The sequence below is a fragment of the Tyto alba genome, unplaced genomic scaffold (assembly GCF_018691265.1).
Source record: "Tyto alba isolate M040663 unplaced genomic scaffold, T.alba_DEE_v4.0 Super-Scaffold_27, whole genome shotgun sequence".
Classification (NCBI taxonomy): Eukaryota; Metazoa; Chordata; class Aves; order Strigiformes; family Tytonidae; genus Tyto; species Tyto alba.
Window position 1 is genome coordinate 28,883,097 of NW_024881301.1, and position 72,089 is coordinate 28,955,185.

The 72,089-nt window shown below is 45.2% G+C and overlaps 1 long non-coding RNA gene across 1 annotated transcript; it reads right to left on the bottom strand.

The window, feature by feature from the left end:
* Positions 1-30,084: 30,084 nt before the first annotated feature.
* LOC116965809 lies at positions 30,085-56,357 on the bottom strand. The gene is made up of 4 exons (XR_004409666.2): positions 56,084-56,357; positions 36,482-36,523; positions 33,170-33,468; positions 30,085-32,439 (listed from the first exon to the last, which is right to left on the bottom strand). It is a non-coding gene; the product is annotated as an uncharacterized LOC116965809 (long non-coding RNA).
* Between the last annotated feature and the right edge of the window lie 15,732 nt (positions 56,358-72,089).

Here is a 72,089-nt window from a genome sequence, read left to right on the forward strand (position 1 = left end):
GAGGTGAGATGAGAATATAGCTCTTACTCTCAGTGTTGTGGTTGAACACAACTACATCTTCTGTGTTATCAGAAAAGCCCATTAAGAGAAACCCGTTTATACCAGGACAAACAAACAGATTTAATTTCTTCTTTCTTTTAAATCTTTTTTAGTTCTCTGTCACCAAACACTGATTTAAAAATGGACATTTATCTTCCTTGGGTAGAACGCTTTCAGATTCTCTGAAATTGTCTGAACTTGCTCTCTAACATTGGAAAATGATAATGTCGTTGAACTGAAGCCTGTGATAGACTTTTTAATAGGCAAATAATACCAGCAGATTTACCTGCTGACAATGGAGGTGATGTTAATGGAAGATGGTATGAACTAAGGGATCTTTGGGGTCTTTTAATGCTAAAAGCCTGCAGCAGGTAGGTTTTTAATTTACAAGCTCCATATACCATCTACTTGTCATCGTGAGCCTGAGGCTTGCAAATGGGTAAAAATGGATAAACCAGTTAAAGAGGTGCTGAAGTATTATTAGGCGTGGAGCGCTGAGCGCAAATACTGTGTGCCTTTGCCACACGGGCTGGCTGCAGAGGCATTGCCAACCGGTGCCAGGCATTGCCAACCGGTGCTGGGCATTGCCAACTGGTGCTGATGACTTAGTGGGACATCCACGCCTATTTAAGCGTGTGTTCAGGGGCATTAGAGGATGTCAGCCTTAAGCTCATTTGCGCGCCAGGAGAAACCGACAGTGATCAGGAAGCCATTCTTAATAAGACTGGTCTTAAGTACATTTTGCATTTTTGTGACCTGTTTCTCTTGGGAAGCCCAACTCTCTGCAGACGTGATGGTAATAAGCTCCTGAGCGACACCAGCCAGCCCTCTGGCAGGCACCTCTGTGCTCTGTGGGGTGGCCTGAGCCCTCAGCTGCACCAGTACTGTGGGATTTCAGGCAGGAGGAACTGTGCTTCCCCACTTCTGCCTGCAAACAGCAGGAAAAGTCACAGTGTGTCTCGCTGGGGGCTGGCACGACTTGCAATGGTGGACAGATCTCTGTAACAGATAGAACAGGTTTTGCTGTTCTTGGGTTTTGATTTTCCTGGGAGATGTGAAAGGAAAGGGGAGGGGAGATCATAGTATGTGTTTAAGTTAGCAGAAGCTATTTGGCTTTTTACATGAAGGACACGTTTGAAAACAGGCGCATCAGAGTGACGGGGGAGGCAATTTGACAAGAGGGAAGCACTTAAAATAATGGGATTGCTTCGTAGTGAACAATGAGGTCAGGGTTATGAAGAACTCCGAACCGGGTCAGAGCTCCTCATTTCAAACTAATGAACCACTTATGACAGGAGCTGGAGTTTCTTGATGAAGGAGATGGACTGTTTGCAGCAAAGTGGTGATGTCAGTGTTGGTAGCAGCACCAAGAGGTTAAAGATGGTAATTTAATTCACTTGGGCAAGTGTCTGTCACCTTTCTGGTCAGGAGGGTCTGTAGAATTTCCTCTTCTGGGTTCAAGTTCAACATTTTGTCTTCAAAATACCAAGGCCAAACCGAGTTCAGTTTTACATGCTCACGTACAAGTTCACCTCTTATTCACCAGAAACATCTTGTTTCATGGCTCATAAATATTAAACTAATATAAATGTAACCTCTGTGCTCTCAGGGCTGATCATGAGTGAGTGAATTTAAGAACTAAAATTTCCAAGCTGCAGTCTCTTTCTCTGTTGCTAGCATCCTCTGCTAGAGGCTGAACAACGGCACCAGCATCTGTGGTGAGCTCATATTCAGAAATGGCCCTCCCTTGATTCCCACCTCCTCTCTGACTCCCCAGTCATAACAACTCAACAACCATGAATATCCCAGCCTGACTTTGTGAGCCTTGAAAACAACCATAAAAACCCAAACGTCTCCAACGCCCCATCCACAAAAGCTGTGCCCCATATAGTGGGAGGGCATTACTGGTGTCTGTGGCGCTGCAGCCACATCAGTGCTGCTATGTCCTTCTTCAGTAATTTGTTGGCGTGCTGCTGAAAAGCAGCACAGTTTAGAATTCACCAGTATCAGAAATGTCCAAGTGATTTTGTGCTGTAACTTTTGAGATGAAAAACTTGGCCGGGAAAAAACAGAAGTCATAAGTCTATTTGCCTCACCTACTTACTGTGCGCTTATCTGGAACAGCTTGTGAAATTCTTTGGAAACCTAATGTATTTAGCAGATAGCGGCCAAGACTCTCTGTGAGCCCGCCAAAAGTAAACTTTAATTCACAGTCTTGATACCATGGGAGAGCTATACTTCAAGTGGTCTGATGTAAGGCTTTTCTGACATTTATATGGTGAAATACAATTCAGTCCCATATTTAAAGGGAAAAAAAAAAATAAAGTAAACAGAAAAAGAAAATCTCTTAGGAAAGCTGCAAGGCTGATGACCAACATTTAAAAGTTACTCTGATCACCCTCATTTCTCCTATGGGTCTCTGAGAAAAGATCTCAGATTCCCATTTTGTGAAATGAAAGATATATATAGTTGGCTTTGAATCTCAAAGAATCAGATTTTTCCAGGTGCTGAATGTCTTCAGCTCCTGCAATTTCTGTCTGCTATCATATGGCACCTACAAAATAGTAAATGTGCTTCCGAGTACTTCTGCCACCAAGCATGCCGTGCTATTCCAGCTAGAAAAGCTGTAAGACTACTTTTACTCCTCCTGCTTCCTTCTGCCTTTCCTCTTGCTGAGTGCCTTCCCCAGTCTCCCTTGCTACCTACTGTTTGTAGAAAGGACACAGAGCCTGCTGCTTGCTTCAGATTTCAAACACAGTGCTCACCTCACACCCAGAGGAGAGCTTAAAGACAGCTGAGTAGAGAATCAGCGTGATAAAAAGTGAAATTAGTGATAAAAAAAAAAAAAGTGATTAAAAGGCTGTTCTGTAAAGCTGCAGTGGCAAAAAAAAAAGTCCTGGCAGGGGTTGATGATGTCTCTTGTTGGAGACAGTGCCTGGGGCATTACTGACCCTCTCATGCTGGCGATGACAGGCGTACAACCCCAGAAAGTGACAGGAGCACGAGGCAGCTTTGCAGAAGGGAACTCAGTCCTCCAGCCGAGCAGCTGAACCTCACCAGCTAGCAGAGACCTTGCGCTGCCGTTGTGACTCGGACAGCATGTGCCTGGTGAAACCTGTTATCTCCTCTCAGAGAAGGTAAGTGGGGTTGAGAATCTCTCCAAAGCCAGCTGGCCTGCTGCGGTTGGCACGGAAATGGGCTGAAAGGGAAAAAGCCGGTGTCCCAGAGAAGGCGTGGGTGGGTATTTTGCTACATGAGTCACGGGTGACTCCATCCTCACACAGGGGGTAATCTTGAACTTTATGCGGAGTACCTATGCTATCAAAAGCAGATTAGAGCCTCTCCTCATGCTCTCTTGACAAGCCTTTCAGTCTGCCTGGATGAGCACTGTATTAGGAGGTTGGCGCTGCTGGAGGGTCTATTTTTCTGATGAGGCAGGAGAGGAAGTCCTGGCTGCCTGTTGTTATTCAAGAACTAATGGCGTTTTCTGTGCAGAAAAAGCCAATGACTTTTGCCCTGTGTGAACAGATTATGTTCCACTTCAGTTTCCATGGCATTTTGCTGTTCTTGTCCCAAATAATTGTTCGGTCCTTCAGAGGGCCGTGGTGCCGAATAGCAAACCGTTTCAGCACGGATGTAGCAGTATGACAGGACCTGTGATGAAACTTAACTTAGTGCTGATTTAACACAGTACTTGTGCCTGCGAAGAGACACAGTGGTTGTGGTTTATATCCAAAGCCTCACAGTATAACAAGAAAAGCTCCATCAGGCTAGACCTGGAAAGGTACGAACATGTCTAAAAGTCAGAGGTTTCAACACACGACACTGAGATGAGCAGTCCAGGACCTGGAGCCCTACGTTAGATACCTGTGTGCAAGGGAAGTCCCATGCCTCTGGCAAGAGGTCTCAGGGTAGCTGAGCTTAAGGGTGTGCTTGAGAGGCAGTAGGGTGGCACCTCCATCCCTCAAGAGCGGTGGTGTTCATGGGCCAGAAGCTCCTTCTCTGGCTTTTCCTTCAAGAAAATAAACAGAGGTTCTGGAGGCGATGGTTAGAGCTGTTTCCCCAAGAGGCAAGAAGGTGAGGTTTCATTCCCTCATTTGTCCGGAAGGGACCGAATCCACACAAATTAGGAGGTGTAGACTGGAAGTGAGAGATGGCATGTGTGGGCCTGTGTTCCTCTCAGCTGGGGTCTCCTGCCTCCTGGGGCAGTGATGGAGGGAAGAGGGGCTCTGGACACCTGGCTATTGTAAGAAAAGTTTCTGTTTTCCTCTCATTACTTGGTTTGAAAAGGGAGTGTTATCTGAGCATGCGACATGATTTAAGCATGTTCTGAAATGACCTCTTAGATCAGCCATCTTATAGATCATAGCTAAAGGTCTAGTTTCCCCATAGGGATCATAGTTGGGCATAGACCAGGTGTGAAGCTCAGGGAAGGAGTATTTGCAAAAAAACTCAACTCTAAGCATCTGAGATTCTCCAATGAGGAAGAAATCACACCTCTGAAGTCAGCAATCTGGGTGCCTCTTGGCCAGATAAGGATTTTCTAATGGCAGTTTTAGTTGCGGTACCATGTAGAGAACTGGTGCTTATCCAGACTGTCAGGATTATCTTGATATGGCAGGAAGTTTTCTGGTGTCTTTTAAAGCATTCGCCTCTTCCTTGTCATAGAAAGTGATATTTGGTGGAAGTGACAATCCGTGTGATCCTTTCAATCAAAGCAGCATGCGTTACTGTTTAACAAAGCTTTTGACTCAAGGTTTTGTAAAATATGCCTGGATTCTGCATTACAAGATCCAGTAAAAGAGGAATTAGCTTGTTGTGTACACAGGAGAAAAGCTTCACTCTGGGACAATTTACAGAGGTTCTGGAAAACGATTGGCTAGGATTTTGCTCTGAAACAAGGCTACTGCTTGTATAGCAATTTTTATTGGAAAGTCCATCCCCAAATGTGTTGTTTTATCATTATTTTCCTATTATTCACACTGAAAAAATGTCACCATAAAAATATTACTTGTTCCAGTATATAACTCAGTTACTAAGGTTACTAGATGAGATCTGTTTGGAATGATTTACAGCTCCTAAATACACTTTCCTCCCCCAAGAAGCTGACTGAGAAGAAGAATCTGCCCTAATAAATTAACCATGGTAAGTGCAGACTGACCTACAAATTAAGAAATGCAAGGTTAAATACAAACATCGATCAAAGGCAAGAACTATAAATAGATAATGAACTGAAGAAACAATGCCTGCAATCCAAAAGGCTCCTGGAGTTTTCATGTTTGTTGGCAAATGCTACTTAAGGACTCTGCTCACCAAACAAGGAGGATAGTGCCTACATGCATTCAGAAGAAATGTTGTTGTGCGTCAGGATGCCTTGTCACTTCTACTTAGAGTAAGTCAGGAAAAAAACCCATTCTCCATGAAACTTTGCAGGGAAGTTTGGCATAACTCCTCCAGAGCCAGGGATGTGACCTGACACACGGTATCACTGCCCTCCCACAGGTGAGAAATTGCTGCTTTGATTGTGCAATGTCTATTACTTGTTCCCTATGGACCACAGCTGCCCTGTGGTGTGATGAAAAGGGTGCTGTGTCCCAAAAGACGATCTGATGTTTTGGGACAAACTGGCAGTCAAACCTGGGCTTCCTCCTGCTCCCTTTGGGAGTAGGGCTTTATAACCAGTTACTTTGTTTTGCTCTGTTTTTCACTTACTTTGGCTTTGTGCTCTTGGTGAAGTCTGAAGCTGGTTTTTACAAAGGGACTTCTTATCCTTCATCTTGCAGGTGGAACTGAAATCTGTAAAAGTGGATGAAGTCATTAACACTGAAACATGAATTATACAGACGAACAAGCAGATCCCTATGTGCCACCACAGGTCTATTGCCTTCAAGGCAGTCACACTGACACGTAGTGAGTGAGGATCCAGCCTCATATGAAGGGTGCCCTTCCAGACACGTATTTTGTTTTTACAAGGTCGGCATCCCTGTTTTGAAAGTCAGGCCCCAAAGCTCTCACCTGAAGTATGATCCATCCTCTGGAGCCTTATAATCTGCCATAACAGGTTTTGGGAACACCCTGTTTCATTGGAAACTGATGATCCCCACTGGAGGTCTCTGAGCCTGCATGGCTGTAAATAATGGATAGACAGATGTCCTTAGAGATGCAGGACAGCCCCTGTGGAGGTGAAGAGGCTAGGAAATGTTCTCTGCTAGTTAAAATCCCTTTCTCATGTAGCTGCCTCTGGCAACAGGGAATATTGTATGTAGCGCTGGAAGGGATTCAGGAGCAGATTTAGGACTGGAATGGTACTACTCATCTAAAAGTGTTGTCTTTCATAACCACGGAGGAAGCAAAACATGATGGAAAGGATATGGTTTAATTAGGCCTCAGTGTAAGAGCTCAGTTGGGGGTGCCACTTGGAAGCATGCTGTAGAAAATAAGCATCTTAAGGGAAACCTTAATCCTCTCTTCTTTGCAGGGATGTGTCAGCTTTTCCTCTGTCAGGGACCTGAGGATACAGAAACAGCATGGCTGAGGTTGGAAGAGGACCCCCCCACACTCAAAGCAGGTTGCTCAGGATCAGGACTGTTAGCAGGTTGCTCAAGGCTGTGTCCAGTCAGTTTTTTAATATCTCCAAGGACAAAGACTCCGCAATGTCTCTGGGCAACTTCTCCTGACGTTTGACCAGCCACACAGTAGTTTTTTTTTTTTTTATGCTTAAATTGATTTTTTTTTTGCGTTTCAGTTTGTGCTTATTGCTTCTTATGTTGTCACCAGGCACCACTAAGAGCCTGGCTCCATCTTCTTTACTGCCTCTCATCAGGTACTTATACCCAGTGATAAGATCTCCCTGAGCCATCTCTTCTCCAGGCTGAACAGTCCCGTCTCTCTCAGTCTCCCCTTCTATGTCAGAAACTTGGAGCCCTTCACGATTTTTGTGGCTATTTGCTTGACCCAGTCTAGTACATCCATGTATTTTTTGTACTGGGGAACCCAGACCTGGACCCAGCACTCCAGGTTTGTCTCACCAGTGTTGAGGAGAGGGGAAGGATCCCTTTCCTTGATCTGCTGTCAGTGCTCTTTCTAATGTAGACCAGGATGCTGTTGGCCTTTTTCGCTGTGAAGGTGCATTGCTGGCTCATGGTCAGTTTGTTGTCCACCAGGACTCCAAGGTCTTCCTCTGTAGAGCTGCTTACTGTCTGGTTGGACCACAGTCTATACTGCTGCACGGGGTTCTTCCTCTTCAGGTGCAGGACTTTGAATTTGCCTTTGCTGAACATTATGAGATCCCTGTCAGCCCCCTTCTCCAGCCTGTCAAGATCCTCTGAATGGCAGCACATCCATCTGCTGTATTAGATGCTCCTCCCAATTATGTGTCATCTGGAAATTTGCTGAGGGTGTACTCAGTCCTGTCATCCAGATCATTAACATAGATGTTAAAACAGTACTGGTCCTGAAGTCAATTCCTGGGATACACTACTAGTGACTGGCTTCCAGCTGTATTTGTTGCTGCTGATCACAGCCTGTTGAACAAATCAATCAGTTTTCAGTCCAAGTTAGTGTCAACTTATCTCCAGCCTGTATTTCATCATAGTATCAATGAAGGTGTTATGGAAGACAATGTCAAAGGCTTTGCTAAAGAAAAGGTGAACACCATACAGTGTTTTTCTCTCATGTTCTGTCATTGTAGAAGGCTGTCGGTTTAGCTGAGCATGATGTGTCTTTTGTAAATGCATGCTGACTACTTCAGATCACCTTCTTGTCCTTCAAGTTTTTGGACATGATTCCTAGAGGGCATGGTCATCAGCTTCCCAGGGGTCATGAGGCTGACTAACCTGTAGTTTTCCAGATCACCCTTCTTGCCCTTTTTGAAGATAGGAGTGACATTTACCGTCTTGCATTCCTCGAGAACTTCTCCTGGTCACCATGGCCTATCAAAGATAATCAAGAGTGGCCTCACAATGACATCAGTAAGCTTCCTCAGCACTCATGGGTGCAACCTGTCAGGTCCCAAAGACTGATGTATGTTTGATTTGTTTTATGGTCCCTAACCTGGTCCTCCTCCAGGTTGAGGGTAAGTCTTCCTCACTGCAGACTTCCCCACTGGTCTCAGGGGCCTCGGTTTCCTGAAGACAAATTTTACAGTAAAAAGACTAATATGAAGAAGACATTGAATACCCTGACCACATTATTTGTCACCAGGACCTGCCCCATTCAGCAATGGATGCTACATTTTCTCTAGTCTTTCTGTCAGGGCTGGATGAGCTTCAGCAGTCTCTTCAAGACATCCTGGATCTGAGTCCCCAGAAAGTAGCAAACCTCCCTAGACAGGAGGTCAGGTCAGCAGATGTGGAACTCCATCTGTCGTGGTTTAGGCCTGGTTGGCAGCCAACCACAATGTAGCAGCTTTCTCTCTCCCTTCCCCTCCGGCAATGAGAAGGGACAGAGAGCCAGGCTTGGGGTTTGAGATAGGACTGGGATGGGGAAAAATCACCCTTTATGGTCATGAGCAAGAGGCAGACTCGTTCGAGGAAGAGGAAAAGAACATACATTTATTACAGCCACTAACAACAACACATAACAGAGTAGGACAGTGAGAAGCATTGCCACATCTTGAGAACACCTTCCCCCCACCCCTCCCTTCTTCCCAGGCTCAGCTCTGCTCCCGATATCTCTACCTCCTCCCCCAGGGGCGCAGGGGCAGGGAATGGGGGGTGGAGTCAGTGCTGCCACTTCCCTTTATCTTCGGTGAGGGGAGTGTCCGGAACTTGTTCCTCCTGCTCCATCGTGGTCCCCCTCTCACAGAAGACAGTCCTCCACAAATTTTCTCCAATATGAGTTCCTCCCATGGGCCGCAGCGTTCCCCACACTGCTCCGTCATGGGTCACCAAATTCTTCCTACTGGATTCCCTCCCACGGCTGCAGCCCTTCCCGAGCTGCTCTGGCATGGGACACCCCCACATGCTGCAATCCTCCCAGCACTGAATTACAGCAGCGGGGCTACCTTTTCCCACAAGACCCCGGCCTTCTTCGGGCACAGCACCTTGATGAGGCGAGCAGGAGCCACAGGCCATAAATCAATGTCTGCTCCACCGTAGATCTCCATGGGTGGCAGGGGGGGCTGCCCTGCCGTCACCCCACAGGATACAGGGGGGTCTCTGCTCCAGCACACCTCCCCCCTCCTTTCTTTCTCCGTTCCTCCACTGACCTTGGTGTTCACGCAGCTGCAGCAACTCCTCCTCACCAGCCCCACTGCTCGTCACCATGTCCCTTCTTAAATACGTTCTCGCAGAGGCGCAGCTGATGGGCTTAATTTCCCAAACAGAAGTGGAGTTGGCTTGGAGCTGGGGGAGCTTCGAGAAGCTTCTCACAGGGGGCCGCCCCGATAGCCCCCTCCCCTGCCATCAAAAAACTCCACCACTCACTCAACCCAGGACACCATCCCCTGAAGGAGGGACTCTCCCACTGCTATGACTCCAATAGAACTTCATGACCCCAGCCAGTCTCACCAGGGACTTCCATCCACACCTTCTGTCCATGGGCCCAGAAGCCCCATTTAAATTCATGCCTGAGAACCACATACTGGCCTGAGCTATGACATAGCTGACGACACCAAGCTGTGCGGTGCAGTCAGTGCACTGGAAGGAAGGGATGCCATCCAGAGGGACCTTGACAGGCTGGATAGACGGGCCTAGGCAAACCTCATGAAGTTCAACAAGACCAAGTGCAAGGTCCTGCACAATGGTGGAGACAATTCCATGTACTAATACAGGCTGAGCGATAAGTAGACTGAAAGCAGCCCCGCAGAGAAGGACTTGGGGTTATGTGTGGATGGAAAACTGACTGTGAGCCAGCAATGTGCACTCACAGCCCAGAAAGCCAACCATGTCTTGGGCTGCATCAAGAAGGTCTGCTGACAGCCTCAGCCAACCCTCTGGTTCCCTTCACCCAGCTTCATCTTCTTTCTCCTTCATGAGGTTTCTGGAGAGGTCCCTCTCCATACGTGTGTGTGCTCTGGGGAGATCATTCTCCCACACTTGTATGTATGTAAACATAGTGTAACAAACTGTACCCTGGATTATAGGAGACTTTAGGTCTCACATGGGCTTCCTCCAGACTTTACTTTCAATTCCTGGCAACTGAATGTATCTTTGAAAGAAGAATTTTTGCCCTAGAGTTTTACCAGAAAGTGTTGCTGCTGGTTAATTCTGTTTCTCCTACAACCTTCCTCCCTAGCTGAGGTCTTAGAGACTTAATTTCCTTGCTGTTATCAACTAAAGGCACATCTGCTTTCTGATTCACTTAAGATGATTTTTAAATCAAGCTGGTGCTGCACATGATTCTTTCTAATTGGTACGCTCTGACTTATCACCTTGGAGAAATCCTAGCCATGCCCTAAATCCTGATGATTAAGTCAGCCTCTTAATAATATCCCAAATCACTCCTATGCAGGTGTACAATAATAATTTTATGAGGCAGTTTCTTGGCTGAAGAAAGGTGTAGGAGAGGTGTGAGATTGTCTCAGAGCATATTGCTCTTTTTTTATGCCAACCAAGAACCATCTCGTCACTGAGGCATTGCTGTATGGCACCAAGGGGTCTGCCTTCCTATCTGCCCCTTGCCAGCTGCTAAAATACCTTCTTTCTTATCACTCCATTCTGGCCAATTTAGTAAATTTCCTCAGGAAACTGGCTGTCTGGTCGTGCACTGAGCACACCACGGTATGCTTGCGTACCCAGGCACAGCTCCCTTGGCTCATTCACATCATCTCTAAGTGTGGTTTGGAAAACCACTGAACCTGCTCTTCCACAATACCTCTGTATACATGGGCATGGTGGCATCTCATTATTCCTTGATTTGACACTCTTCTGGATGACTACTTAAAAGGAAGGGGTTTTCCTTTCACTAGGGGAACACAGTGAGCTCTCTCTTGCGTGTTGCCTCAGCAGAGTTCATCGTTGAGATAATGCTCTGTCCTGTGAGGAGAGGCTGGTGCCCAGACCAGGCACATGAAATGTCTCAGTGTGGCACCGTCCCTCCAATGCTTATATTTTCTCTGATCCATCACCCCAGCATGGAGCTTTCTGTCACTGGGGGAAGGAGGGAAGAGGAAAGAGATCAAGGGATGGGTGAAGATTATCTGACTACCCTTTTGTCTTGCCTCTTGTGAATCCTATGGGCTGAGGTTCCATGTAAATCCCTTCTTGCTGAACCCAGCACTGAAACTGGGGCACTATTTGCCACAGCCTACAAGTCAAGTCATTCTACACTGAGGCAGCTCCTCTTGAGACTCAGCTGTAAGGAGCACAAAGAAACAATGATATGCTGTGACCCAGCAGGGGAAAAAGTAGTCCCAGCATACGGGGAGCCTCAGTGTTGTCAGATGTGCTTTCTCTTCTACTCCCTGTCCCAAAATGGCAGTTCAGCTGGAGCAAGCTGAAGAAGACACACAATAAGCACTCACGCACAGACAGCTGTGCTCATAACGGCTGTCGGGATGTGCTGGCTGCTGACTTGCTGCCAAGGTAAAGCTGGAGGAAATGGTGACAGCTAAGAGGAAGCAATGCTTTCAGATCAAGCAATTTAGATGCTGCCGTGGTGCCCACTCACAGAGGCTTTACTTTCTGATAATGGAAGATGTTCTGAAGGGGCTAAATCCCTCTCTTAGTCTGCTCCCACACCCTCATAAAGTCACAATAGCTGATGGACATCTTTTGTTCTAATGACTTTGGTCGTCAGATGACTTCTTTACCCACATGCCCTTTGGATTTAAACTACATTAACCAGCAGTGTTACTTGCCTGCATATTAGTCAGCAGCTACATGTTTTAACGAAGGAATAGCACAGTTGAGTTCACACATTTGTTAAGTGATTTATGAAATTACAGAAAGATTTGTTCAGGTAACCTTAATGGATTTTATTAACACAGCACTCATAATTTAGTGCTTTGACAGAAAGAAAAGAGACAGCTCCTTCAGGCATCTTCAACCTAATTTCTCTTGGGTCATAGGACAGAGTGCAGCAACCCATATACTCTGCTGAGGCCTCACCTTGAAGACGGAAGTTAAAGCATGGTTGGGCAGGTTGTAACCCTTGGAAACCCATGCCCAGATTTCAGTGTGGCTGTGCTGGCAATGGCTTTCTCATCAGCCTAGATCTAGGTAATGGGTCAGTCAAGGAATATCTACTTACTCCCACCTCTCTGTTTTCCTCAAATCTCTGCAACATTTTGGTTAGAATCTTGGCAGACACTTATAACTTGGAAAGTTTTTTTAGTGAAGAGTTGCCATTTCCTGGTCAACAACTATTCATCAGCATAGAGAAGGTCATGTCCATCTGACATTCCTGCCTTGCACCAGAACAGCAGAGCCCAGCCTCGCTTCTCACTAAGAGCAAGGTCAGAACGATGATGGTGCAGGTTTTTCTCTCAGAAGTCCTGGACTGGGTTCCCTTCCCAGTATGGTTCCTTTCTCCTGGCTCATTGTGGCACAAGCACAGTCATAACATCTGGACCAATGTACATATATCATGGGGAATAAACAAGAGGAGCCAGAGATGTGCGCACACCTGCAGAGCTACGATCTTGTTGACATCATGGAGATGTGGTGGTATGGCTTCTATGACTGGAGTGTCGGAATGGAAGGATACAGGCTCTTTAGGAAGCACAGGAAAAGGAGATAAGGAGGGTGTGTTACCCTCTATGTCAATGACCAGCTGGAGTGCATGGAGCTCTGCTGGGGATGGATGAGGAGATGAACAAGAGTTTATGGGTCAGGATTGAAGAGAAGGCAGGGACAGGTGATGTTATAGTGGGGGTCTGCTACAGGCCACCTGACCGGGAAGACCCCCAGATGAGGCTCTCTATAGACAGATAGGGGCAGCCTCATATTCACAAGCCCTGGTCCTCATGGGGGACTTCAACCACCTGATATCTGTTGGAGGAAAAGCACTATAGTGCATAAACTATCCATGACCTTCCTGGAATGCACTGATGATATCTTCCTTCTCCAACTGATAGAGGAGCAAATGAGGAGAGGTTCTATGCTGGGCCTTGTTCTCACCAACAAGGAGGGGTTGGTGGACAATGTGAAGCTCAAGGACAGCTTTGGCTGTAGTAATCATGAAACGGTGAATTTCAAGATCCTTCCAACTCAAATCATCCTATGATTCTATGACCTCTGATAAAAACATTTCAAAATGAGCAGATATGAACACCTCTGCTTTCGGATTGAGTCTCAGTTTTCCCACCTGTGATTACAAGTGGAAGCTCTGCAATGCTGTAGGTTTAACAAACACAACAGTGAGGTGATGTTTAAAGCACAAACATTCTGGGGCAACCAGATATAGAGTCAGGTTTGGGTCCTGACCACACATGTCTGAGCACACAGGAAGGCTCCATATTAAAAGCAAACCCTCTTAACCGAATAATCAGAGAATTCTCACCTTTTGTGGTCTATAAAAGTAGGTTTATGTACACAGAAAACCTCTATAAAGTTATATATATAAACAAGATCAAAATGCAACCTCATTAGAGTTAGCTTGGTAAGTGCTGTGCAGCACAGAGCTCTTCAGAAGAGAGTTTCTGAGGAAAAGAAATGATGCAGCCAAAATATTATTTTCTAGGCTCATAGCCCACTGTTGCTTGTCAGTCACTAGGTAAATTCTTCCTCAGGACGGTTTCCTTTGCCAAAGGGAGCACAGTGCTGTTGTCTGAGATACACAGTTTCAAAAATGCAGGTTTCTGTTTGTTGGCTCAAGATGTGGTTGGGCTTTTGTCCCTTCACTTGGGTTATCGTGTCTCATTGCTGGCTTATGGGTGCAAATCAGGTGCCAGAGGAGAGTCAAATTCCATTTGATGCTGTAATTAATTCAGTAGGAATAGAAACGCTTGCAGGAATATGACAGCATCTTCTGTCTGCAAGCGGCAATGTTAGTTTCCAGCAAGGCTAAAAATACATCATATTTACTCAAATGTAAAGCAATGGATAAATTTTTAAGCATATTTGTGAATAGTCGGAAGTCTCTGCCTATCACAGAGAAAAGACACAGCTTGTATCTGAATGCCTAGTTCCTGATAAATTCCTTCGAGCCCTGTGGAACAGCGTCAAAGGGGGAAATTTGCACCAATTATTTTGTTGGTTTTTTGTGTCCTGCCTCCAAATAATGCGGTGTTTCTTTTACCAATGAGCCTACAGGAACCCAGTAGCAACTGTGTTGTCATTATATGGTGAAGGACCAAGGCTCGAGGACAGGGTGCAGTGGGCTTGAAAAATGGGAAGTGCTGGATGGGCATGTCACAGTAACAGTTGTGGTTTGAAGAGATAACAGTGGGGAAAGAGGAGAAAGCCGTTCTAGAAGTGGCATATAGGCAAATTCTAGCTTTTTACTCTTATACCAATCTACATTGGACAACAGGCAAAAAGCGGTTGGTCTGTCAACCTTGCCCAAACTTTAGGCAAGGTAGTTTTGTAAGAAGAATGTACAGTTAAGGGGAAATTCACGCTGTTCCTGTTCATGGGTAGGTTGTGGGATGCTGTTTCTTCAGTTGCTCTTCCAATCATAAGCCAAGAATTAAGGATTGCATGTCCTTTATACATATATTGTCACCATTCGGTCTGTTCTGATGTTGACTAGGCTTCACTCTGACCATTTGTGTTAAGCAAAGTTGTTACGGAACAAGGCTCAGGGAGTTTCCCTGTGGATCTGCCCCGAGCCCCGAGTTTCCATCTGCAGTGAAACAAGACTTGTTCATGGGCTTGAAACAAGGATGGTATCAAGAAGAGTCCTCTTTCTGTCCCAGCCCTCAGCTTCCCAAACTCTGTGGGCCACCCTGCTGGGTCTGAAAGCAGAGATCCTACTGGGAGACAGACATGCGTGTGATATGTGCCATCCACCGAGGATGATGATCATGGTACTGACACTGTTCTCTTCATAAAGTTCTTTAAAGGTGAAATTCTCAGCGTAGATAAATAAAATGAATAGTAACAGTGGTTATCTCAGTCACCCACTGTGTGGAGAATTGCTTGTGATGGCGTCCCATCAATTCATCCCTCAGCTTTACCATGCTTTCTAAGGTAACTTTGTTTTTTAAAAGCTAAAAATAGTTTTTCTTTAATTTTATTTTTTTTTTATCAACAGTATAGTGTAATCCATGGGTGACTATATTACCTTTGACATGAAAAATCCATGTCTGCAATGCTGTCATCAAGAAAGAGGATGATGTAGACATTTATCACTGTAAAGGTACTAATATACTAACGGTTTTGTTTTAAAACTGTGATATTTCAAGCACCTCACATGAAAACAGAAGAGAACCAGTGTAGGAAGGAAGCAGCTTAGCATCAAGAATTGGATGCTTTGCTGGAATAACTTTGACTTTAGTGACAGCGGTGCTAAAAAAAGCTAAAATTTAAGCATGTACAACTTAATTATTTTTCCTGAGGGCTAGGAATTAGTGGCATTCTTATGATTTGAGGAAAGACAGTAGAGAGGAAAAAGGGGCTTTATTGAGCCATCCTGTGATAAAGATGTGCTAATAATACAAGTTTATTTACTTACCTGATGCATATAGATTCTATTTCCTTTTCAACTCAAAAGGAGGAATCATTAAACATCACTTTGCAACATTTTTCATTTTGACTTCATTGTTTTAATTTGTCTCACCTGTAACTATTACATGCCTTTTTCACTGCTTTGCCACTTCTCTGCATCCCTTCTCTTCTGTGAATTTTGTCCCTTCTGAAGTGCTCCCCACAAAACTGGATTCAGCATGGACCGATACAGATCACCCACTCAACTTGATTTCCTCTTGTTGTGGTTTGAGCTCAGAGGACAACTGGGCACCATGCAACCACTCACTCACCCCTTCCCCCTCAGGAATAGGCAGGAGAAAATAAGGCAAAAGGCTCAGAAATTGAGACAAGAACAGGGAGGGGTGACTCACCCATTACAGGTTATGGGCAAAAGACAGACTCATTAGGGGAAGAAAAAAAGAACATCACTTTAATTCAAACACTAGCAACAACATTTAACAGACAGAATATGACAGTGAGAAGCATTACCACATCTTAAAAACATTTTGTCCCCACCCCTCTTTTCTTCCTGGACTCAGCTTTTGGCCGTTTCTCTACCTCCTCCCCTCCAGTGGTGCAGGAAGCAGGGAATAGGGGGGTGTGGTCAGTCCTGCTGCTCCTTCCTCCTCAGGAGGAAGGCTCCTCACACTCTTCCCCAGTGTAATGTCCCTCCCACAGGAGACAGTCCTCCATTAACTTTCTCCAAAGTGAGTCCTTCCCACAGGCTGCAGCACTTTCTAAGCTGCTTGGGCATGCGCCCCTCTCCATGGTGCAGTCCCCCCAGTGCCAAATTACAACAGCAGGGGCTTCTTCCCATAGAGTCCTGGCCTCCTTTGGGCACAATCACCTGCTTTGACGTGGGGTCCTCCACAGGCTTCAGGCAGACATCTGCTCCACTGGTGATCTCCATGGGCAGCAGGAGGGCAGCCTGCCCTCTCACCACAATCTGCAGGGGGTTCTCTGCTCTGGCAAACCTCCCCTGTTCCTCCTCCTTTCTTCCACTGACCTTGGTGTTCGCATAGGTGTCCTCCTCACAACTCCCCCTCATAACTCCAACTCTTTATCCCAGGTTTGAGAAGCTTCTCACAGGAGGCTACCTCTGTAGTGCTCTCCCCCTCTACCAAAAACTCTGCCACACACACAAACCCAGCACAGCTCTATAACGCCTTGCCCATTTTCCCCCAGTATTGCATGGTAAGGACAACAGCTGTAAGACAAACACACGGTAGTGTGTTTCCTCATGATCCGACCCCATCCCCATGCCCCTGACCTCACATGTGGATCAGTCCTGTTCCTCCACCACTATTTTGATGCCAGCTGCTCCCTTTCAGGCTGCCTCTTTCTCCTTGCGAGGTGCCAGCAGCCAGGCTGGTTGGTTCTTCTCTGTTGTAATGCAACATTGCATGGTCTAACACCAAGTGGCACCACCCTCCTCTGACCACGGACCATGGAGCTCCACCTGCTTTCAAGGAGTGCAGTTCCCTGCCTCCTCTCCCTCAGCTGGCCTTTATCTTTCTGGAAGGGCAGCTGGTTGTTGCAGCACATGACGCCATCACTCTTTGGGAGGGAGTTTTTGAGCTCAGAGCCACAGTGTTTTCTCTGCTTATGCAGCTTGCTGATGCCAAAGCCCAGCCAACCATCCATTGCCAGTGAGCCATGGCAGAGAGCACCCAGTAAAGGCTGGAGTGAGGGCCCCCTTGTCTTGTAATCTCACCTCTTCTATGAACTGTCTTTGGTTAAGACTACACTTTGCCTTAGTGAGGTAGAGACTGTAAATAACAGCACATATTTGTGATTTTCCTTGATGTGACCTCGTGCAAGGGCCAATAATATCAGTATAGATGTGCCATGACTGGGGCTGTTATTGCCCATCAGGGAGGCTCAGGTTTCTCCAAGGCATGCTCCTGTTACATGTTAGCAGAGTTGCATTTGGCACTCGGTGTTTTTTTTGTTTTTTTGTTTTTTTTTTTCAGGAAGAGTATAAAAAAATGCTTTACTGTATTTTCCTGTGAAGGCCTTCTCCTCTCCACAGAGCCGAATGTCTTCCTTTCACTAGGATGAACCTGGTAACCCCTCCTAGTCAGAGGGTTGTAACGTCAGTGTGAAGTGAGAGCAAAATAGTGGTAGTGTTCTATTTCAGTGAGAGGACTCTGTGAGCTGCTGCCAGTGCATGGACCTACCTCCAACCTGCCTTATTCTGACTTGAAAGCTGCTACCTACCCCTTTGCTCCTGGGGTCACACTCCCAGATCTTGTCCCCTGCCCCATGTCTTTCTGCTCCCTCCATCCTTGTTCTTTTTTAACAGGAGAAATGCATTCTGTCCAGGATCCTTGTCTTTGTGTCCCGCCTTACCTCTATTTTCCAAGGATAACTTTAGATTTTCTCACGCTCTCCCACTCTTCTGTGCTATTTATTCACATCTGTTGGTACTTGTGTGTCCCTTGCTTCATCGTTCCTCTATATGTTTTAATTAGGATGTCCTGCACAGCTTTAGTTCCTTTAATTTAATCATCTTTTATCTTGCTCTTCATTCCTCTTTCTCGGAACCTAATTTCTTGCCGTATTAAGTTCATTCCTCTTGTTGTTTCTTCACATGTTAACAAAATGAGGTATAATGAGCATCTATCAAGATCCATTTTCCGTATACCCATGAAACCGTTACGATCACTTTTGATTAAAATACAGACAGGCCTGAATGGAGCCGAGGAATAATTAAAATGAAAGAAAACTCACCTCAAGGCTTGTTTAAAATTTCATCTGAATCCAGCTCTGTATTTCCGTAACTTTACCCCATGTCTACGTTCTGTGCTCTTTTATAACCCACAAATCTATTTGGTATTAGGAATTCACAGACCATTTGTCTTACATTACCTGTAGTGCTAGGATAAAGCTGAAATATATAAGTCTCAATTTACCTCCCTAGAACTGAAAGATTAGTCATCTGTAAGCAGTCAATTGTGCTGATTACAGTGATCACTAAACCAGCCACATCCTCGTCTTACTTGCTCTGTTTTAGAACGGGAAATGATTGCATCAGCTGCATTTCTACCACAAGTTCTTGCTCTCTGTCTCTCTCCCTTTTTTCCTTCTAATTTACATTTATTTTGAACTGAAAATGAAACATCATAAATTATCTGTAGGATACAGTTACTAGACATAAGGTACAGCCCTTACAGAAACAACAGCCTGGCTGCACATGGAATGTTTCTCCTCTACACTAGTGTACCTAAACCAAAGAGATTCATTATAACTCCTTGACTGGTAGGTTTGTATCATCCTCCTTTTGCTCGTTTTTCTTCTGATTATTTTTCCCGCGCCAGATGCAACACAATCCATCCAGTGCATCCCAGGCAGATCACCATCTTTTAAGCATGACTTTCCTACTGCACTTAGTGACAGGTGAAGTAATTTCCTCGCAGTTATGCATCTGAGAGGTGGAAGAACAAGAAGGATTGGGCAAAGCGCTCCAAACTGCAGAGATTTCTCTTTATGTCAGACATCGTAAGTATGTGGTACATTCGCTGGCTGCCAGTGTCAGTGCCAGGATTGATCCTCTTTGGAAATTTCATATTAAATCACCTTTCAAATGCATAATGGGGAGCTGGGTGCTGGTTTTGAAAGGTCAAGGATTTTTTTCTGTATTGTCTGTTTTGTAGCATCCATGTAATACCACTGCAAATTCCCCTGCTCTCAACTCTGAACAACAAGGAGTTGGACATGTGTTTAACTCCTCTTTCCTTCTTTTGCTCTCAATTTTCAGACTAAAAATGTATCTTTTCCTTATTTAAACTGCAGCTGCAAGCACGCATCCGATCACTGTAATGGGGGAATCCATGATTCTAGGATTCCCATTTGCCTGCACTCTTCTGGCTGCCAGAGCTGCTAAGCATGAATGATGTTGAGCCATCCAGGTTCACAGGTAGACTTTGCCTCTGGCTTTCTTCGCTAAGACTCTGCAAACTCCCTTTGCTCGAAGACCCCTGCTACAAGGAGTCAGATCTCTGTTATCTGCTCAAGGTGAAACATTTCTTTTTCTCTCTTACATAGTTTTATGTTGAATAGGTCTTCAAAAAACACTTTCCTCTCTAAGTATTTTTCCCTACATTATACTTAACTGTTAGTTGATTGTTCCCTAGAAGTTATCTAACTGTGATGACGAGAACACTGGGTAACAAGGGAGTGTGTCCTGTGCTCCTAAACACTGACAACTGTGGCACTTTGTAGGTTCATGGAGGGTGTTTCTGTCTTCCCACTGGAGGAACGTTCATCTGGCTGACCGCAGGGAGAAGGCCTGTGGGTGCCCTTGACGGGTAATACCTGAGCTGATACGTTGGATGCTGCAACATGTTCCCCAAGAGCCTGTTGTAGGCTACGGAGGAATCTTTGTTAGAGGATGCCGCAGCCTGGGGCAGAGGAGCAAGACTTGGGAGCGGTTAAAGCTGAAGGACTGGGGGTCTGAGCTCTGCTCCGATGTTCATGGCACAAACCTGTCCAGTCCCAGACACGAAGCATGGGTCTCTCTCACTCGACTCCCCCAGTACGTGAAGCACAAGAGAGGCTGTCTGCACAGCTAGAGGACAGAGGGATGTGCCCGAAAGCTTGTCACCGGGGCCGCGCTGCCCTTTGCCTGCTCCAGCACCCGGGCAGGCAGCTCAGGTAAGCCGGTGTCAAGCGTGGCTGCACAGTATCGGCAGCGTGTGGGACCCTCTCCCGCGGCTGGGGGGCAGGGAGCAGCCCTGCAGCTGGCCCGGCAGGCAGCAATGGCCTCTGCCTCGCCAGAGCAGGGGAGGTTTCCAGCAGCGGGCCGAGCTGCCGCCTGCCCCGGCACCCCTCTGTAGCTCTCCTCCTCAGAGCGCGGCGGGTGCCGACGCTGCCGTTGGGGAAGGCGATTTCTCTGTTGCTGAGGAATGCAATTTCCTCGTTCTTTCCGCACTTATCAGGCACGGATTATTTCTGCCTTCAGCTTTAACGAGGAAACGATGTCAAGAGACAGCAGTGGCAAACCCGGTCTAGCATCATCACCTTGCAGGTACAGGCAACACCTGCTCTACCGCCACGCTCGTATTTAACTAAGCGGGGTCCTTTCAGAATGAATGCAGTGTGACTGAGCAGCAAGTTCACCATTTAAAGTGAAAATCAACACTTCCCAGCTGTGAGGTAGATCATTAAACATTTTGTTGCACGAGCCAGCATCACTTTTCTAAAAAAAGGTGTTGGGATGTTCAGCCAAATGAGCAATTCAGTTGGCTTAACTCTCCTGACCGCTCTCTAATTTGGTTTAAATGAAGATATAATTAAGAGGTAATGTCAGTAGAGCAGAACATTGTCACAGGATAATGGTCTCCTGCTGCTGCATAAATGGTAAATGCAGTAAATACAGAAGGAAAGCTGGAATGTTTATTTTCAAAGCAGGAGGCATTGATCTTGGGACACGCTTCTGTCTTGATACCTGTGTTTCAATTTTGTCAGAAGAACGAGGGGCGGCAGATTCAATCCGTTTTGGCTGGCTCCTGCTTCGCAGGAGTGGGAGGAAAACTCTCAGGGTGGCTCTGCTGCAGTGGGAATGCGCTGCTGCTGCTAATGGTGGCTCGCAATTGCTCACTTCAACCCGATTGTCCGACGGCATTCGTGCTGCCACAGGGAATGCAGCAATTGAGAGCCTCAGTCAATCGGTGCTACAGAATAACTTAGCCATGATAGTACTGTTTATGAAAATGAACTTCCTTTCAGAAACCTGCCTTTTTATTTTTTGACTGGCTGGAGCTTATGATGTTCGTCTTTTCTGGTGAATAACTTCTGCCTTCCAGCATTGCAATAGCAGAAATAAGGATTTTGTGTTCCAGACCATATAGTCCACCTCCATTGCAATTCAGGCTGCAAAATTATTTCTATTCTGAACTTCAGTTCCCATTTTTCTTTTAAGTTTTGAAAAACTTCTTTGGGAAGAACTTCTCTTCCCAGGCATTTAAGGCAAGTAATAGATTTAACTGTTTTTTGCATTATGAAGGCTGACAAGATATACTATCTCCTAAAGCTAAGACTGTTTTTTCAAGCAGAAAACTGCATGAAATAACTGCAAATGAGACTTATGCTAAAATATAGATAAATCTTGGAAGTTAAAACTTCCTGTGAAATTAGTACTTGCTGAAGAGAACTGCCTTTGGTCTGTCTGAAATATTTGATGTTTTGAATTTGCAAACTAATGACAATTTAGAGCGCACAGAGTAAATCTTAAATCTTCCAGGATGCCCAAGGAATAATACATCTTATATAGTGCTCTTCATCAATAGTTCGCAATGCATTTTATGCTGATCAGAATGAGGGCTAGCCAGATACAGGATCATTTAAAAAAAAAAAAAAAAAATATCCAGGTTTTTTCTATTCTGAAGCAGAAGCAAACCCAGTCTTCCAAAAATGTTAATAAAAACTGAGAGACAGTGAGCACACCGTATATTAAGCACATCCAAGAGGAGGGGCATTTGCCTTCCAGCCCAGAGCAGGCCTTACATTTAAACGTGCCCTAACTATTGTGTTGCTTGCAGACATTTTGCTCTTGCCCAGGGAGATCTTTGCACTGATGGGGACAAGATGGGCTCTGTGGGTTTGAGGCCGAGCAGTCGGTGGGAAGAGGGAAGCTGCCCTTCCAAACGCCTCTTTTGGCTCAGGCAGGTTTGATCTGGGTCTGTCATGTTCTGCAAGAGGATATGTTTCCCCTTCCTCCATCCTAGTGAGATTGTGAAGGGCAGATGCTCTTCATCTGCTTCTCCTTTGTGAATTACAATGCTTACCAACTCCCTATTGCTTTGCATGGAGCACCGAGCAGTTGTTTTCCATTTACTCCTCCACAGTTGAGGTAGAGCACTTTCTCTGATGAAATGGGACATCTCCCTCTGGACCAGAGAAACTTGCCTGCCACACAGAAATTGTTATGACAGATACATTCCTAGGAAAGTCTTGTTTTGTCATATCTATGTTTTACAGCCAGAAGAAATTATCTTACCAACCAGCCAACCCCCAAGTCAGCATCTTAGCATCATTTTCTCAGACAGGAAAGACAAGACATCATCAGCTAATGTGATACCAGTGGCAGAGCTGGGCGTAAGACACAAGTACTCAGTGTCTTGTGCTTTCACAGCACATTACCTTACCCTTGGCTGTGGAGAGAAATTGCAGTGAGTTGTTTTCAGAGATAATGCTGTGACTCTGGAAGACTACATGAATATAAGCGTCATGGGGCTGCATTTGCATCAGGGTCACCCAATCAGAATTTGGTTTGTGGTGTGTTGTGTGGTTTTGCATCTCTGACGCTTGCAGTCCCCATCGTTTAGCTGTTGATATGGCCAAAGGAAGCTGGAAGAATCACACGCAGGAGTTGTGTTTGTGTAAAGTTATACTCACACGACCAAAGCAAACGTTAGACAGCAAAAGGGACTGAGAGTAACAGGATTGCTTTGTCCTGAGCTGGCTCCTGTTGAGACACGGGAGAGGGTAGCTCCCCTCAAGCTGGGCCACTCCTCCACCAGCTCAGTAAAAGCTCCTGGCGACAACAGGAGGTTATGGTCCTGCTGGAAGCTGCTGAAAGGCCACCTATTTCCTTCCAAGAAAGTGCCTCATGCAGCTTACCTATGGTATCAGGAGCTGAAGGAAATAATGCAGACTTTCCTATGCTCCCTGGGGTGAGATTATCACGCTTTGGATACTCTTTATACTCCTGGGTGAGGAAGCCACCCTCCTCCACAAAAGACGAGCTCTGACAACACTCCAGAGGGCACGAGGGGCCGCTGCTCTGGGTCAGCCCTTTTGAGGAGGACATGTGCATCCTTGCCCAGCTGGGTGCTCCCTGCCAGGCTGAGAGAGGAGGAGAGTGGATCCAGAGGGGGGAATCTCTGCCCGAGGGACTTTGCAAGTGGTGGGAGCGAGTTGGTCGCTGTAATGCAAAGGACACCTGAGGCTCCTCTCCCACTTTTCTCAGGCCTCTGCAGAGAGGGAGCCCATGGGGCACTGGGGGCGGGGGGGGGGGGGATGCGGGGCTGCGATGCCCCTGGTGCTGTGGGCACCCCAAGAGGCCCAGCAGCTCAGAGAGGTGAGGAAATGGTCAGAGCAGCTGCCTAGGCTGTCCTCAGCCACCCGAGCGAACCCTGGGGCCGCGGCAGGGACAGGAGCAGCCCTGCAGCGCTGGCCTGAGCGCAGGCAGCAAGGGGCGAGCTCTACCCAAGCCGCCGTGCCTTCGGAATGTGCTCTCTGATTCACTACACCAGCAACCGGCTGTCACCGGAACGGATTTGCAAGGCTGTCTGCTGGAAAGTAAAGCTGGAGAGGGAAGAGCAAGGAGCAACACATTTCCCTTTAAATGAATAGGAAACTTTCAAGACCTCCCCTCACCCTGTGGGAGCATTTCACTTCCCAGTGAACAGCACTATAAATTTCACCTATTGGTAGAAGTAAAGATGTTTTATGGTTGTCCGGACTGAGTTATGATTGACTTAAAGTCTAACAAATCATTCCCTTGCTCTCCTCCTACTGGTCTTTTAACCACGCTACACACAGCGTCCGCTTTTCCTTTAAAGATAACCAGGGTGGGAGGGAACGGCTGTCACCAGCACCTGACAAATTACTTTTGCACCATCCTATAATTTCCCTCTGCTTGGTTATAAGGACATGAGGAAAAACAAGCAGAGCAGAAACCCACCGGAGGGAAGCAGGCTGAGCTCTGCCGCGCCCCTGAGCATCACGCCGGTGCCATCAAGAGACGGATGTTCCGTGGGAAGCTGAAGTAGCTGTTTCCTCAGGAAGATGTGGGGTGCTGGAGGAAGGGATGAGGAGTCAACGGGAGCCCCTCCATGACGGGCTTTTTTGACGAAAGGTGCTACGCAATGCTGCATGTTGTGGTGGAGGAGACACGGTGGAGTATTTCCAGTGAGAGATGGTGCATGTGTACCAAATAAGTATGCGTGCTGTTTTCTCTGTTGGAATGTTGTTGTTGTACTTTATTACATTAAAGGGGAACATCTTTATCTCATGGTGATTTGGGTGGGATGTGACACTGACTAATGTAAAAGGGGCCTGTAATATCAAGGAGACAACCGTGAAATAACACATTACACACTGAATTGAACAGCAGGCTAATTTACATTCCTTTAATTTGGAAATATGAACATTTAGAAACCCTCTCCACTTGCATTCCCTTATTTGGGAAACATGTAAATTACATTTATGATAATTTAGTATTTAAATGATACAAGCATTGCAAATTCCAGAAGCAAACCTTTCAAAATAGACAGGAGCTGTGCCAGCTTCCTTTGTGAATGCGGTGGTAAAAGCCATCTCTGCAGATGACTCTGAATGCAGCGTCTCCAACTTCTGGACCTGCGCTTGCAAACTCTTGTAAAGCAGATGGGATGGCTGGGGGGAGGCTTGTAGGGCTGGACCTCTTGTCCCAGTCATGGTTTAGGCTTAACGTGTGTGGCAGATGGATTTAATTAATAAGCTGGGTGTATCACCTCTTCTGTTGTGTGTGGAGTCATTTTTTGCAGCCTATGAGATCCCAGAATCACAGATGAAAATGACAGCAAAGGACTTTTTGGATCAGCTGTGCTTCAGTGAGGCTGAGAGGCCTCTTCTATGGTAAATCCCATTGCTATGTTTTCCAGTCTCGCCTTGGAAATCTTCTACCAGTAGCGACTTGTGTTCAGTTGCTCACCAGACAGTTTATTCTATTGCCTGTGTAATAGCCCTTACTATCGAGTCATTTCTCTTGTATCTAAATGGGATTGTTCCGCTTCTAATTTGAGACCCTTTTACCACCTCTGCTGCAGGGAAGGTCTATCCTAACGGCACACAAATATTAGCGCTTGTCCCGGGGCTCCCTCCTGCCCAGGGAATTGCCTTCCCACCACACCCATCACCTGCAGTTCCCTTCACCATTCCCACTGCCCGTCCTTAAGTCCTCTGCCACTTTTCAGTGTCCTTTTTAGAAAGTGAGGCTTAAAAATGCACGCTGTGCTCCGGCTCCAGCCTTACCCAGACTGCATAATGCTGCACTTGTCATTCCCTTTTGGTCTCATGACAGATCCCTCTTTGCTCTACACACACCAGGATTGTGATTGCCCCCCTCACAGTGTGAGCTATCACGCTCTTCATTACTCACTACAACTCCAAGGTCTTTTCCTATAGTAATGTTTTCTAAATATCTGTGTTGATTGTTGTTATTTCTCTCCAGGTGCATTAATGTCACGTTCATCAATATTAAATAAATTTTATTTTGTTGACATCTTCCTGTGACTCAGAACCTGCCAGATAATAATGCAATGGGAATTTACTGCCCCTTTTCACCTATTCATTTTATATTTTATTGCTTTCAGAGCTAGCAAGGTTAAACACAGCATTGCCTCATAGAGATCAAATGTCCAAAGTGCAGAGGGAAATAAAAATGTTTTGATAAATAATTTGAAAGGTGAAAATAGGATTTTTTTTTCAGAAAAGGAAGAAAAATACCATCTTTTCTCATGAAATATAAAACTTGTGTTTAAAATTTTCCCCCTTGCCCAAACTTGAGTAAAAAGAGAGAAGGCAAAGAAGCAAAACCTAGTATCTTCTTTAAAAAAAATGTTGGAAATCTTTGTGAAACTTAAACTTTTATGTCAACATTTTCATCTGAGCTATCCAGTCTTTGTGGGCAAAGGTGTTCTGAGTAATTTTGACAAAGGCTGTGAGAAGTTAATGCCTTTGCTTTTTTCTGCCTGTTTCACAGAAGCGACAGTACAGAAATCTTTGCTCTGAATAGCAGTCCATCCCCTTTCAGGAGGGCTCAGAGACTTTTGCCTGAAGTTAATCAGGAGCCGTGGCTCAATTGGCTTCCATGGGTCTTTGCTGTGCAGAGCAGGGACTGCAGCAAGCACTTGCTGCACAACCTCAGTCAACAGCAGTCCCTTGAGCAAAATTTTATTTAAAAAAAAAAAAAGCAACAATCAAACCCAAAACAACAACAACAAAAAACCCAACATGCCCAAAATATGTCTGAAAACCAGAAACATTATGTCATGTTTTAACCCCAGACATCAACTAAGCACCACGCAGCTGCTCGCCCACTCCTCCCCACCGCCGCCAGGAGGCTGGGGGAGAGAATCGGAGAAAGAAGTAAAACTTGTGGGTTGAGATAAAAACGGTTTAATAATTGAAATAAAATAAATTATTATTAATAGTTATTATTTATTTAGTATCCATTATTTTATTATAAATAGAGTGTGTGTTTATATATTATATTTATTAGATTGCTACATGGTATTATTTCTTATATTATTTAATTTTATATTATTATTATTAATGATAATAATGAAAAGGAAGATAACAAAAAAAGAGAAATAAAACCCAGGAAAAACAAGTCCCCAAGCAGTGATCTGCCCCACTCAGCCAACTCCCCCCCGCCCAGTTTATGTACTGAGTATGGCATCCTATGCTATGGAATATCCCTTTGGCTAGTTGGGGTCAGCTGTCCTGGCCAGGCTCCCTCCCAGCTGCTTGTGCACCTGTTTGCTGGCAGAGCACGGGAAAGTGAAAAATACTTAACTTAGGATAAGTGCTACTTAGCAACAAGTAAAACATCAGTGTGTTAACAACTTTATTCTCATACTAAATCCAAACCACAACACTATACCAGCTACTAGGGAGAAAATTAACTCTATCCCAGCTGAAACCAGGACATGTTAGCATACTGATTTCTTGACATTGTCAATAAATAGCTTTTGATATACTCATGCGTAATTTCCTACAAAAACTTGCACACGTCAAAGAGAAATGACAAGTTGGAGGGAATAAGAAAGGCACACCTAAATAGAGATTGAGTTAAATGAAGACCTCATTGCTCAGAGCCCCAGGTCAATGGCCTGAGCTCAGAGGAGCAAATGAGGATCTCATGCCCAGCTGTACTCACTTTACAGATCATCCGTCACGCTCTGTGCACTGCAGCCCTGTCAAAACAAGTCCCTGCTGCTGCATGAAGGTACAAGAAGCTCTGGGCATACGTTGTCCATCTGAGGCTGCTGGTGCTTCCAAAATGGCATCAGGCTATGTCTGCTGTTTGGCACTAAAATAATCCTGACTTTTTTTTTTTATAGAGAGCCAAAGATAACACCATTTGACATTCCCTGTGGATGACTAACTCCCAGATGCCATTACCGGCTCATGGTAAAGATTTTAAAGTTTTGTTAACTGTTTTAGTAAGTCTGCCTTGTACCTGTGTTGCTTATTCCCAATGGGTTTGAGGAACATTGGTTTAGGTTATCCCTGAGGCAAAGCTGGGTCAGGAGGGGAGCCCAAACAGGACTCCTTGGTTACGTGAGATTTTCTCTGACAGATTCATTTTCAGCAATTGCATCTGCACACCTGATTTAGGGCTCTTCAGCAGACAGTAGTGGAAGCTGATTTCTTTGAAAGTAAATACCCAGCAGCCAGGACTGTAACAGATGTTACGAATGGGACCAGTAATTCACTTAACTGTGTCTCAAAACCCCTCTTTTCTATACATTTCTCCTCAATATTCTCCTGGGCAATCACTAGCCCTGCTAAATTTGTGGTTCTCATTTAATTCCCTGACATGTTCTTATTTTTTAAAGCTTTATTTTCAGCTATTGAAGTACAAGAAATTGCTTTTGGCCTCAAGCCTTGCTTTCCAGAGCGGCAACAAGAGACTCCACTCCCGGTAACTGAAAGGGAATGCTTTCCACTTTGGCATGAACAGCTCTGAGGGGGTTTCTGAGCCCACCTGAGCCTTTCCACACCCGTCCGTGCTCCCGGTGGATGCAAATCTTCTCCTGCTCTGCCAGTGGAGGGCACAGCGCTCAGACCAACCCCTTTAGACAAGAAAGTAACTTTCTTTGAGATGAAAGGCTTGGGTTTAGGCACAGTCAGCATATCCCCCCTGTGCAAGGGCTTCTTAATTTCTCTCTCTCTGCAAAACCACTGCCCACAAGCAGTTAGACACAGCATGGATAAACTGCCTGCAGGAAAGGAGTGGAGCCCAGGTCTGCTGGGCCAGAGACAGGGAGGGCAAGTGGGACCTGTGTCGAGAGCAAGCACCCCAGGACAGCCCGGGGTGGGGGAGACAGGCACCTCTCAGCTGTGGCAGGTCAGACTGCGATGGGGGTGAATGGTCAGCAGCTGGGGCTCGACTGAGGGGTGGCCCTGTGCCACAACCCCCTGTCATCACAGTCTGCAAGCTGTCACCTGGCTGTTGGTTACATGGAGCTTCTGCCCAGGTTTGGAAACTTCTTCCCAATTTGTCTTTGGGTCTTACCTCAGGGATTCCCCCAGGGCAGGGGCATCAGGTTACAGGGGGGCAGGGGCAGGGACCACCCTGGCAGGAGTCAACCAGTGGGGCACTGGTGCATCTTCTTCGGTCATACAGCCTGTGGTCATACAGCCCATGGTCATACACCCTGTAGGCATACAGCCCGTGGTCATACACCCTGTGGGCATACACCCTGTAGGCATACAGCCTGTGGGCATACACCCTGTGGTCATACAGCCCATGGTCATACACCCTGTAGGCATACAGCCCGTGGTCATACATCCTGTGGGCATACACCCTGTAGGCATACAGCCTGTGGGCATACAGCCCATGGTCATACCCCCTGTGAGCATACAGCCCGTGGTCATACACCTTGTGGGCATACAGCCTGTGGTCATACACCCTGTAGGCATACAGCCTGTGGGCATACAGCCCGTGGTCATACACCCTGTGGGCATACACCCTGTAGGCATACAGCCTGTGGGCATACACCCTGTGGTCATACAGCCCATGGTCATACACCCTGTAGGCATACAGCCCGTGGTCATACATCCTGTGGGCATACACCCTGTAGGCATACAGCCTGTGGGCATACAGCCCATGGTCATACACCCTGTGAGCATACAGCCCGTGGTCATACACCTTGTGGGCATACAGCCTGTGGTCATACACCCTGTAGGCATACAGCCTGTGGGCATACAGCCCGTGGTCATACACCCTGTAGGCATACAGCCTGTGGGCATACAGCCCGTGGTCATACACCCTGTGGGCATACACCCTGTAGGCATACAGCCTGTGGGCATATAGCCCATGGTCATACACCCTGTGGGCATACACCCTGTAGGCATACACCCTGTGGGCATACAGCCCGTGGTCATACACCCTGTAGGCATACAGCCCGTGGTCATACACCCTGTGGGCATACACCCTGTAGGCATACAGCCTGTGGGCATACAGCCCGTGGTCATACACCCTGTGGGCATACAGCCTGTGGGCATACACCCTGTGGGCATACAGCCCGTGGTCATACACCCTGTGGCATCACTCGTATTAAAAGTTAAGTGCTGCAGATGGCACTGCATGGCAGGGGGATGTAGATGCACATGCAGATGCCATGCACAAGTAGTCATTCTTCTCATGGAATTACATCAGAAATGTTCCTGAGATCATTACAAATTATGTCTGCTGTATAATGTTTTTTTCCCTTCACCTAGTCTATAATTACAACACCTCCAAAAAAAAAAAAAAAAAAATTGTATTGGATTTTTCTGTCATGATCTATGTTTAGGGCTTGGCAGGATTCAATTTTAATTTCAACTTCAATGATAACATTTTATTACCTGTGTTCTTTATTTATAGTTACACACTCCTTATTTATACCGATGTAAATATTTTTCGATTTGCATCCAAGGAACTGTTATTATCATTGGCTGAAAGAAAAGCAGCCTCCCTCTTTTGAATACCTGGTGTGATTTCAGAAAGATGGGGTCTACAAATTCATCTACCATCACAAAATTTAGCCCTTAATCTAGACAGAGAGAAATGACAAATACATTACAAAACCTTTCCTGACAGAACCCATCTATGCTCTGTTTTCTTGGAATACTATACAAGGTGACAACATGAATCACAAGTAACATTCAACGTGAGCTTGGACAAACTAGAAAATGCTTTTTTTTTTCCTTTGGAGTAGGGAGAAATATATTGTGCTATTAAAACCAGAGTTGAGCCGAGAAAAAAAGATTGTTTTAAGTATTTTGTGCATTTAGATAACCCAAGAAGATCCCATATGGAATATGAGCAAGTGTTAACAGAAAGATCATTAATCAAGTAATACGCCTACTGGAAACAAAACCCACAACAGCTTAGAGAAAACAGACAAAAAGTTAGCCGGTGTTTAGATAAGTAAGTGGATGTCAGTGCTGGAGCATTATTTCAGAGAAGAAGCGGCATCAGACTGGGGATTTCATCATCCAACTCTCTAGTACCTCATCAGCTGACACCCAACCGGTGGAAGAAGTTCCGTGCTTGCTGGAGAAAAAGAGCATGAGAGTCCCCACCAGAATAAAACCTCTGGTTTGCCCAGGAGAATTAAACCCCAGGAGTGTGGTGTGAGCTGTGTGGGCACGGAGGCCAGGTTTCTGCTGAGTCCGGGCAAGCTGAAGGGTTCACCTGCACAGGAAAGCAGTGGGACGGTGGGCACGTCTTCTCCATTCCCCCAACTCCTCCCAGTGGCCACCTCCCCTCTTCCTTCCCCACCTTCTGCCCACCAGCGGGGCTGTCCAAAGTGGCGTCGCTGGAAACTCTAGGTGTTGCTCAGTAATACTGAAAGCTGAGAAATATCACGTCAAAGTTTTCGTGCATGAAGGGAAAGGCTTGATTTTAAGAGAATGTATAATAACACAAAATAATTGGTCCCTACGTGCAGGAAAGGTGGGAGCTATTGGTTCAGAGCTGCAGAGCAGGGGAATGGGAGACGACTGCTCCCACCTTGGTGCTGATATTATTTGCTAAATGATTCGGCAGAGCAAATCAAAAAAGTCAGTGTTATAACTGTTTTCTGTTGCCACCCTCATGATCCTAAGAGCACTGAGGAAATTGCCACTAAGCTTTTTACTCAAAGTATTTGTGGAACAGGCCTTAAGAATTATTGATAGTAAAACAATAACAGATATTAATGAGCATTTTCCCCAGGCTAGTGTACCACCAGAGAATTTACAAGTCCTAATGTGCACTAAATTTGAAAAGTACAATTTTAATTCCATCCTGGAGAGTATTTAAATCTTAAAGAAAATTACCAACTAAGTAGGGAATCTGAAGTACAACTGTCAGAGCTGAAACACCCTTTACTTCCCCACACAAAACCAACCAAGTCCATCAATCTCAAAGTTTTTGTTCAATACTCCATTGCTGGGAACTGTTTTTAAATTCAGATGAAGGCAAAAAACAACAACAATCCTAAATATATAATTTAAAACTCTGCATAGTAAATAAGGCAGACATTAGATCAGCTTAGGGTCCTTGATTTATGCTAGAGATGCAGCCATGCAGCAGCACGAGAGAATGCTCCAGGACTTCTCTAACAAGATGATAATGTTTTTCCACACGCAATGAACAGCTCTATATCAAATCATAGGAGAAAGCAGTCCCCCCAAACCCTCCTCATTTTACAGGTTTGGCAGGGATGCTTTTTTGATCAAGTTCAGGTCATGGATAGGTCCAAATGAATAGGGTTTTTTGGTCTGCCCTGAAATTTGGTGCATCTCACAGAGGGAGGGAGGCAGAAGGCGTGAGCTGGGGGAAGCAGACCAGTTTGAGGAGATGGTTCTCCCTATAACAGCTGCTCTTTCAGCATTATGTGCGTGAGTGGGTAAGTACAGATGTGTGTGAAGATCTGGGGAAACAAACCATGGTTTCTGCATAAGCTCAGTCTCTCAGCATGTCCTCTGCAGTGTCTTGACATCAGTTCACCTTTGATGACGCAACATTGGCGGCGATCCTCAGGAAAGCATCTGGCTGCCTTGGTAGGTAAATGAGTAACAGCTGGGAAAAAAAAAAAAAAAATGGAGTTCATGTGGGGAGAAAGACATTGACAAACTTTCGAGCTATTGATTTTTGCATGTGCTCAAGGGACCACAATGGGGAAACAGATTTTGTGTCAGCTCAGGTTACCCAGAAATTTCTATAATTTGCCATCCATCCCAGTTACTAGATTGATTGAACCTGGTTAACACCACTTAATAACCAACACAAGTGATCTCTGAAGCAAATTATTAAATGTTCGAGAAAAACCTGTTCCAAATCCTTGCTAAAGGGACTTGTATCTTAAGTTGTTACACAAAACATTCTGTGTGAACACTGAGATGAAAAATAGGAGAAAACCAGCAGTGACTGTCAGCTGGGATGACAATTGTCCACCTACGTGGCCCACCTACATGGCCCTTTCTACAGGTGAGTGTTGTCTGCCAGCAGAGTGCTGGGGTTGCTCTTGTCCAGTTTTCCTCCCCTGCCCTCTGCACAGCCAGATCTCAGGTGCCCTGAGCCGTTCAGCCGTCGGGTGGGCAGGGGACACAGCTCACAGCTCCTCTTTCCCCCATTCCCCACAGGCTTTTTGCTCCTGTCCAGCCTCTTCCTGCTCATACAGGAATCGTGGTTATTTTAATTGTGCAAGAACACCTACGATATAAAGATGTATTTCCAAGCCCCTGTATTCCTTGGATTCCTTGTGGCTTTCCTTGCAAGCACAAAGGCTGCGCTTGCTGTAGGGACGTACCAGTTTCTGCACGTGGTGCTGCGCTCACTCCTTCACCGACGCCTGTGAGTCAAGGTCCTCTCAAAATACCCCCATACGGAGGTGGGGGGCACGGGTTGGTGGTTAATAGGTCCTTCTCACACAACTCTTCAGGAAACATCCGCACCCGGGGCCAATGCAAACCACAGCTCTCCCTGCTGCTCTGCGCGTAGCTCTCCCTGACGCGCGCTGAGCTCGAGTCATCAGGACCTGATCGCTTCAGGAAAGATGAATGCATTGACGGGTTTTTTTTGCATCCTGTTGTTCATGAGTCATTGTTCCTGTCACACAATAGTTGCAATTATTACTTTTCTGGACCTTTGGCTGATTGTCTCAGCAGAAGAGAAAAAAAAAGCAGCTGAAAAAGGGGGTTGCAAAATCTGATATTTTAGAAATAAAAATAACCTCTTGCCTCTTACTATTAGAATTGTTCCTCTTAGGTCAAAGCCCATATGCGCACACCCGTGCACACATTGCTGCTTCTACTCCACAGTGCCTAGGGTAGTTTGTCTAGTTTTAAATTGGCCAAAGTAGATGAAGGGTGGCAGAAGGTTATTTTTAATCTGTTAATGTGTTATGGGAGACTGTTGCCGCAATGAAGCATAGAAGGTGGAGGAAGGCAGAGGGAAAATGTTAAATCATTTTTTTTGAACTAAAGGAGCACATGATGTGAGAATTTCAAAGCTCCTGGTACCACCAGATTTTTATAGTAGCAAAAATAGAACTTTTTTTTTTTTTTCCCCCCCCTTTTCTTATTGCCTGAGAGGACATGTCCCTACATAGGACATGGGAGTCTTGCCTTGACTGAGTCTGTGGTAAAGGGATAACGGAGAGCCTCATTACAGGACTTTTTCAGAAAGCTCCTGGCTGGTTACATAGCTCAGCATAACAAGGAGTGTCACCACTAATACACCCAGCAGCTATGGATTTTGTACCACACTGTTAGCCTGCCTGACCCTGGGAGATGGTGAGACCTAACAAGATGGGCAGCCAGAGGACATCCTCTTCCTTGGGCAGCTGCCAGGTACCTGCTATTTCCACTCCTTTCCCTTCAGAAATATCAATTTATTCCTGCTTCTTATGCTTACTATCCCTTTTTTTCCTTTTTTTTTCTTTCACTTTATATAAGAGCATCCTTAGCAATTCAAGACAGGTCCAGCTGTGGTTAATTTGTCATGGAGAAAATAATATCAAATGGAGCAGTGCTGGCGAAACAAACAACTCAGTGCAAAGCCTGCCCCTAATTGATTGATGAAAGGAAAATTAGGGCTGCCTCAAGAAACAATTTCCATACCAATGGGAATAGAGAGGGAGCTGTGCTGTGAATTGGGGGCGACCCGCCGCGTCTCCTTGGCCCCTGGATCACCGGGGGGCACCGGGGCGGGGAGCGAGGTGCTGGCCAGCGTGCCCCCAGCACTGGCCAGCGTGCCCCGGGCTCTGGCCAGCAGCCAGTGCTGGTGGCACTGGGCTCGTGGGGGGCTGTGCTCCCACCGAGGGCCCCCCCCCGGGGTAGGGCATCGCACCGGCTGCGTCCAGGGCCAAGCCCAGTTAGGGGGCCGCGAGCACGGTGCTGTACTGCAGGATGGAGATAGGCTTCCTCTGCCCCCCACTGCACCCACACACTCCCCCCCCCCAAAAAAAAAAAAAAAAAAAAAACCAGATGTTATGTTTTGTAGTCTTTTCTCTTACCTTTGCATTTCTTTAAGGTAAGAAACAAGATTATGGCCCCAGCCTAAGTACTGATTGTTATCACTTCAAACGGACTGATCTTCTTTTATTTTCTCTATAACAAAATCATCCAGGACACTTCCAAGCAAGAGTTTTTCCCCTTCAGAAAAAGCTCTGCAGGTGCCATGGGTAACAGGGACACATTGGCAATTATTAAGACCATTTTCTTTGTTTTTGCTGGTTAAAGTTTCTTGCTTCAGAAGTTACTAATGATACAGCATATATCTAAAATTTTATTTGCTTGATTGGAGATGTCTTAAGGAAGGCTTGCTTTCAGGGAAGGGAGCCCACTGTGGGAGTCTCAGGGTAGGGAACCACAGTCTCCCACGTTGCCAGCTGCTTTTGAAAACCTTGGTCATGCAAGTGTGTGTATAGCAAATTTGTGAACATCTTTTGTTTGCCAGGCAGGTCACAAAAAGCAAACTCAAGTTCCTGGCAGCTAAATTATGAACAAATGTTCCTCTTAATTTGGTGCAGTACAAAATTAACAGTTTACAAATTATAATGGGCTTTAGAGAAAAAACAGCCCAAAGAGAAAAAAAAAAAAAAAAAAGAAGCCTAATTCTGGACTTAAAACTTGAAAAAACAAATTAATCCATTTTCATAGCTGTCCATTGATTGGGCACACCTTCCCCAAGTTGTACATTTACGAAAGCTTAATTCCCACTCTGTTATGGCTCAGGGCTGAGGAGAATTCAGCACCTAGGTGGGAGGAGCAGTCCCTCGCAGCACACAGCTCTGTGGCTGGCTTCACTTCTGTGCTTTAACCCCATATCCATCTCAAAGCCATTACTACTTTTGGCGACATTTTGATTGCCAGCGATGACCAAGACAGCATCGGAAGAAACGAAAAGCAAGGTTGATGTGATTTCCTCTGTGCTGCCTTTGTCTGGCTCACATTTTTCAACAGCCATTCCTGAAATAAGTGGAAAAAACAGTCACTAAACAGTCTCTCTCATAATGAGTGGTCTCTCTGTTATTGTCATTGGTACCAGCAGCCTGGAGAACACACAGAAGAAACTGCCTGAAAGGTAACAGTCTGAAGACAGAGAGAAAAATACAGTCATGACATGTACTGCACCAATTGACCTGAAGACGGATTTGTCTCAAAGCAACAGAATATATTTTTATCTGCCTGAATTTATGGAAATAAATTTTACAGCACTGCTTTTCAGGGCAGACAAAAGTTAGCAGGCTCCAAGGAGCATACATATTCCAGGAATTTGGAAAAATTAAAGAGTCAGCGTATCAGAGAAAAGACCTAAGGGACAAAAACAAACTGGAGAGAAAAGGAGTAAGTGGAAACAGAGTGGTGCTGAGGATTAAGTTGGTCATTCTACTGCTTGGCAAAAATTTCTACTTTTTTGTTAAATACCCTTTCAAAGCATCTATTTTCTGGGGAAAACTGGAGCTTTCTGTTAAAGACCTATTGGACTATTGCTATGTTTGGAGCATTTTCTTATATTCAGCTTTCTCTTGTAGAAATTAAAAATTTCCAGAGAGGGAAACCATCTTCTGTTGTTGTTGCTGTTGTTGACAATTTCTAGTAAGTAAATATCTCCTTACCTGCCTTTTCTGGAGAATGAAAAGCTTGCACTTGATGCAGAGCTAGAGCAGAAGACAAACAAGGAGAATGACAAAATTAGACAAGTCAAAGCATCCTGATTTGGTTTTTATCTACTCTTTGGTACTTTCTCTTCTTAGCTTCTTGTCTATTTTTTTTTTTTTCTTTTTTCTGCTTGTCAGGGCTCTTCTTCTAGTCTATCAGCTTTTTGTACAGGGATTGCTATTGAGTTTTCACACAGGTTAGCATGTTGTGAGCTTGACTGGCAGAGGGTTAAGGGTTACAGCATATGCCAGTCACTGCAGACAGCCAGCTAGAAGGAAAGGTCATCTGGGCAACTGTTTGTTAGAGTAAACAGCGGGGCAGCCCAAACAAGAAGGCTGAAGTATTTGACGCAAAAATGCAAGCAGAACCCTTGTTTGGGAAGAGACTTAGGCAAACAACCAGCTGAAAACCATCACAACCAGCACCCCCACTGCCTGACCGCAGTCTGAGCACTCGGTCAGACCCTGGAAATTGCTGTTGTCAAAGACTGGTAGTTTTGCTATGTGCTGTATCTAGCTCCAGTTGACAGTCTTACACGCCATCAACCCTGAGGCAAGACTACATATCTGCTAGATAGACTCGAGAAGTCTTCCTTAGCTTAAACTCAAGCACTTGCTTTATGACCTTACTAGGTCTGGATTGGCAAGGCCCTGGTGCCTGTTCACATGTATTTATGGGGAAGGCATGATACTCAGACAGAAGTGGCATTGTTTCTAGACAAAACAATCAGGACTAATAGGGTAAAGACAGATCTCATGTGACAGTGTCAGCTAGAGACAGGGGCTGATGCTGCTAGGGTGACATTTCAAATATACTCTTACATGGTTTATTTGCAAAGAACGAACATAATGCTCCAAGAGACGAAGAACTCCACCTGCTCTGGAGATGTAGCTATAGCAACCTCCACACGATTACATTGCTAATCTGCAGGTGTTGAAGAGGCATAGATAGATGCTGTTGAGTAATTCGGCTCCAAATAGATACTTCGATCTGCATAACAGCTTGCATTTATGTCTCAAATATGGATCATTTCCAGTTCTGCAATTCTTCTTTATAAAAGCAAAATTCCCATTCTTTTTTTTTTTTTTTTTTTTTTTATAATGGGAGTCTTAAAACTTGCCCATGCTATCTAATAAGCTAGACAGCTCCATTACTTTTGGATGAGACAGGAGCAGGGGAAAAGGAAACCTTTCCATTGCTGAAAATGCCCAAACTGCATCTTGCATGTTTTATCCTCGATGGATACAAAATCAAACAAAACAGAATACTCGTTCTACTTTCCTGTACACATGACGTACTGATGAATCAATCATATCTTCACATTAAAGACGGTCTATTCTGCTGCAGACATTGACGACAGTCTCTGAACATGTACCAGATCAGATCATGCTTCATTAGCAGCCACAACACTTAAAAACATCAAGCTTACGTCTGCCCTGCTTTACTCTCCACGAGATGTCATTGAACTTGGTGGGGATGCCTGGGATGGAAGTCAAGGCAGAATATGGCTCATCATCAAACAGCTCCAAGGGAACGTGGACCTTTGATAAGCAAAATCTGCAATTCACTGATTCAATAAAAGGAAGGAATTCAACAGCTCCAAGAGAAAAATGACCATTGTATTCCCTGCTAATCTGCTGGAGCACACCTTTAGGAGGGTAGTTCAGTCACACACTCATAATTTCATGAAAGCCGGTTAAGGACATTTGATGAAGCTTCTAAAGTCAATATCACATGCCCCTTTCCTTTTCTCCTTTTTATCTTTTATTTCTTTGCCATCTGAACAGCCTACAGCCCAGTTGCTCCCCTTACTTCCTGAAGCAACCTACACTGCCCTGTTTTCCACCCCCACTTCATTTATTTCCTTTCAGGCTGCTGTGTAATCACCTTATTCATTGATCTGAATGACTTTTCTGCATTAAAGAGCAACAAATCAAAATGGAAAAGCCATTTGAAATATCTCTACACTTGCAAAAATCAGTGGTCAACGTCAAATGCTTGCCTTTCGCAAGAACTGCACGCATGTGACAGTGCAGTGGGCCACGGCACAACAGCCAACTGCTTTTACCATGGGAACCTGCCTTGTCCCTTTCTCAGGATGCAGTTCTTCCAGAAACATTATCTTATTGCCAAAATCAGACATTTCTCATTCTGCCCCTAAGCAACTTGTCCTGCTACCTTCCTGCTGGTCTTGCTTTCACTCCTGCCTCCTGCCCCACTGACCCCCTGCGCCTATCATGGTGTCTTTTATTCTGTTACAGCCCCAGCCCCCTTGCATCCACTGCCCTGGCCATCCCAGCCACCCTTGCCACCAGGAGCCAGCGGGTTCCTCCACCTCCCACCTCCCCCCTCCCCAGGACAAGTCAAACTCCTTGTCCCTGGCTCTTGTGGCTTTTCCTTTGTGCCTCCTGTGTCACTGCATGGCCCCAGCCATGGGGGCTACCCACTCCTCGCAGGGCTAGGGGACAGCTGGAGGGAGGAATTACAGAATCTTTCTTGGCCACGGAGGGGAAGCAGCACTTTGGTCTTAGGTGCCTTGGTCCTGGGTGTCCTGCATGCTCGAGCCTTGCTCGTTACACAGATTGGTCCTGCCTGGTTACCCTTTGTCAGCTGCGCTTCCCACCTCAGGAGATCAGTCTGAAATCACAAATGTCTTCTCAGTAAGGCCATATTAATTTGTGGTGGGTTGACCCTGGCTGGATGCCAGGTGCCCACCAAAGCCGCTCTATCACTTCCCCTCCTCAGCAGGACAGGGGAGAGAAAAAATAATGAAAGGTTCATTGGTTGAGATAAGACAGGAGAGATCACTCACCAGTTACCATCATGGGCAAAACAGACTCAACTTGGGGAAATTAGTTTAATTTATTACCAATAAAATCAGAGTAGGGCATTGAGAAACAAAAACTAAATCTTAAAACACCTTCCCCCACCACCACTCCCTTCTTCCTGGGCTTAACTTCACTCCCAATTTCTCTACCTCCTGCCCCTGAGCAGCACAAGGGGATGGGGAGTGGGGGGTTGTGGTCAGTCCATCACACGTTGTCTCTGCTGTTCCTTCCTCCTCAGGGGGCAGACTGATCATACTCTCCCCTGCTTTAGCATGGGGTCCCTCCCAAAGGAGACAGTCCTCCACAAACTTCTCCAGCATGAGTCCCTCCCCACAGGCTGCAGATATTCCCGAGCTGCTCCAGCGTGGATCCCTCCCACAGGGTGCATCCCTCAGGCACAGACTGCTCCAGCGTGGGTCTCTCACAGGGCCACAAGCCCTGTCACTAAACCTGCCCCATTGTGGGCTCCTCTCTCCACGGGCCCACAGGTCCTGCCAGGAGCCTGCTCCAGTGTGGGCTTCCCACGGGGTCACAGCCTCCTTTGGGCATCCACCTGCTCTGGCGTGGGGCCCTCCCCGGGCTGCAGGTGGGTAACTGCTCCACCGTTAACCTCCACGGGCCGAGGGCGCGGCCTGCCTCACCGTGGGCTTCCCCGAGGGCCGAGGGCGCGGCCTGCCTCACCGTGGGCTTCCCCACGGGCTGAGGGCGCGGCCTGCCTCACCGTGGGCTTCCCCGCGGGCCGAGGGCGCGGCCTGCCTCGCCGTGGGCTTCCCCGCGGGCTGCTCCGGTGCCTGGAGCACCTCCTCCCCGTCCTCCTTCACTGCCCTTGGTGCCTGCAGGGTTGTTCCTCTCACGTACCCTCACTCCCCTCTCTGGCTGCAGTTCTGTAACGGTTTTCTGGGATTTTTTTCCCCCTGCTTAAATACGTTGCCCCAGCGGCGCTACCGCCATGGCTGCTGGGCCCGGCCTTGGCCAGCGGCGGGTCCCTCTCGGAGCCGGCTGCACTGGCTCTGTCAGGCACAGGGGAAGCTCCAGCAGCCTCTCACAGCAGCCACCCCTGTGGCCCCCCGCTACCAAAACCTTGCCACGCAAACCCAATACATAATTATATTCACTTTAAATCTTCTATCAATTTTTCCCTTACTTTGCCTAGGATTGCTATCAAGTAAACTGGACTATATTTACCTGCGTGGTTTCATTTGTCTTGGAATTTTTACACAATATTGACATTGACCTCTGAGAATTTCCACATTATTTCAAGATTTATTAAAAATTTACACGCACAAGCTGAAAATATCCTGCATTGACTCTTGGGGGCCACTTCTGTGGACCTTCAGATTTAGAAATTGTTAACCCTAATGCAAGTTGTCCAATACCTTTCTTAATTAGTAATATGTCAGAAAATACATTATTCCAAATAGAGAGCAGAAATAATTGTTGAACAGTTTTGCATCTTTCTTCATCATTATTAATGACTTGGCTGTCTCCAGCTAGTAATAAGACTACAGCATTGATAGTTTTTCTGCTATTATTCATAACTTTTCAAAAAACTCTTCTTAAATAAAGCCTGACCATCCATGGACTTTTTTTCTGATATCTTTAGTATCTGTTATCAATTTTCTACACTTCATAAATTCTTATTTATATGGATTTTCACTACCTCCCCCTTTTTCCCATATGTTGCATATTGCTTTTTAATTCGTTATTCCTGCCTTCATTCTTCCGCTGAAAGAGAATGGTCTTTTCACCAATATTATTCAGCTCCTTTACTGTGAAGTAATGGCTTTTTGGCCATTTAATATGTGCTTCTTCCTAATAAATTTTTACACTCAGTTTCACTTGCAACTTTTCTTAGTTTGGGAAACTAGTGTCTTTAAGTACGGAGTGTGTGTGGTACTTGGAGTTACACAGCTTGCCAGGACAGTAACGGCAGCTTTCTGCTTCGGCACAATTTTCCTTGCCACACAGCCCAGTGCTGAGGGAGGAGATCGGTCTGCACCCAGACCCGGGGCTGCGAAGGGTCTCGCCTCTCTGAGAGGCACCGGTTTGGATTCACGGGAGGGTGCAGTTTATGAAGCAGTTCCCCGACACGCAGGCAGGGGAGGCTTGCTGTCTCCGAGATGTCCCCAAACCAGTAATGGTGGTGGTGGAGAATGTGCCACCTCCCCTCTTACAGGGGGCAAGTGTCACCCAGTGCTTTTAACACTGCCATCACACAAAACCTTCCAGGTGGTTTCAGTAGGCCAGTAGTATCGGATTTCTTCCCATCGGTGATTACTTTCAGTTCCTCCTGCTTCTTTCCCTCATACTGGTCTATAAAACTGCTTCAGACTCCTCATACTGGTCTATAAAACCATGGAAAACAAGGGCTCTGGTGATGCAGGAGATGGGAGAGGGTGTCCGGCCAAGGGGGAGCCCCTCACCCATGTAACCCCTTGGGAACGGGAACCTTGGAGGAAGGAGCAGGCTCACTCAGAGGTCAGGCAGGGCAGAGATGAACTGAACTCTGCTTCTTAATCCTTTAGCTCGACTGCAAGACTTATCCTTCCTCCCAAATTGCTTTCGAGCTGTATTGCTCCCAGATGTGCAGAAGTGTTTTTAGCGAGCCCAAATAGCCTCTCAGTTATCTAGCTGAGAGGGAAATGTCATATATTGCTGAAAGAAAATTTTAACTTTCTCTCTGTATGTGCATGCTAGCCCATAGCAGAAATAGTTCCAGCTAGAAAAATATTATTTTGGGAATCAAAATCAGCACTTTTTCTTGTTTGAGTGTGTTATTTTTCACTTTGCTTGGCACTTCAAGTGTAAGGTCATGTGGCAAATCATTACACCAGCAATGTTTATCTCCATTTGAAGAATGCCGTCAAAAATTGATTTGAAAAAGGTTTGGGTAGTACCTATTTTTTTTTTCCTGACAACAGCTCCATTATTCAAAGCCTATTTATGCAAAATGATTTACTGCAGAGGTATCTTCATTTTAATTGCAGAAAGAAGCCTTTTTTTAAAAAAAAAAAAAAAAAAGAAAAAAGGAAAAAAGCCAATATTCCTAAAGCAGGAATAATATTTTTTTAAATTATAATGTTACATTTTAGCACCCCCACTCCTACAAATTCGATCAGAAAAAAACAGGGAAATGTTGTTTAGAGAGACCTCTGGAGATTTCCTGGGCAAACCTCCCTCTTGAAGTTGGAGCAGCACCAGCATAGCTCAGGCCAGCCTGTGGACCCCCCCACACACCCCACAAACACACACACATTTCTGTCTATCCCTGTATGTATGCACATACACACCAAATTGCAACTTTTATTGGCTGTCGCTATTTTTAGTAGTTTTTCAAACCTTACACAGGTGCCCTATCTTAGAAATACAGCTTTTAACACCAGCTGGTTTCACTCTGCTAAGTGTTTTTTTTATCTAGAAGATTAGATTACACACCCTAGGGAAGAAAGCGACTTAACCACATTGTATAGCAGGTAAAGTGCTTTGGGCTCTGCATTATTTCATTAAGACCAATATGAAGAAGCAGCAAGACTTATCTTAATCTTGCTGATCACCTCAATTAACATGGTCCCTATAGTGTCCTCCTTGATATCTAATCCCCACGGTTTCTTGTTCTACGTATTTTGCTTTGATAATGTTATCAGATCATTGCTAGGGGTATAGAAGTATATATTAAGTAAGCAAGGATGTGGCAGTTATTGAGAGAAGCCACGTGCTTAATTAACATGGAAATCAAGCAATGGACTATTAAGTCTTTCACGTAAGGGAAATAAATCTACTAGATACAGGCCCTAAAAATAAAAATTAAAAAAAAAATAAAAAAAAAAAAAAGAAGGAAAAATTACACAGGGAAGGAGGCTAATTATAAGCAGAATTCAAAAGCAATGCCTTTCATAACAACCTGTCTACTCCTGGCAAACACTTTAATCATTTGGAAATAACTTTTCATGCACAACAACATAAGCAAGTGGCAAAAAAGAGGGGGGCTGTCTCAGAGATCCAAGACATAGTGAAATTATCTCTACACTCATGGGACTTTTCCTTATTCTTGAGGGTAGCCTCTACTCTCAGGGCAGCCCTGAGTGAATTGCTGTCTTGTGAAGACAATTAAAGATGAAGAGTCACATCCAGGGAACTCGATGAAATTAGGATCTATAACTTTTCAGCCAATTCTGCAAATGATGCCTAGCATAAAGATTGCTGTGATTAAAAAAAAAAAAAAAAAAAAAAAATCCATGGGAGAGAGTAAAAGTCAGCTTGGGAGGCAGACAACCTTGAACTGGCAATGAGCACTTTAAGTTCAACAAGTGTCCCAGGGCCAGGCTGCCACGGCGAGCGGCACAACCGTCTCAGTGAGAGCACCCGTGGGTCCTTCCCCTGGGCAGCGTGTGCCCTGCAACGAAACTTCGTCTCCGGGACTGCGTACAAACGTACGAGCTCTCTTCACTCTCAAGTCTCATGGTGAGAGCCTCTGGTGACTGCTTCAGTTCAGGGATTTCCCTTCTGTTTCCATCCCCCATCCCACCCTGCCTCCAGCGTGCAACACACAGGATCATGTTTTGGAGAAGAAGGGTGGAGGATGAAATGTTAGTTTCAAATCCTGCATATTTAATCACGTGAATCCTTAAATATTTTGTCTGGATCAATCTTTTACAACAGCTCAGCACTTATACCTCATTAGATAACTGTCATGAAAGAGCAGCAGAGGATCTATTGGTGAACAACTGCTGCAAAGAGCTTTTCCTCTCCTCTTTCCTCTGCCAAAACTTTGAGAGGTGTACACATGTTTCTGAGGTAGGAAACCCACTCTATCTTTTGTATTGCCTCTCCTAACTGACTTCCTGACTTTATGTTACAGTGACATGCCAGGACAGCACCCAAAGGAAATATTTCTGGAGGAGGAACAGCCTTCTACTAGTGAAACGGTATGTAAGAATATCCCATCCTTACTACTTGCAATGCAAACAGGACCTCATTTTCATTTATGTGGCTTAAATGTAGATGGTCTAAGATTAGTCACTGTCAGACGCCTGTAAATATTGATGAGTGCTCCAGGACCTGGTTTGCAACCATTTCTTTCTCTTCTGTCACAACCTGTGAGCTGCCTATTCGCAGATATGTCAGTGGAGCTTCTGGGAGGGAAATGCATACCTTCGCTTAGTGGGTGACAGCAAAAGCAAAGAAGAAAGTTAGGGAAGAAAATTTCCAGATGAATAATGAATCGAGCCAGGTTGGAGGCTGGTGAATCTTAATTAGAAACCTGATACATCAGCAGCCTCCTGTCTGTGCTCCCTGCACTCGAAGGGATGCTCAGTAGCAGCTGCGTGTCTGTGCGGTCCCTGCCTGTGGGCGACTATAGTGCCAGCGATGAAGCCTCGTGTTGGACCAGGGTGAGATGCAGGCACTCAGGTTGGGAGCGACACTGCTGCTTCTCTCATGAAGACGAAAGGACAGAGAATATGCCAGCAAAAATGATGGGGAGAGGTGACTCTGTGGCCACCCTGCCTCTCTCCAGGGATTATCAGCAGGTCTGGTGAATTGTATTCATCTTGTCAATTGTGAATAGATCTTGTCGCTTCCTCTTTCTGCTTTGATTTTTTTCCTAATGGGAGTCTCAACACTCCTATTTGAGATGTCTTAGTGAAGTGCCTGAAGTTACAAGGCAGGGAGCAAGAACATCAATCTACATCTGCTCTCTCCTGCAGAGAGTTGTCTTCATTCATCTTGTCCGGACTAGCAGGTGAGGGACAGCATGACCCAAAGGTCAGCCCCAGAACTAGGAGCCAGGTGAGGTTCTCCCAGACTGCACTGTGAGAAGGTCACACCCTTAGGCCTCAGTTTCTCCAACTCTAAAATGAAAAAAAAACCCACTCATTGCTTCAATTTATTTCATGTTTTAGAGTGAAAGTACTCTGTAAGTGCTATGGTTTATTATTCTAATGTGACTGTAAAATCATGATGTCTTTATTGCAAAATGATCTTTAAAACATGAAGCATTAGGATGGTGACTGAAATCATTAGTATCAAATTGTTCTGCTTTTGCCCTGTCACATTGATACTTCAAAGAAAAATTGTCTTGTGGGCGTTTATAAGATTTTATGAGGATAACTTGTCTTTTCAAACCTTGTTCAGGGGAGAGGGCAAAGAAGCCCCCAGATGTTTTCATAATGAAAAAGGACTAGGATTTCTGCCTGTGTAATTCTGAGGCTGTCCTTTAATATTTAAATTCCAAACCCACTAACAATCAACGTGACGAGCGATCAGCATGATGAAAATGAGCCTCCAATTGTTCGGAAGTGGTGCAGGCAGATGTCCCCACACCTTGGTCCCATCCGAGGCTGTTGAGCTCACCGAGACATCGAGGTGGGGACAGCCATGGTGCCCCATCCCTCCCACTGCCCACAGAAGGGGAGCAGAGCTGTCTGAGCTCCCTGGTGCAGGTGCCTTCTGATGGGGACCACATTTCCCTGCTGTGTTTGGGTGCTTGACGCATCCATGATGCAGCTCTCCCAGGCACGACCTCGGCAGATATACAGTATAAAGAAGATGACATTGTGCACTGCACAGCTGCTGGGCTTGTAAAGTGCCTGGTTCTCCAGAACTGTCCTATCTTCTCTGTCTTACAGGTTATATTCCCACAAGGTTAACAAGGGTTGGAGTCTTTGTCCTCCCCTTCCATCCTCTTTCGGGCTGGACTGCATCTCAAAATCATGTTTCCTCTTCAGGCAGAAAGTTCAGGTGACATTTCAGCAGACTCGGTGAGTGCACTCTGCTATGTGGGGGCACAGCATGAACAGCTTTCCTCCATCAGCAGCTCCACTGGGGCAACTTTTTCTGTCTCCTTCAACATGTCATTCCTGGATCTTCCCTTCTCTTGCGTACCTGTCTCCTGGTTTTGGCTGGGATAAAGTTAATTTTCTTCCTAGTAGTTGGTGTAGTGCTGTGTTTGGGATTTAGTATGAGAATAATGCTGATAAAACACTGATGTTTTCAGTTGTTGCTAAGTGGTGTTTATACTAAGTCAAAGATTTTTCAGTTTCTCATGCCCTGACAGCAAGAAGGCTGGAAGGGCACAAGAAGTTGGAAGGGGACACAGCCAGGACAACTGACCCAAACTTGCTAAAGGGACATTCCTTACCATATGATGTCATGCCTAGTACATAAACTGGAGGGGGGAGTTGGCTGGGTGAGGTGGATCGCTGACTGGGGACTGGCTGGGCATCGGTCAGCGGGTGGTGAGCAATTCTGTTGTGCATCACTTGTCTTTCTTGGGTTTTATTTCACTCGCTTTTTGTTACCTTAATTTGCATTACCTTTAGTTAGTTAGTTAGTTCAATTATTAAACTGTTCTTATCTCAGCCCACGATTTGTACTTGTTTTCAATTCTCCTCCCCATCCCACCAGGGGGAAGGAGGGAGGAATGAGTGAGCAGCTGTGTGGCGCTTAGGTGCTGGCTGGGGTTAAACCATGACGACATGTTTTGCAGATCATGAATGTGCTTGCGGCTGCCTGTGATTGCCCTGTTTCGACCCAATCCACATGGGCAAGGAAAGAAGCTTTCTTCTCCTGCTCATTGCACATGGCATGGTATTACCCTGTTCCTTTTTTTTCCAGCCCATTTATTAAGAAAAAAAATGCTACTGGCAAATTCATTTACTTGCTTCTTCGCTCCCTCTTTTGTCCCCTGCCAGCTCCCCCAAATGACTTTGGGATTTGCTAGGTAGTTTCCAAACAAGTTTGATCAAATGGAAGTGGCTTCAAATGCTAGAAATATAGCAATTAATTAAACATGTCTGAAGCTGTTGCCTGGCACAGAACAATTCTTGCCCATGCTATTCAACTCAGTTTTCCCCACACTGTGTATCGGGAACGGTCCTGGGCCTGACTCCTACATCATGTCCAGGAGTTGCTGGGAGAGTGTTGGTCAGGGCAGGCCAAAATGGGACGAGGGATCACCACCACCATTCAGCTGTGTAAATGACAGTGTGCCCGTGGCCCTGGCTTAGCTCTGATGCAGCTATTGAGTATGACTACTATCTAGTTTTATGGCAAATCAGTCCATTAGCATTTAAATTGATTCTTAAATATTTTCCTAGAAATTCACAGCAATATAAGCCTTAAATCCAGGACTGGTAATGTTGTGATTTTTATGTCTAATTTTAGATTTAATTTTTAGCCCAATAGATTGTGATTATATGGCCATGCAATTTCAGAGAGCTGCTTTAAAATGCACAGATTTGTGTTTTGCCTTTAATGAGTAAAAGAAAAAAAGAAAAAAGGAACTAGGCATTACCCCATGTCCCTACACAAAGCTGATGGCAAATCCTGAAATTCTTGGACATAATCCCCCCATTCATTCTAGTTACACTGCTTACAAATTAAAAGGCTAGACAAAAGATATCTTTTAGGCTCTGTACAGGATACAAAATATAAATTAGAAGGATCTGAAAAATCCTGTGAGTTGAATGGCATGGACACCAGTCAGGGAATACCTATACTGTTCTGAACTTGGTGTAAAGTACAAGTGAAAAGGCTTGAATGGCCCTGTCCAGCCCCTGCCCACACCTGATGGGATTTAGCCATCACGATGCTCTCTGTTTGACAGCACCTGCCTGACCAGTGCCTCACACAGGAGAGGAGCAGTGGTGGTGGCTTGCAGGGCATGAGTCACACTCTACGATATGTTGATGTTGATGGCGTGTGGACACAAGCAATGCCCCTTGCCTATCTCAGATATATGCTTCAGGCCATTAGTTCCTCTGCGAAATTTCACCGACCACCCTGGAAGCATTTAAAAAAAAAAGTTTCATGTGGGTATGGAAAGGCAAAACTCACCATAAGCCAAACTGGTGTGGCTTTTCAGTGACCTCTGTGATTGGGAGCACGTTTTCACTCCATTTACTTGATCCTGGCAGTTAATGTCACCCCATGTCGATCCTTGTGAGTTTTGTGGTTTTGAGAGGTGGGTTTTTTCCACCTGTGGTTTCCATGGCTGAGTACTCTGTTGCCACTTACCTCAGTCACGACTTACACGGGGAATTCTTCAGAGACTGACAAGTTAACAAACAGACACTTCAGCAATATTGCATTGCTCATCTGCTTTAATCTGTGTTTTAATTAGCCTGAGGAAGATATAAAGGCTGCTTTTTCAGGTGTGAGTTACCACAAGACCCCGGGGGAAAAGAAAGAAACTGTTTAAGAAAAGGAAGTGCTTGTGCTATTATAGCCACAGAAGGCTGACTTCACTCGGTCCTGCCCTGTTGACAAGTGCTGCTAAAGCTGTATACGAAACACCCCTTCACAGGCTTCTTTGGGAGGTCCGATGTGGGAACTGTTTTAGATGATGAAGTACCACAACACCAACGATCGCACATCTTTGGTATCACATTACAAATGAAAAAAGTTGCTTGAAAACATCGTTGTTGAGTATTAGTCAGTGAAGACATCTGACTTTGGTGTGAGAAAGGCTAGATCAAGCTCTACATGTTTCTTATCCATTTAACAAGCATTGCTGTAGGGAACCTAAGGGTAGAGAGAAATTACTGTCACAGAATTTTATTTTACTGAACTAAATCTTCAATACAAAGGGTGTGACAGCAATTTCTCTTTAACAATAAAAGTTTGATTATGAACTGAATGTCAGCAGTTCAGCAGAGTGCATTTCACTAAGTGCTAAATTCATTTTCTTGCCAGGGACATATTTCTGTTCATTAAAACATTAGGCTACTTACACAATTTTTTGTACTGTATCAAAGGAGACACTGTGCAGCTGAGAGATTCACATTTCCTCTCCCACACTTCTTTTACAAGACTCACTGTACTTGTAAAAATCACAGTTAAAAAACTCAGAAAGTTATGTGAAGAGATGAGTTAAATCAAAAGCTTACAAGCAAATCCTCTCGATGCAATGTGAATTCAAGGTTACATCCAGGTGTTCCACATTGTTCAAACCAGTCCATGAGTCTGAGCCTTTGAAAAAGAGCTGATCCCAATGGGATTGCGAACTTTGCATCTTTGACTACCTATGCAGTTTATTACCAAAGAATATGCATTTATTTCCATGAACCTAGAACAAACCCCAGTACCATCAACAGGAACCTTACCAATGACTTCGGTACACTTTGAAGCAAAACCTGTCACATTACCAAAAAAAAACCCAAACAAAACAAACAAACTAAAACAATCAAATGAATGATGGGTTGTTCTGGCTCCGGAGACCACAAAGTGGCTTCAGTTTTATTCTCACACTTCCATCCTACCTCCCAAACAGGTCTGTTTTGTGCATCTTGTGGGATGTCGTATTTCCTAAAACTCTTTTTATAGATCTGCCATTGGAATAAAGTAAAAACAAAGCCTGCAAATGCAGAGCCATGCATAACTCTAACACCGTAATTCTGGGTGCTACGCTCAGGGCTTCATGCAGACTGGTGCAGGGACCAAGAAGGGAGGTCCCTCCCTGGTTTTAACCAGGGTTGGATGAGGCCCTTCACATTTGAACATACCTTTGTCAAATGGTTCCCAAAATCAGGCAACTGAACTCTTTTGGTGCTAATGTTTCCCTCGTCCAGAGATGTCTGACATCGGTTGAAAGATGTTTCCCTCACTCACAGTCCCGGGAGAGGGCTGAGAAACAACTAAATGTGTCAGAACTCGTGGAGGTGTACATCCCAAACTAAGATGAAGCAGATCCCTTTCTGAATACAGCCAGAAGGATTTGACCATAAAAGGACTGTTACTATCTACCTAAATGATCTTGCAAATATCTCTTTCTCTCAATGACTACATCCTTTTGTATCTTATATAGCTGGTGTACCAAACGCATAAACCTTTTCTCCTGATAGCCCATTAGGTATGCTTTTGAGGTATAATCTCAGTAATGACTTCCTTGCAATGTAATTGTATTTTAATTACACATTTAAGGCCAAACTCTTTCCTGGTCTAGCCCAACTAAAACTCTTTGAAACCTTATTAATTTTAATTAAGTAGAAGTTGGTGCAGAATTTCTAGCTGCTGAATTTTGCATTAAAAATTTTAAATTCCTTTAAACATGGATTTAATTTCCATAAGCGCTTCAATTAGGAGTGTGCTTCCTCCTTTAGTCTTTCGGGGCAATAATATGAAATATATGAAACATAAAGTCCTTTCAAACAGATGATATTAGGACATAGCCCACCTTTAAATGCTTTCCATTTGCCATAACTACCCAAGGGATGTTTGCTACAGGTTCTAACAGGACTTCTCTCTTATTAACACCAGTAGAAGTGGTACTCCAAGAGGGACAGTAGAAATTGCTTTCGAGTTCTTTTACTCAAGTATTTCTCTATGCTCAGTTCTGGAGGAGGGAGGGCCAGGCCAGGCACAGGGTCTACGCAGGAAGCCTTCAGAGATGGCACCAAGAAGTGTCCAGCAATAGGGTGACCTGCAGCTGGAGATAAATTGTCCCTTTATGAGAGGTGGGACAGAGCTTATGTCATCAGCCAGTGTGGTGCATGCATCACTGCAGCAGCAGCCTCACTAACGAACTGCCCCATTGTCCAGGCAAAGAAAAACATTCTGGAAATGGAGCGGGCAAGCCACCAGAAGGGACTTGGGTCACTGGAAGCTCAGAAAGCCAGCTGGTAGTCTTCATGTGAGCCTGGATTCAGCAGAGGGAAGAACTGAATCGATGCATGGAGCTGGCCCTGGAAGTCCGTGAGAAAACATGAAAGTAAAACTTTTTACTGCGTCACTGAGCAAGGAGGACAAGAAGTGACCTGAGAGAGACTATTTTCAAAATAATTCTTGGAACAATTGAACCATTGAGAAAGTTATTTGAAGAGTTGACCTGGGCAGAATAAGACTGTAGAGAGATGCAATAATTGTGCTGAAAACCGAGAATAAAAATAAGGGGCAATAGAGCCTTATGTTTCAGATGTAAGATCTCTGACACTATGCATATCTTTGGAGACACTATGGAGCCCCTAATTAAAAACAGAGTTGCTTGCGGGATTCCAGCCTGCAAGTGCAATTATGGAGAGAAATGGATCCAGCCCTGGAGAAATTAGTCAGCATCACAAAGAAGTCACTGCTGAGTGCTCAGACAACTAGAACACATGTCTCTGGGACTCCAAAGCTCTCAGGTGAGGAGAGGGTACTGCCCAGCAACATCTCTGGCAATGCACCAAGCAGGGTGTGCTGTGCAGAGCACCACACAGATGTCTGTTTGCAAAACCTTTACATCCCAGAAGGGAGGCTCTGGCAATTGCTATAACTTACTGCCCGCAACGAGCACTGCAGGATGTGCCTGCCCCGACTCCCAGCATTTTTCTTAAATAGCCACCCAGCAAAGATCTGACATCGTTTACCCAACGTACACTGAGCATGTGGGAGACAGGCTTGCCTGAGCACAGCCGCGGAGCATATCCTCCGGCCAAGCATGAGTGCCCACAGCAAATGCTGTCAGACAGGGAAAACAGCAAGCTGTCAGGGAAGCAGCCCAACCTGACCCCTGGAAAAAAAAAAAAAAAAAAAAAAAAAAAAATGGACAGGTCCGTTTGCTTTTAATAACAAGAACATGTAGAGCCACCACAACTTGTTGCCACATCTCCACAGAGACTGGCTACCTCAGAGCAGCTTTCTAGTTTTTGGGAGTCGTAGGTTCAAAGGGAATGAGGTTGCAAGTTTTGATCTGGGGCAAAACAGTGGTGAAATGTGTTTTAAGCCTGACTAATGGAAGCAAAAGTCTACCTAGCAGGAATTCCTGGGAGAGGAGTTAAAATAGCAGGAGGCAGATCTGGATCTGAGTAAGATAGAAGACAGATTACAGTCATGTTGGACATGATACACTCTGTAAAACAGTGTGCGACAACAGGTCAGAAGCTTTGTGTGAGTTTTAGGAGTACATCTGCAATTGCTAGTCGTGCACAAAGTCGCATGACGCAAAGAGGGGAGCTGGATCATATGCATGTCTGTCTGACCCTTCTAAAGCGTCTCCAGTTTTAGTCCAACCACAGAGAGGATGGGATGCTCCTGGCCCTGGAGGGTAAGGGCAGACTCTTACCAGCCTCTGCACCATCCTCACATGAATCCTCAATGCCAAAATCACCAGGATTGTCATTTCTAAGGTGGTATAGACAGATACAGGACACAGGAAATGTGAAATCCATTTAGAGGTTGAAAAGTCCAAGAAAACCCTGGAGATGTTTGTTATAAGCAGTATCATTTACTGTTATAACCCATGGTATTGGCCAGACGTTACAAACCTTGTTGTATGAAAAAGCCTGAGCAGCTGATGCCACGCTCAAGACCAAGAGAAGAGGGTTTACAAAGAGATTCAGCTGGGAAGGTCTTGAACAGATGGGAGACTCTGCTGTTGGAGACCTCCTGTCTGAGACTGTACAGCACCTGTAACACCAGGTCACCACAGCCTCAAAAAATCAGTACTCTTCCTCATGAGGGGGTAACCAGCTGCGGTTCAACAAAGAAATAACAGCATCTAGGCTGTGGATGTTACCAGCAGGGAAAAGCTAAAACTGAAAGATTTACCAACAGGAAACAGTAGAGCTGCTGACGAGTCGGGGGAGAACTGGAGGTCGAAACAGCACGGGATGTTCCAGGGGCTCTCCTGAATTAGTGGACTGGTAACAATTAAATAGGTGTATTTTGTTAATGTTTGTTTCACGTTAAAATTTGCTGTTTGGGTAATGAAGATGTGAGGCAAGGTAGCTGCAGGGTGCTCTGGCACAAGGCAGCCGGACCTCTCTCTTCAGGATTGCAGAGGTCCCTGTTACACACATATCCACCGACACTGCTTAAAGCTGGCCTCTGTGTGATGGCTGAGCAGCACGGCTACAGCGTCGTCCGCAGCTGCACTACCTCTTAAAATACCTTTTTTTTTAATAAGGAGCTTGTTTCAATTTTACAACCGACGAAGTGCTTTTTGGCTGTTGCTCAGCATGTGTTACCTGACATGCCAGGCATTCCAGGCAGCCAGAAGGAGAGTCAGACAGTGAGAAACTACTCTGTGCACTGAGCTGAACTTACTTTCTTGTTTTGCAAAGTTCTGGCAGGCAGGTAATTTTTTTTAAAGGTGATACTTGCCTCTAAATGCAACACGTACCTCGTTTGCTGCAGTCTATCCATCTAGTGTGCTATGCTTACGGGGACAAAGGATCACCAGTTAATGTGACTCTGAGAATCAAGAAGGAAATACGTGTTTTTCTATCAGAGAAAGAGCGGCTTGAGGTAAAATATTTCAAGGTATTGTGCAGTTCTGTCGAAGTTTGAAACTCACTGTTCCTCACCTGCTTAAATAAAGAGAAGTTGAGCCTAATAGTATATTTCTGCATAATTGAATCTGCACAAGCACAGGGAGAGAGATAAAAAGAGAGAAAGCTAACTGCAAGCAGTTTCCCAATATGTGCAATTCACTTGACCCTGGCCAACAAAACCTGCAGTTTCAAGCCATTTAGGCACTTAGGAAAATTTGTTCTGGTGATGAAGCACGCTTACCGGGCAGCTGCAATGCCGGTCAATACCCTGTGCTGCAGCCAGCCCTGGGGAAAGAGGGGTGTTACAGCGGGCTGCAGTCAGCATCCTGGGCAGCTTCCAGTCCTCGCCTCCTTCCAGCAGTAAATAAATGCATCATGAAAAAAGAACAGCTAATGCCAACACCCAAAAGCAGACGTTCAAAGGAGGAACATGAGACCAGACAGGCACTAGCAGCATCTCCCTCTCCTCCAAGTACTTTGCAGCCATTTGTGGCCCAGACACATCCTGAGCCAGACTCCTTTTCTGTGTATCCAGTAGCTCTCAGTGGGTTTCCTCTTCCATGAATTTATGCAGCCTTCTCTCAAGGTTGCACTAGTGATCAATGTTTTCTAAGCACCAGTCACACTGAGAAAGAAGGGAATCAATACTCACTTTGGTCTTGGCCTCTCCAGCCCTTGGCTGTTCCCTTATGTGGCCCTGTGTTAACAACCACGTGTGAAGGATAGGAATGAGATCAGAAGCTGCTGGGAGGGCCTCGTGCCATAGATATTTCCAAATAATATTTATTCTTTGTCTCTTAAGGACACAGAGTGCAGCTGACATTCCTGTCCTGTTACTACTCCCTTTTTTGTGCACACAATGCATCTGGAAAATACACACTAAAGTAAATGTAAGGAAAAAAAATCAAAATAAAAGCTCACATATTAAACCAAAAAGCCAAATCAACATCAGAAGTGCATTGCTGAGGTTTTGTTCCATGTACATATATACATGCTAGTGTTTTGTAATATGCAGAAAATGCAGATGTGGCTTAATCCTTCTAGGACTAGTTTCTCCCTCTGCAAAATAAAATTGTCAGTGGAGGAATAATGGTATGAAAGATCTAAGACCCGTGATGCCAAGATGGCCAGTATTATTGACGTTTTTCCTTTCATATTTTAATTTGACAGAATTAGCTAAACACATTTCCTAAAAGAATGAACCCAAATTGGATTCAGTTGAGTTACTGAGTGAAAGAATGAATTATATTCTTAATTTCCCCCAGGAAAGAAAGGTCTGCATTACTCGTACATGCCATCAAACTCAAACGGTGTGAAGAAGTCTCGAGTTACTCAGCAATGAAATGTTGTGGAGTAAATGGGAGGCAATCATTAAAAACCCTCATCTGAGCAGCAAAGGAGAAAATTCCTTCGTGATACATGTAGGTGACATTATCCTGGGAACACCTTTCCCACAGGTGTGGGGCTTCTTTGCAGATATTCCCCAGGAGAAGTCAGCATGTAGTTTGCCAAGGTGGCTGTAGATTTATGTCTTTGTTTCCTTAGAAATATGAAACTTTGTAGATTCATTGATTTTTCAGTCTGGAATTAAACATTACAATCATGTTGTACGTCAGCCCTGATAGGCTTGCTACAGACTTTTAAGTTCTCTTCTCAAGCTCGTATTTTCTAGCTGAATTGAAGTATGTCTTCTTCAAGAAAAAAAAAAAGAAAATAATAAAAAAAAAAAATCCAGCCTTGATTTAAAGACATCAGGTGTTAGAAAACTGTCAGACAGAGTCTGATTCCTGGTCTGAGTTGTCTTGCGGTTTTTATCATGTGGTTCATCGGTCCCTGGGCATCTGTGGACTACCTCTAATGTGATCATGAAATGTGATTGAGGAAATGAAGTTCTTGGTCTCTACATAGCAATTGACCTGTGTAAAATGTCCTTGAAAGCCTGTATTTCCACTGAAAGAAGTTGAAAGATCTATAAATTTTAAAAATTACTTAGCTAGTATCTAAAAGCGCCAGCACTAGGTCCCTCAGAGAAAGATGCAAGCAGTCCCATATTCTGTAATTATAAAGTAATGTGTCAGAAGGGGATATTATTTCTATCCAAACCTTTTATGAAGCTTGTTTATGCCCCAAAGCATGAGTTTATTCCACTAATTTTTTTGAGATTATTTTTATTCCATCCTGTAACTCAGAGTGGCTTGTTGGAAAACATTAGATTAGTGGTCAGTTTTCTAAATCACAGCACACTATCTGATGACCCTTTCTTCAGCATTATCCTTCAGTAAACTACCAATTCCAGCCCATAGTCCTGTATAATCTGAAAACACTACACAAATAAATTGTATAGTAGATGTTTGAGTGTGGTGGCTCTGATGACAAAAAAAAAAAAAAAAAAAACCAAAAAAAAACAGAATGGAAAAAACAACAAAGTTACTGTATGTGAAAAGACAACAAAAATTGCCCAACTCTCATAACCCAGCCTTACCTGGAGAGGTAAAGATGGGATGTGTTGTGGTGGAAGGTGCATCCTCAGAGACTGCGGAGAAGAGGCTGAGTCGTGAGGCGGTTTCACATCTACCTTGGTCAGACAACTGCGTGGAGGCCTCAGCAGCTTCCCTACTCAATCTTTGTCTGAAGTCTGGTCGCTTCTGGTTTTCAGCATTGTGCTACCACGCTTGCACTGTTAGGCACTGGAGGCCTCATCTTCCTCACTGATGACATTAACGAGCATAGGGATGAGGGAGGCACACAAGCCCAGACTTAACCTTTGTGGAAAAAAAAAAAAAAAAAAAAAAATTAGAAGTGAAATAGATTTTTAAGTAGGAAGCCCTTTTCCTGTGTTGAAGAGTCACAACAGTTATGAAATTAGAAGCCATGTTTTAGTGATTAGTTGAAGTTAATCTTAAGAATGCTTTAGGCTTTGCAATAAGTCAAACACTATATCCTCTCCTCCTTGGAAGAGTGAGATGTGGGGTTTTTGAAGTGGAAGAACAAAAGCAATACAAATGAGATATTTGCAAGAATTCCTCCACAGCAGCTATCCACACTACATAATACTCCCCCCTAAAACAGAAATCTGCCTTGAAAGAAAACTGCATTAGGAGAGAGAAGTCATATCTACAAACGACATGTAAATCAGAAGTTCATTAGGGAAGCATGCAAAGAAGCTTTTGGAAGGTAATTTTGCTACAAACTAGTTTTCACAAGAATGAAGTAAAGCTTTCAAAAGTATGATTGCTCTAAGTAATTCAAATTATCTACTCTACCTGATACTAAGTCTTCCCATAGAGATTACAAAGCACTTAAATTTTTACCCGGTTTGTTACAGAAATTCCCGAGGAAGGTTTCAATCCATTTACAAGCACTGCTGTGAGAAAGAAAGAAAAGATGCCAAAAGTTTTCAATCCCACTGCCAGCACAACTAGAGTTAAACGCTTTTAACAGTATTGCCTCCATATCATAAAGCTCTTTGTTCAGATATTTACCACTGAGTCACACAAAAAACCCACTCTGGACCAAAACTTGGTCTACAAGAGTTCAGCCAAGAAACAATATTTCCTGGCGCTTTGTCTCTCCTTTTTTTTTTTTTTCCTAGCACTGAAATCAAAAAAGATGCTGTGCTCTACATTTTCCAAGCGCCAATATGCTCCTGTTATTCAGAAGATTATTTTAATTTTAAAATGAAACTGTTGATTCTGGTTTAAGTGTCAGGCAAGCTCCACAGCGCTGGAGGCCACAGGCAGCAAGGGCTGCCCACCCATAGCTCGGAGACATGCAAACTCCCCTAGGGCATCTCCCGTTTTGTAGCAGTCCAAAGGCTGGCTTTTATTTAGGCAAAACTCCCACTGGCACCCACAGGAGTATGCTCTAGCAAGGGTCATTATGGAAGGTATTGCTCACCACAGCAGCAGTTTCTGTCCCTGCCCCTTAGCAAGCAAGATCCACGTTCTGCAGGGCAGAAGCACTTACTTTGTGGGTACACAAAAGCACTCGGACATCTTATCCCTCTCTCAGCCCAGCAGCAGCATTTAGCAGTGTGGCTTCCACCCGGCTTGCCAAGAAGCCGCACCAGCCTCAGCCAGTTGCAGCATTTTCCAAGATTGCTCCTCAGGGTAGCTGAAAGGGTTATGAATCAGGGCAGGTGAAAGCTGGCCTGGCTTCAATCAAAACCATTTCTAGCTAAGGTTTTGTACTTACATACAAGGGGTTTTGCTGAATTCTGCTTTTGTGTGCTGAAATTTGAATGGCTCCAAGCACAACAACATAAAAAACATCCAAAAATACAACGCAGAGGAGGAAGCCTGTGTGGAATAAAAAGGCCAAGAAATGAATCTTCCTAGAAGCTCCCTTGCAAGCACCACTGTGCATTGAAACCCACAAGTGAAAAACTGGACCTTCTGAGGACAGGGGGAGCTTTGCCTTTGGCTTTGGTGTATCTAGGCTTCCAGGCAAGGTTGCCACTTTGCTGTCTTCCAGGTCCTGCAGCTTATACATGCTGCAAAGTTCCTGTGGGTCACAGCAGCTGCATGAGGGACCCTCATGCCGCCCTGAGCAGAGAGAGAGGAATGAGGCAGAAGAGAAGTTGCCAGAAAATACGCCATTCCGGTAAAATGGGCAAATGTCTGTATTATTGTGTTTGGCTGCTTCCTCTCCTAGTTGCATCTTGCTGCCTGCATTGAATGCACAGCTAAGCCAAGGCTAGCTACACAACTGATCAGTAGCAGACCAGCAGAAAAGGTGACATAAATGGGGTCTCCTGGTGGCCTCCCTTCAAAGCAGTTGGCAGTCCTTTGGGAGAGAAAATTGCTCACCAGCTTCTCCGAGGCTGCCACATGAAGGGGGTCTCCCAGCCCAAAGCATGCCCTCAACAAAGACCTGGAGCTTCTGAAAATGGCTGTGTTGCATTAATAACTGAGGGAATCACAGAGCTAGAGGGATAAATACCTTCATATATGGCATCCATGGCCCCTTGCAGAAATAAGGTTGCATTCAGAGAGCAAGAAAAACATTTTTAGTTTTCTTCCAGCATTGCCTCTTTCATTTACTCCAACACACTATATTTAGTATGGTTGTTTCTGTAGGAGAGCTACTCTCTGACAACTGTCATCGTGTAGAAGAAGCAAACCTCCTGAGAGTTTAAGGCAGTTTTTATTTAGACCCACGCTTTGTTATGATACCAAGTTTAGCCTCAGCCATACCGCGTACCGAAATCCCGGTGTCTGTGGCTGCTCACAAGCTAAAGGTCCATGTTCATTTGGTTTCACTGTATTTCACAGCACCACTGTCCATGCAAAATTCTGCTCACGTTAATCCAAATCTTCCACTGTAGCTCAGACATGTAGAGCTAGAGAGACAGGGTGGTCACAAGGACAGCATGCAGTGTATGCTGATGGGGACAAGAAACACCATGTAGCTGCCAGCACAGAGAAAGGGAGGCTGGTGTTGAAGCAGAGATGTTTGGGGTGGAAGGCAGGAAGATCAATTTAACTTCTTTGATGTCCCATATCTTGCTGGTAAGGGTTTGAATGCTATTTCTGGCTGCCATACTGATGTTCATTACCACGGGTTCTCTTTCTGAGGTGAAGACTTTCTCTCAGAGAAGGTCCCTAAACTTTTTTTAGCTTGAGATGCTGTTATGCTTTAAATTACAACACAAATACATGCACACACATATGCGCCAACTCATACTATCCGTAGGAGATCTGTGTATGGTACTGTGTAATTTTAGTTTTGCATCACAGCAGCATTTCAATTATGGATTTGCTTAAAAAAGACACCAAAACATAACTCATCCAACTCGTAAGTACAACACCCTGAGTTGTCCTGTTTGTTTGTCTTTCATTCAGCTGAGTTTGGGAGGCATTAGGTGATGCAGACCTATGAATCTGCCCCCTCAGAAACTCTGACAACTCAGAACATTGTGCGCTCTCTGTTATTATTCCAAAATATCAGCTCGCACACTGCAAAACTGTTTAAGAAATACTGATTTGATCATACTCCTCCACATTTTTGCAACTGCCATCTTTTACTGTGAATGTTAATACACTGAGTGGGACAATGGTGGTTTTTCGCCGCTGTAAAGAACAATCTTTTTCCTCATAAATTCTGGGAACGGCTTCTTTCTGCTGCTCTAGCTATTTCACGTAACAAATAATCTTTGCGATAGGAGAATTTGGTTCATCATGCAGATTTGTGGGTTTTATAAGTGGAAAATAATAGCAAAGAGTTATCCCTGTGTGCCAGTGTTTTATTCCAGTCACGATTGATACAAGTACTTGTTGAGGAGAAACGTGCAAATCAGCCTGTGTAAGTAACCCTGATGACGATGATGATGATGAGCCCAAGTTTTGGGGTGCCATCCTGGTGCAGCGCAGCCCCTTCCTTGTCCTGACGTGAGTCTAACGTGTCACAGCTGAGGTGGGGGCTCTCATGAGGCACAGACCATTGTATGGGCACGTACCACCCTCTTCTGCCCCCACTGCAGGGACAGAGGGAGATGATGGCTTGTCCAGAGGCAACGTAACACATCCCCCCTTGGTACCCTGTCAGTCAGTCATCCATTCAGGCCTGCAAATCCACTTCAGCGCTGCACATCAGAGCAAGCCAGCCACTGGTCTAAGTCAACAGCAGGATGAGTCTGATGTAACGGGGTTTGAGGGGTGGGTGTGTGTGTGTGTGTCTCAAAGCTGACCATTAAACCTCTCCTTCATGTGAATAAATGAGTGTGTGCGCGTACGCCCGTGTGCGCTCACTCATGCACACGCACGCACGCGTTCCTCAGGCCTCGCAGAAGATCAGCCAGCACTTGGGCTTTGGCTGGTGGGGCTTGGTGGGAGACCAATAAAAGTTCTCACGGCTGAGATGAAAAGCATGCATGTACAGCTGGAAGAGCTGTCTGGAGAAGCCTGAGTGCTCCCAGAATAGTACAATTTCTCTAACATAGTTACAAGCAACAGATCGAGCTCCAAACAGCTTCCTTTCTTCAAGCTTGGATCTAAGAGGGCAGAGGAGGGGGGACAAGTAGTGGAGGGCTGAAAATTACAAGAAGGCATTTGTTTGAAGGAAAAGAATAAATCTACTAAACTCTTAAAGACTTGCAGCATAAAGTCTTGGCAATCATCTCATCACTTTCCCGAAATCACTTCAAGGAACATGATAATGTCAGGATTCTCGTGTCTTTAGAAATAAACAGCACAACACATAAGGTTACAACATAGTATTTTGTAACAGTACAATAATAAATGCAACCTTATCTGGAAATGTATGAAATAACTGCATTTTTTTTTTCTTTTTTTCTGGGATGAAGAGTGGCAGTTGTTCCTGCATAATTATATACTCCAGATATGTGTAGCACATGGAGGCCCTAATACTGCAAAAACACCACTGTATCGCAGTAATGCTTCTGTATTGTAATTTTAAGAAATGTCCCTAACTGTTAGCATCCCATAGCAGCATGGCTTATTGTTTTGTATATTCACAGACATTTAATGCCTCTGGGCTGGTTTTTGGCAGGGATTGTTTGGGTAGTTACGTTTTTCACCGCTCCCTGAAGGCTTCACAGACCTTCCCAAGTTCCAGTGCAGTCTGCTGAGTGCAGTTCAGCATGTCCCAGCTTCTCCATGGAAAGAAAGGAAAGATGTTGTGGTTAGACTCAGCCATTTAGTTTTCTTCGGCATCAGATGCTTCCCTGCCCTCTAGACAGCTTAGTTCTCCAGCCCGCAGCTCTAGGTTTCCCTGCTGTCTTGGTCATGTGCAGAAAGTACAATCCAATTACTTCTTCCATGTGGAGAAGATGCAGAGAGTCAGCAGTGATAGATAGATCCCTGCAGGGCAGAAAGACCCATCGTCTGCAAAATAATGAACCTGTAGCAAAAAAAAAAAAAAAAAAAAAAAAAAATTGAAAAAGCACAGCTTCACAGCTGAAAAGCCCTCAGCCCTGAGTGAGCTGAAGTTGAAAGTTCATGTAGTTTTGAATCATTGCTTCAGGCTCTCTTCAAAGTCAAAGGGATCTCAGTTTACACACTGGTTATACCTTTAATCTTGCTTTAGTGGCTGCAATCAAGTCAAAAGTTTTTACTGTTTGGGAGGTTTTTTGAGTGAAAGCTGATACCGCGTGTGGGGAGAGAGGGTTTTCTTCAATTCCACAGACCCGAAATAATCAGTACCCCAGTGTGAGCTCCACTTTGTTCAGATGCACTGTAGGCCAAAACTTCTTTCCTAGTCCTGGACTACCGTTCTGGATATTCTTCACAGAGGTGTGAGCACGGACGTTTCTGAAGCAAGCACTGGCATTATCAATCACAGCAGCCTCCGAGCAAGTGATCTGATTTTCAAAGCGATGAAATGAAAGCTGCTGGTGCTTTTTCACCTCTGAACATCAGAGAGTGTGCTCACAGCTGTCTCTGGATGGAGGCATTTGATATTAGCCACTGTTTTGAAAATTGTCTCCTCTTTTATGTTATGAACATGGATGCAAAAACCTGAGCAGTGCTATTGTTTGCAATAAGCAGCAGTGAATATCCACTTATCACTGCTGCACCGTGATCACATTGGTTATGAACACAGGTAGTTGACTGTCTTTGATGTCATTGCATTCATTATTATGTATCTCTTTGCCTACTGTGGAAATCAGCATACTCGGGGATCTTTTTAACGGAAGCAGTGCCATTTGAATATCCATAAAATCATAGATCTTGCAAAGTAGTCCTCCAACTAAAGATTTTTGAAAGTTCTCCCTCTTCCCAAAACCCAGTTTTGCGGTTATGGGTCTGTGAAATGCAACCATCATGCACTAAGTGGGAGAGCACAGCTTGGAAAACCTTTCCAATGCTATTTGTCCACTTTGAAGATGCGGTGACATTCGCTTTCTGCCCGTACTGAGGAGCCTGAACTTCACCGCCCCAAGTTAAAGAGCGGATACTTTCGAGTCACTCAGCTGCTTCACATTGCCCCTGCACCGGTGTAACCCACAAGAAGCAGTGCACACCATGTGAGTGCTGCCTGCGTCATCCTGTCAGAGAAGAGAATATTCTCCCAGGTGGTGTGTAACGTCCTCAGCAAAGCCTGGGCTGGGTGACGGCAGCCTTGCTCTCACGAAGGAGCATCTGCATTGTCCGAGAGTTTCAGAGAAGCCAGTGGGTGGCAGAATCAGACTCTGCGACCATAACCACCTCTTCCCAGGTGACCTGCACATCAGAAATGTATTTTTTTTTTTCTGAAGAAGCTGGCAAATGCATTTGAAATACACACAGAGATTTTCTTCCAGCTTGGCAATAGCCAGTTTAAGCCATGGAGGGGAACTTCTGCGGGCTGCAGAACAAGGGGGCGCAGTTTTGAAACTCTCTTCATAGCCTGATGCCTAATAATAGGTGAGTTTATTAGCTTTTCCACCTGCGAGGCATAGGCATCTGTTTCCATCCAACATGGACAAACCAAATTGCCTCCAAGACTGCTGGCCCCGCTGTCAAATGTCATTGGCAGCAGGTCAGCGGGATCAAACTCTGGTGTCGGGTTTGTGGAAGGAGCAACCCGCCACACACACATTCTTGCCCAGACAAGCAGGATTGCATAAACCTAATTTCTTTAGGAATTCGGACTCAAAAAAGATTTGATTTTTGCCCTCTTTATATAATGCAGTTCATTCAGCTGTGCTTCAATCACTGTTCGCCAGCCTGCCTTGCTCTTGTACGGCTGGAGAAGTCATAAATATGGCAGCTCCCTGTGAGCATTAATGCTGGATGCTGTCCATGACTGCTGAGCTGCAATATGTGAGCCAGCGATACCACAAAGTGAGAGTTTATATTCCTTCCCTATTACATATTTTTAGTGTGTAAATCCAGAGAGCAGAAAAAATTTACAGGGGAGCAAGTGGTCATGGGGAAAGTAATTTGCATATAAAGCAGTGCCAGATACCTCTTCTGCCTGGGACTCCTCCTGGTGGGAAGTTTCACACCAGGCTGAATGAAAACCTTCAACCACTGGAGGTTTTTTCTTGTGTCTGAGTTAAGGGAAAGGGGGGGGGGGGGTCACTGACATTGTTTATTCATTATTCATTTACCAATGGCTCTGGGGAGCAACTTAATGTCATGTGTTTTTCACTTACATAAATTGCAATACTCTTTCCTTCTTCGAGCCTGCCTGCGCTGGGGAAATTTTCTACGTTGTTTTACAACTAGCATAGCTTAAACTGTTTGGGGGCTGCAGTAAAGACCTGGTTATAGACAGCTTGAGGTGAGTGATCAGTTTTTACTGATACGGTTTCAGACTGTGGCACTAACTACACCTACTAAACACTGAAATATTAAAACTACATAATCCAGAAATATTTGGGTTTATTGAAATACAGAATATCTATCTCCGTTGGGCTGAAAATGCTTCTATTCCCCAAATTGCTCATTCTCTCTTGGAAGGACTGGCTTTCATTGGGAGATTTGAGTTTTTTCTTGCTTTGTTTTCCTAGCCTTCTTTAAACTGGGTATTTTAAATCAATATATCTCTAACAGGCCCAGATCAGATTTTCAGTGCAGTCTTTACTGATAGAATCAAAATTACATGATGTATTGCATTTTGAGGCAGTGATATGTGTGCAGTCAAGAAGAGGTAGGTTCTGATCTGGGCAGGTAAAATGCTCCCAGTTAAAATCCATCACTTGCAGGGCTCTGTGCAACAAACACACTTGTGCACTAATAAAACTGAGGGGCCGGAAAGAGAAAAATTGACTTTCTGTGTCTAATAGGAAGGATATGAATAAAATCACAGCTGAAAACATTACCCCACAGGCACAAAGACAGATTTTCTGAAGACTAGTGAGATTTGCTGAATTTCAGCTGGAGTCAGACGCACGTGCTTCACTCCTTTAGAGAGTCTCCAAAAATAGTAGAAGCAAGGTGGGATGTTAAAGACTGAGTCCAAGTCCTTGTGTGAGAACACTTTCCTCAGTGTGGGTGGCATTCCTGCCTCAAGATAAGGTGCTGGCCGGGTAAAGGTAGCAGAGGCCGTGCCCAAGGGGCCATGGTCAGTCAGACCTGCTCAGCCTGTGCCCGGGGAGCACCAGACCACCCTGCTTTTCCTGCAGCTCCCGCCTCCCGTCCCTGCTGGGCTTCTGGCTCAGGGAGGCAGGGGCTGTGCTTTGCAATGTGCCAGGGATGAGGCCACGGGGAAGAGGAGAAGGAAGGCAGAGGAAACAAGTTAGCTCTCATCCTTTACCACCCGTGAACCTCTGCAAGTCGTTTCCCTCCTGGGAACCGATCTGGGATTCCCTGTGACATCAGGGGACGTGGTCATACGAAGACATGCTGGGTCAATCCCAGAGGAGGGAGAAAGGCTCCTCCAAAGCAGAAATTGGCTGTATTTCCCCTCAGTGCTCTCCCATCTTCTCACGTGGGCTGTGGCCTCATCTCAGGCCACCCCTGGAGTGTGTTTGGCTTCCAGGGTCCTCAGGCCACAGTTTTGGGGGATGGCAAGAGGTAACTGGAGCTGTTCGCCTCTTTCTACGAAGAGAACTGCTGGTTACCTTTTCCCTCACACTTTTTCTTTCCAGGGCTAGCTATCAATAATAAAGGAGATTCAGTACTCTGTTGACAAGGCTGTAAGCCCTGGTATACGTCAGCTGGTGAGGACCTCTCTGTGCAGTGGGAGGCACCAGCTTGGTTCGCACCGCCGTACCCGCTATCTGCCCAGGAGGATGCCTGGTGCCCAGGGTGGAGTTTCTGGCTGGCCAAGTGACACAGTACAGGACTTTGTCCTTGGTATTCTGAAACCACCTCGGAAGGAAACGCCTGTCTCTCTCCACCGGCTCCAGAGCCAAACCAGGATTACTCCTCAGGCTTAAAGCTAGGTGCCCAAGCTCAGGCCACGCGAAGGTCTCCCTTGAGCTCCGTGCTGAGCGCGAAGGATGCTTGAGAGCACACATCACATTTCCATCAGGCCCGAATCGATTTCTGTGCAAAAAAGTTTTGTACTTGCAGACGCTGGAGGGTGTCATGTCCTTCCTTTTCTTGCATCTAAGAAGCTAAAACTCGCACATAAAATCCAGGCTAAGATGGTTTTGGCTGTAAAATCAGGAAAAAAGCATGCTGAATGATGAGACAACAAACCCCTTGTGTCTTCTGAGAAATGATTGTCTGGGTCTTTGGTGCTAAACTGTCCAGACTATCTTCTATCTAATGAACTCTCCTCTCTGCCTCTACCAAACATTTAATTAAACTCAGGGCTTTACACACTTGCTTTGGTTTATTCTTATTCCAGCTGACACAGCGTGATGGTGAATTACCTTCCTAGTTTTCTTGAGGCATTTCTGGAGGCTGTCCAGGTTGCTACATCACCCACAATGCAGATCCTCTCAGAACTGGTGGCTGAAACACACCTCCCATGCCCTCCCTCGGTTGGGCTGGGGGGCTGGTAACCAGGGGGGTTGCACTGACCACAGTGATAAGGGCAGCATGCACCTCTGATCCTCCCACAATCTCTACTCAGGTTCAGGTCTGAAGCGAGTTCAGGTCTCCCCATGCCGTCAGGCAGCCCGATATCGATCACCAACTGTCACAAAACTTCCCTCAGTTTCCTCCAGGGCGGACAGATGGGTAGGGTTTAGGGTTTTTTTGGTCTCAGAAGCCAGCAGCTTGCAGATTCACCAGCACAAGGTTTGACGACACCTACCTTCCACTGTTGTTTCCTCTTCTACAGTTACACTGGCTGGTTGCGGTGCCCAGCTAAGGAGGAAACCTTCAAGGAGAGTGTGTGTCAGAGTCAAAGGAGTCTTTCAGTGAACAAGAAAGCCTGTATCTTGTGTGTCATCCACTTTTAATATGGTCGGGTGTCCCCTTGGAGAGTCTGGGTCTTCCCTGACTAGTGTTAGGCAGTACATTCCTGTAGCACGCAGAAATATGGGAGTGTGAAACCCTTTTGAGGCTCTTTTGGAAGCTGCCTTGTCAGTGACTTCCCATCCTGGCCACGAGGAAGTGCCAGATGCAACCAAAGATCGAGCTTTTTCCCTGTATCTGGGTTGTGATGCAATGTGTCAGAGCTACTCCTGCAGGAGCTCCTGCTGTGTCCTAAATGGTGGTATCACTCCAGCTATGGTCCTGGGCGAAAGGGGTTGCAGGTGACCCTGTTCTGCCACAAGCAGGCATCCATATAACCAAAGCAGGGAACAGTAAAAAAGAGCAGGTCCTCCCCAAATAGGAGGTAGGTTGCAATGAGCCATAGGCAGGCACTCGAAGCACCCAATGTTGATAACATCAGCTATGGACAGCTGAAGAGCAAAGAGCAAGATTCCTTCCCACAAGTGCAAGGTTAATACTTTCTATCCCATTTATTAGCTATGCTTAAGTTACATTCTTTTTCATTTGGCTGTGAAAAGACTGGCACAAGTGTGAATGCAAACTCCATTTAAATACCTTTATTTAGTTCCATTCTTCTCCTTCCAGTGAAAGTTTTGGTGGCAGGCAAACTCCTGATGGACATCTTGCATTCAGATTGACTATCCGTGGGTTTTGATCTGTTACAAATTAGTTCATAGACAGATAGTCCCTTAACTTAATTGTTTACATACTAACCGGGGACATACAGCCTTGGCTTTATTTAGCAATTTAAACTTGAAGCTGTACTGAGTAGTTAGTAGACAAAATGTTACACTGTGAGGTGGTTTCTTTTTTCCCCTTTGCCTTATAATATTTTACTTTGATTAAAGCCGTACTGAGGTAAAATTGCACATCGCACATGGAAAGCAATTTACCTCTGCTCTTATTGAAGTTAACTGTACTTATTTGTCCTAGCATAATGTATTTTTCTTGCTGCATTCTAACTGCAGTGCTTTATCATATGAACCAAGTTAGATTTAATCACATTCAGTTTGTGTTGTGAATTTTAAGACATTTGTTCAATTAGTTGGAATAAAAGCGGAACATTTGGAAGAAAGATTAAAGTCGAAAAATGCTGGTGCTGAGCTGGGCATTCAGTACTCTTTCTGTACCTTTCTCACCCCAAAACATTTCTCATGCTTGAAAAAGCTCCCTGATCTTTTCTCTTTTCTCTTTCTTTTTCTCAGATTGCTAGTGATGTTCATGGGATGGGGAAAATAAGAGTGTTTTATCAGGTTGCAACGTGTGGGTGCATTTAAGACCTGACCAGTTTCCCTCCTGCTGTGCCTGTCATGAACTTTTCCTGGGCACTGATGGACAATAATGGGACCACACTGAAGCTGGGGCTTTTTTAATGCATTGGAGTACACTGGGAGGCCACAGTGCTGCTCCCCAGTTGCACTCCAGTCTTACCAGTGCTCCCCGACTGCTTTCCTATTACTCTCCTTGTTGCCAGCTGGTGGGAAAATTGCCATCACTCTCCCGTGTTTGCCTTTCAGACCAGGGTACCCAGGTCAGGGAGGCCAACACAAGACCTGGGGGACTCCAAGGAGGTCGGTCAGCCCCTAATGCCCCTTTCCAGCAAGTGAACTACTTTCTCTTCTCACCCTTTCTATTGCTTCCCCTTAAAATGGCTTATTTTCACAGGTACCAAGTATTTTTGGGGGTATCAGGATGTTTTTACTGTGTTGTCTTGGGTACTGAAGGCAATACCCATTAATTATTATTAGCATATTACCTTTTATTAAGAAAATTTTGATGCTTGTTGTTACTATGTCTTACGGCTGTAATTTTCCCTCTGTGGGAATTCCTGATTAATTTGGCTTAGGTTCACCAGACTGGGTGATTTGAAAAGGCCGTTGTAAAATAATAGAAATAAAAATGTCTTGGTGCAGTCAAACTCTACTCCCTCAACTGAAAAATGTGGTGTTTTTGCATTTTGAGACAGTTTCTCAGACAGCCAGACAAGGTGACATTAAACAAATCATGCTAATTACAACACAATTTATGTAGAGAGATTTTACTGGCCTGCTAATACTTGGCAGGAGCTGCCAATTACAAATGTTTCAAAAAAGAGCATTTCCAGCATTAACTTTTTTGGTCCTTAGGGAAATGGAATGATGGAGCCTGCTGAGCTGCCTTGTTTGTGCCAAAGGGAGCAGAGCCCAGTCCCAGAGCAGAAGCAGGGATCAGAGGCTTGAGTTCAGGTCATGGGTTTCAGACAGAGTTGCACCGACTGTGTTTCAGCCATGGGCAAATCACTCCTGAATGCATCCCATGCCAAACAAAATCAGCAAGAATTTGTGTGATTCCCTGGAGGCTTTGCACCTTTCTGGCCTCTGTTATCCAACACCAGGTGTCCTGCTGTGTGTGTGCCATCCCCAGAGGTGCAGACAAGACACTGCCATTCTGGTCTGGGGGTATTTTGCACGGATGATGGTACCTCATACAACAGAGGGGAAGACCACACCCTCTGTCCATTAGCTGCCTCATTAACAGAACAAGGATTAAAAATTTACCTATGAAACTTGCCAACTGCACTGGAATTTGTTTCCCCGGAGCCTGTAAAGCACTTTAAGCTTAAACCTCGGAGACATGTAGGGCTTTGTCTCCTGTTCACTTAGATTAAGACCGTGATCATGTAAGATGCTACTTCCCCCCATCCAACCCCAGCTAATGGTTACCTTCATCTTCTCAGAACTGACAAAAGGGTATGAGGTATCTGATCCTCACGGTGCTTACACCATAGTTTAAACACTGTGGTTTACAAGAAGCCACCTTGTCCTGGGAGGTGTTCAGATGCATCATGCTGGTTTTGCTGCAGGGACAACAGCGGCCTGGTAATAGCAAATAGATTTGGGGGCAGGCCCAGGGGGAGAAAGCAGAAGGGGGAGAAGGCTGGTAACAGCCTCTCACTGCTGGGTTTTACTGAATGAGTCTCTGCCAATGCCATCTGTCCAGGGCTCCACTGCATGCTGTGGCCACTGACCACATATGGGAATGCAAAGCAATGGGCTAGACCCCTAAGTTAAGGGAGAGTGTGGTGTCATGTGGAAGGGTCCTCAAAAACCTGCTGCTCAGAGCTAAATGAGCTCAGACCCTTCCTCTGTCTTTTCTGGGACAGCCAGAAAGACAAGCCAATCAGATAATTAGCTCACTCTCTGGGACAGTAGAAATGCCCTGGCAATCTTTTCTTCATGTGCTCAAAGAAGGATGGTGTGAATAAATGTGATTTGGAGATTCTCAAACCGGCTGGTGGGTGGGATGCCTCACTCTGGAGATGGGTTCAGATTCTCCGCCAAAGCAAGCCGAACTCAACTCTCTGAACTGGTAGCTAAAAGCAGGGCTCCCAGCACTCAGCTGAGCTGCCTTTATTCTCCATCATTTGTGTAGCCTGTGCCTAGCTTTGGTACCCCTTGGAAATGCCTATAAGTGCGGTCATACCTCTGCAGAGCTTGGGAATCTTCCTGGGCTTCTTGCTTCAGGGGCTTCATGCTACTGGTGGGAACTGATAATCTCTGGCAAGCCCTGGAGAAATTGCCCAGGAGGTAAGCTGTGTTTTTGAGAAGGTCGAAAGTACTCTAAATGGTAGATTTAGCATCAGCTGGAGATAGGAAGAACTTAATGGGCCTTGGGGGAGGTGGCACTTTTTGCATGCATAAAGGAAATGCAAACTCCTGCCCTGCATAATAGCACCACTGAGTCCTGCAGTGCTTGCACATTCAGTGAGAACCACTTTGGAGCTGTTGCCTTTGTCTCAGAGTGATTTGCGAACATTATATAGAAGAGGTTTGGGGAGCAGGGACAGAGTACTATGAGGGGTAAAGCTTCCCTGAGGAATGAACCCTCCTGGCCTCACCAGTCACAGGAATTCCTGGGAACTGAAGATGACCAGCACCTCGCTTCACCAACCTCTGGGAGTTACACCTGAGTACTAGCAGAGGCTCCCCTGTGGTGGCAACACACAGAGCTAATTTTCCTTTACATCTGCACCTGATGGCATGTGTGACCGTTGCTTGCCTGGCGTGCAGGCACATTTTCACGCTTGACTCACAGTTAGTCCAGCACCACAAGCCAACACTGCCCGTGGTTACATGGAAATTCAGTAGGATTGGGAACACGTATAGCAGGGGAGAGAAATAGGCCAGAAGAGTTATTTCAAGCAGATGTTGGTGATGACTGCAGGTAGCAACAGTAAGTTATCAAAAGGAAATATATATATATATAAATATATATCTATCTTCAGAATAAAAAACAGCATCTGCACCTGAACAGGGTTTGGTGATTGATAAATGGCTCCACAGGCAAGAGAAGAGCTTTATGGACAGAAGGTTTTGCATAAAGCAGTTGTTGTTTACACCTGAAACTGGTGTACAAATAAAGCCATCGCTCTTTACTGCCAATCCTGCTCTATTCCGAGCCAAAGCAGCCTGTGGAGCCACATGACAGAGCTCCTTGCCATTGTTCCTTGCCAGGTGTAGCTTTTATACGTATTCACCAACAGCTGTCCAGGTCAATTCACATGCTGAGACTCATTTAATCCAACAAAGCAATGTGTTAAAAAAAGCAGGAAGGACATTATTCAGAAAGGGGAACTTTTGCCTTAGATGGAAAAAGGAGAACATGGAGTTCATTTTCTGCTTTGAACTGCCCTGCAGAGGAGTTTAACTTTTTTTCCACTGTCAGGGGACCCCACAGAGACAGGCCACCATGTACAACCGCCTCACTTGCCTCCCCTTCCACGGGCAGCAATCACAGCCCCATAGGCTGACCTTCACCTGGATAAAAAATGAAACCTAAATTGTAAAGCACTATAAAACATTAAGTCTGAAATCCACTGTTTTCTCCTTCCCTACTTCTGTTCCTTTTATACAATCACCATCATCATCTGTTTCTCCTGTAGCTTCCTCCTTGCTAAGGTGTGTCACATAAGGTGCCTTTGATACAGGGCCTAGATAGGAACAGGGGATGTAAGGGTTAATATGGGAATAGCAAGAAGGGGATGACGAGAGAAATAGTCGAGATAAGGGTTTGCCTAGCTTGTACGAGGTGTTTGTGTTGCTCGACCACTATCTCCTGTTTAAGTAAAAAACCTCCTCCACCCCTGAGTAAGTGAAGATGTTTGTGTTGATCGACCACTATCTCCTGTTTAAGTACAAAGCCTCCTCCACCCCTGAGTAAGTGAAGATTACCCCACAACCGGCACAAACCTGCTCTGCGGGTCCAGGGGGTGACAGAGACTGCGCAGGAATTCGGGGTGAAAAGTTCAGCACTGAGGAAGAGGAGATACTTCCTCCCACGACCACCGCCCAGCCCTTCACGACCCCTGCCAAAACCAAAGGAACTCACTGCGCAGACTCAACTGGGAGGAGATTATGGAAATGCTAATTTTAATACGAAGCGGGGATAGGTGATGCATATGTATAGGCGTATTGTGAAATATTATGAATATGTAATCATTTGCTCTATAAATCTAAGGCAATGGTGCCACATGGTAGCACACATTAGGAGGAGTGATCCCCTATGTGCCCAGCGCTGAAGAAACATACCTACTTTACAATCTATCAGATTGTGGAGTCTGTTTTCCGCACGTCACCTTCACCTTGAGAGGATCAGTTTGGGGAGCTGTGA